Genomic DNA, 60,948 nt, shown 5'->3' with positions numbered 1-60,948 from the left:
CACACACTGGCTCCCTGTACATGACCCACTCCATTAACCCTCACACTGGGTTCCCTGTACATGACCCACTCCATTAACCCCCACACTGGGTTCCCTGTACATGACCCACTCCATTAACCCCCACACTCGGCTCTCTGTACATGACCCACCCCATTAACCCCCACACTGGGCTCTCTATACATGACCCACTCCATTAACCCTCACACTGGGTTCCCTGTACATGACCCACTCCATTAACCCCCACACTGGGCTCTCTGTACATGACCCACTCCATTAACCCCCACACTGGGTTCCCTGTACATGACCCACTCCATTAACCCACACCTACCGGATTCTCTGAATTTGACACAGGTTACCAGATTACCAAATTCGTCTCCTTCCTCATCCCATGAATCGCTGACTTCAATTGTTTCCCAGGAAACAACAGCTAGATTGTAAACTCCCCATGCTGGGTTTCATATCCTTCCATGCGCTTGCCTATGATTCCCAGGACTTGCTGTGACGAGTTCCTTATGTGCCCAAACATGTTGTTTCTCAGCCCATCAACCTTCCCAATCCGCCTGATGGCAGTCTGCGAGAGAAGGGAACCCTTCACAGTGAGGACATCCTGCAGAAGGCAATGTCAGAGCACTGCAGCCTTTTCCCCGGGAGTAACCAGGGACCCTGTTCATCCTGTGGCTACCCCTCAGCAACACGGAGGGTGGACAATGAAAAAAAAATATGGCTTGGTACCATCTTCGGTTTTGTAAAATTCCCCTGAAAAGACTTGATGCGATTATCACCGCCGAAAGGGAGCAATCCGATATTAACTTGGTCGTTTCCAATTCACAGTCTGACTGTAACCTGTCTGAGATACATCCTCCCAGTAACTGGTGACGAGAACCTGTTTGTCTCTTTAATTGGATGGTTTTCTGAGTCTAACCAGTTTTCTGGATCTGCAGTCCGGAAATGGTCGGAATTCAACATAAATCGCTGTGTCGAGAAACTTGTTTTTGTTGTTTTCCATTTTATAAAATTAAATTGTGTTGTCCCCCCTCAGAGTGTTTTATTCCCAGTCCCTGATCGGAATAGGGAGAGTGGGTTCCCAGAATGTTGCTGATCCTTCTCTCCATCTCCCTGTGTTTTTCCCGGGTCTCTCCCGGTAAGTACAGAATTCAGCTTTCCATTCTCTCTCTCTCTCTCTCTGTGTCTGGGGTGAATGTGAATCTCTTGGGGAGAGTTTGAAATGGGGGATGTTTGATCAGCCGCCTGTTATACAGCCAGCCTGATCTTTTACACATTGAAGGCAGCACAGTCTGGGAGACTCTGATGGGATTTGTGTCCAGGTCTCCTGACAGCAGGATGTAGAAACCCCGAGATCAGAGAAGCTCCGAGCAAATGGGAAATGGTTCCAATGGACAATTTTAATTTTCACATCGATTGGGAGAAGCCAGACAGCTTCATCATTCCTGGTCTAAAGTCTTGTAAACCCTGCGGGGAGGAGAAGGATACTCCATGTTTAACCCAGCCCAGGCTCAGGGATCCATGATGGAGGTGACTCAGCAAGTCTGAGTCTATAGTGCTCCACCACATCTCCTCCACTTCCCGCTCCTCCGCCCTTGAGCCCCGCCTCTCCAATCGCCACCAGGACAGAACCCCACTGGTCCTCACCTACCACCCCACCAAACTCCATACACATCGTATCATCCTTCAACATTTCCGCCACCTCCAAACGGACCCCACCACCAGGGATATATTTCCCTCCCCTCCCCTATCAGCGTTCCGAAAAGACCACTCCCTCCATGACTCCCTCGTCAGGTCCACACGACCCACCAACCCAACCTCCACTCCCGGCACCTTCCCCTGCAACCGCAAGAAATGCAAAACTTGCACCCACACCTCCCCCCTTACTTCTCTCCAAGGCCCCAAGGGATCCTTCCATATCCGCCATAAATTCACCTGCACCTCCACACACATCATTTATTGCATCCGCTGCACCCGATGTGGCCTTCTCTATATGGGGAGACAGGCCGCCTACTTGCAGAACGTTTCAGAGAACACCTCTGGGACACCCGGACCAACCAACCCAATCACCCCGTGGCTCAACACTTTAACTCCCCCTCCCACTCCACCAAGGACATGCAGGTCCTTGGACTCCTCCATCGCCAGACCATAGCAACACGACGGTTGGAGGAAGAGCGCCTCATCTTCCGCCTCGGAACCCTCCAACCACAAGGGATGAACTCAGATTTCTCCAGTTTCCTCATTTCTCCTCCCCCCACCTTGTCTCAGTCAAATCCCTTGAACTCAGCACCGCCTTCCTAACCTGCAATCTTCTTCCTGACCTCTCTGCCCCCACCCCCACTCCGGCCTATCACCCTCACCTTGACCTCCTTCCACCTATCACATTTCCAACGCCCCTTGCCCAAGTCCCTCCTCCCTACCTTTTATCTTAGCCTGCTGGACACACTTTCCTCATTCCTGAAGAAGGGCTCATGCCCGAAACATCGATTCTTCTGCTCCTTGGATGCTGCCTGACCTGCTGCGCTTTTCCAGCAACACAATTTTAGCTCTGATCTCCAGCATCTGCAGTCCTCACTTTCTCCTCGAAAGTGCTTCTCCCAAGACCGAGGCAAAGTGGGCCATCCTCCTCCACCACACTCACCAAATCAATTAAAAATAGTTTTTACTTAATGTGATTATGGCTTGGCTGGTGGTGAGAAGGGCTCTGCCTGTGAGATCCTTTATGCACGCCCGGACTCTCAGCCGCACCGCACGCTGCCCTCGAAGCGGCTGCGGGGGAGACGAGACTGTCACACACCTCCTTCTGGAATGTTCCTACGCAGAAGAAATCTGGAGAGAAATGCAGTGATGTTTGTCGAGGTACGGCCCGAGCAGCGCCGTGACACGGGACGCCGTGCTCTACGGCCTGTTCCCCGGGACGCACACCGAGACGAACATCAACTGTGCCTGGAGGATCATCAACTCGGTGAAGGACACTCTCTGGGTGGTCCGAAACCTGTTGATCTTCCAGCTGATCGAGTTGACCCCGACTGAGTGCTGCAGACTGCCACATTCCAAGGTCCAGGACTACATGTTGAGGGATGCGCCGAAGCTTGGGGCAGCTGCCGCCAAGGCGCGGTGGGGAAAGACCACCGTATAACATCTGCCTGCCTAAAGAAGAACAGGGGGCCCACGGAGTCATTTGGGCTCCGCTGACACCTCAGCTAAATTTATGGAATATGATTGATAAACGTACAGACCTGTGTATAAAAATTATAAATTCTGATCTCTGTATGTAAATGTATGTATTTTTGAATTTATAATATGTAATTAGTGGTTTAGTCCTAAATTTATACAGTTCAGTCTCCTGTAAAAATGACTAGGGGGAAAGGAGCCCCTCCCCAGCTGCAGCAGAGGCGTTCGCAGCTGCCCGGGGGACTTACCTACGGTGGCGAGCCTCGTGAAAATAATCTCCAAACTCGATGCGAAGATCGATGCTTTCATAGAAGAGTCCCGAAGTCAGTGGAATTCATTCTCGGCCACGCTAGAAAAGCACGCCTGAGACATCGAAGAAATCGAGCGCCGAGTCGGAGGGGCGTAACTAAAGGCCGCGACCTCCGAGGCCATTGCAGAATCGGCCCTGGATCGGGTCCGGACGCTCGAGCAGCGAGTCCGGACCTTAGAGAATCACATTGACAACCTCGAGAATCGAGGTCATCGATAAAATATTTGCTTGCTGGGCCTTCCCGAACGGGCATAAGAAGGCCAGCTTATAAGGTTCCTTGAACAGTCGCTTCCACAGTTATTGAATCTGGAGGCTGGATCAGGCCAGGTAAGGGTAGAATGGGCCTACCAGGTTGCAATACATGGGCCCGGCTCGAACCAGCGCCCCCGCCCGGTCCTGTTCCGGCTGCAGAGCTATAAGGTGAGGCAGACACTTTTGGAAGCCTCCAGAAATCTTGGGAAAGATCCACAAGCCATGACTCATAAAGGATCCAAGATTATGTTATTCAATACTCTGCGCTACCAAGCTATACTACGCTATAGCCATGAAGGGTCCGTGTTTAACTTCGGATCACTGGAGAAGGCCAAGGAACTTTTGGACTCTCTTCGACAAATTATAAGAGTTAGTCGATGTTGTTTTGCCCTACCCCACCCCGGTTTATCCCCCACCTTTTTTTTCCTTTCATTATCTTACTGTTTATTATTATCTCCGGGGGGTGGGAAGAAGGGCTTATTTATTCATCCTTTACTTAGCGATTTCCTTTTCCCCTTTTTTTTATATATGTATATTATATATATAGGCCAGAGGGTCTAGTTAATGTAGATGGGGGGGGATGGTGGCAACCATATGTTATTTTATCTTTGTCCTTGGGAGCGGGGTTGTTTATTTTGTATTAATATATTTAATTATTATTTGCTGAGACTGTAATTTTATAGTCATATATGTTCATATATGGTATTAACATTACCAAATATATTCAGGTGTTGGTGTGGGTGGCGGTGAATAGGGTACTCACTGTTAGTTCTAATTCAGTAGTATACTTGAATTTTCTTTATCCTATCGTGGGGTGCCTGGGTCAAGGGTGGTTGGGAGAGGTTATGATGGGTGTTTTGGAATAAGGGGGAAGATCTCCATTTAAATACGTTTTATACTTTTTTTTACTATATAGAAATAGTTTTTTTTATATATTGATCTGAATGTACTGAAGAGCTTTTATTTTTGTGAATTTTATATGTTCTATGCTCGTGATGGTTTGGATAAATATGGGTTTTGTTGTGATCTGATGTTAACACATTCCGAGCAGGTATATCACTGCTCAATTTATGTGTTAGATTAGATTAGATTACATTACAGTGTGGAAACAGGCCCTTCGGCCCAACAAGTCCACACCGACCCGCCAAGCGCGACCCACCCATACCCCTACATTTACCCCTTACCTAACACTACGGGCAATTTAGCATGGCCAATTCACCTGACCTGCACATTTTTGGACTGTGGGAGGAAACCGGAGTACCCGGAGGAAACCCACGCAGACACGGGGAGAACGTGCAAACTCCACACAGGCAGTCGCCTGAGGCGGGAATTGAACCCGGGTCGCTGGCGCTGTGAGGCAGCAGTGCTAACCACTGTGCCACCGTGCCGCCCGTGTTATCCGTTGGAAAAATTTTTTCTCTTGAATAATGTAAGAATTTTAATGATACACTCTGGTTAGTTGTAAGTTAGATGAGTAGTTAGGTGAGTTTTGTCTTTTCTTTCTCTTGGTATTTCTTTTTCCTTGTCTGATAGATTTTGGTTATCATTTATTTAAGATTTAACTGTATGTCAATGTTTATACTTGGGTCTTTTTTTTAGTTTTCTTTTGTAAACTTGTGAAAAAAAAACCCAGCCCATGCTCAGCTGTGATGCCCTCATGGTTGAATAGGCCGGGTTATCTCAGACACCAACATCCTACTGGCCGTGTATGAAGGACTAATTAAAAAGCTCAGTGAAGGACAGTGAGGATCCTGCTCTGGATTGTCCATTCCCCTGTTTGACAGAGAGACTGTTCACACAGTAACTGTCCCCCACGGTCTCACACTTCATCCTCCCAAAATATTCCTGTTTCTCTTCATTTCAATCTGGCTTCACTCACCGCAAATCTTTCCTGGTTATGGTGATAAACCACAGCCCTGCCCCTGGGTTATCCTGAATTCCTCACTCCAGGTGGACCATGGGCAGGATTTTTCTTCCATTTATGCCAGTTTCCTGTTCCAGGTTAGTGATTTTCTGTTTAATATCCAATCACTGGATTGTGTCCCAGCCTCTCCCTGTGTCCACACTGATTCCATCGAGTATCTGAGTGACCCTGATTCTGTGTTTACTCCCTGTTCTAAGAGGCTGCAGCAGCTAATTCTGACCCAGTTGAATCTGATTCTGTTGATTATATCAGACAGGATTCTGACAGTGTTATAATTTGGCGGGTTATTGGAGATTGTCACTGTGTGGATGGGCCTCACTTTGACCAGCTGGAAGTGTGTGTAATTGTTTTCAGCCTGACCTTTACAGATATAACATGTTGAAAGTGATTTTGAGGGCAGTCTCTCACATTAGCGATGTCCCTGATGTCTGTGATGTGCTTCTAGTTTTGTAGCCCAGATATATTAATATGATGTTTATTTTCATGTTGAGAAACTTCCAGCTTTCATTGTTTGCTTTATAGAGGCTAATGTAATCACTGTGATTTACACAGTTGTTTCTGGAATTAAGAATTTTCCTGAGGTTACAAACACTGCAACAGTCAATGGAGTTATCATAGCTTCTCGTGACAGTAAAACCCAACAGTGCATCCCCAGGCAGCAGTTCATGGCAGAATCCTTCAATGTGAATTTCTGGGATTATCTCACACACCGGGCAAAAATACGTGCAAACATAGCAAAGGAAACAATGAGTGCAATAATGAAGAGGACAAACCAGACATCTGGTAAGATGTGGCTGATTGAATTTCTCTATTGGTTGTCCCCTTTCATCCTTTCATCATAAAACCTCATTCATTCCCCAACACTGACATTTGGTCCCCAGGACTGGGAGAGACGTAATAGACCTCAATGCTTCCCTTACCTCTGGGAGCCTTTTCCACCCACAGTGCACCACCAATATTCACCCCACTTCTTCATATCTTTTGAGCGACCGAAATAGGGAATTGTAGACACAGTGCAGTCAAAATGTTTTCCAAGGGTTTAACAAAACGTCTTAGATTTTGTACTCCGTTCGTCTATTTGCAAAGCCTATTGAAATCTCAGCTTTCAGTGTGACCCACCTTCCAACCATTGCTTTCTGAGATGTTCGACTTTATCTGTGAGAGTCTGAGTCACGGAGCAGATTCAGGTAACCTTTAATGTGATCGACAGCTTCAGTTACTGCATGTGATGTTGAGGTATCCCTCTGTAATTGGCTCTCTATACAGCATCTTACACAGTTCAAGTTTACCTCAATGTATTTCATCATATCACTGAACAACAAAGAGATGGACAGGTCATTGGCCCACTCCTGGTCCTTCATGACGTTTTCTCAGACTTTCTTATCTTTCTTCTTGAGGTTTTTCACAATAGATACTGTATTCCAGTGACATCTCCCTGCTGCACCATGTTAACTGCCATTTACTGGATACTTGCTTCAGGAATCTTTCACATTTCTCATCACAGGAAATACAAAAGAATATTGATTTTTAAATGGTCCCAACAAAGTTAGGTAGTTTCACCAAATGTTAGAATTCTTCAGCTAACAAACTGTGTCTTAAAGTGTTCATTCAATCCACATTCCAATCTCTGCTGATCTCTGTTTTCATTCCTGTAGTAATGGGGAGGGGGAGGGGGGAGGGAGAGTGGGGATTGTGTTCACTGTCTGAAACTGGTTTGAATATTTTCCTCCAGTACTTTTAGTGTTTTTTTTATATATATGTAGATTCACAACTACTTCAGAATCGATATCTATGATTATCTGAAGAATCATAAATGAAACCTACTCTTAATATTGTAACAGATTGATTAAATAATTCAAGAGAAACAACTAATTAGCGTGAAATGTTCTTATCTAAGAAAGCAACTGCAGCTGCACCTTCTCTCTCAGTCAGTAACCTTGATTACACAGAGTTACTATTGTCCTCCATGTGAAGGCTACTTGAAGCAAACATTTTCCTAAGTGCTGTAACTACTGTCAGCCATGTCCTGCTGCATTAACCATGGGCAGCCAGCAGCCATTTTGTGCCGCTCAGTCCTGGGAGCCCTGACACCAGACAATGTCACACAACGTGGTTCTTCCTGTTATGTGAGTATCTCTGTTTCTTCAAACCTGGCCCTATGCAGTAACATCTTACAGGCACCCCGAAAGTAGAAATGTCACTGCAACATATCACAGGGTAGGAAAGTATCGCAGATGCTGGAAATCTGAAATTTAAACAGAAAATGCTGGAAATTCAAAGCTGGCCAGGCAGCATCCATCGAGAGATAAGCAGAGACAATCAAGAGTTATGTAAAGATTTGTAGCTTGGGTGCCGGTTGCCATGGGAAGGGTATGGTCGCTGAGCTAGAAAGTTGATTTGCAGACATTTCATCCCCTGTCTGAGTGACATCTCCAGTGCTTCAGAGCCTCCTGTGAAGCGCTGCTGTACTGTGCTTTCTGGAATTTATTTGGCTCTGTTCCTTCTGATTCCAGTTGTTCATTGGAGTGGCCGGTATAAAGGGCCCAGGTAATGTGTTTGTTGATGGAGTCTGTAGATGACTGGCGTGCTTCGAGAAATTCTCTGGCTGTCCTCAGTTTAGCTTGTCCTATGATGGTTGTGGAGAAAGTGAGATGCTGGAGATCAGAGCTGAAAATGTGTTGCTGGAAAAGCGCAGCAGGTCAGGCAGCATCCAGGGAACAGGAGAATCGACGTTTCAGGCAAAAGCCCTTCTTCAGGAATTCCTGAAGAAGGGCTTGTGCCCGAAACGTCGATTCTCCTGCTCCCTGGATGCTGCCTGACCTGCTGCGCTTTTCCAGCAACACATTTTCAGCTAGGATGGTTGTGTTGATTCAGTCGAATTTGTGGTCCTTGGCTTCTGTATATTTGGCTATCAGGGACAGCTGGTCAAAGTATTTAGTGGCTAGTTGGTGTTCATGGATGTGGATTGCTCGTTGTCTGCCTGTTCTATATAGTGTTTCATGCAGTCTTTGCATGGTATCTTGTAAATTACCTTAGTCTTGCACATGATGGGTAAAGGGGCTTTTGTTGAAGGTTAGATCCTAGGGAGTTAAAGGTAGAGTATTGGCTTGGATAAGGGATTGACTAACTGACACAAAACAGAGGATCAGGAAAAATAGGTCCTTCTCTGGATTGTGACCTGTAGCTGGTCTTGTGCTGCATGGGTTAGTTGTCAGACTTCGAGTATTTACAATCTGTATAAATGAACTGCAAGCAGGGTCAGGGTGTATCATAGTTAAACTCATGGATGATACTGATATTGGTGGGAAACCAGGCTATGATGAGAAGATAATACATTTCCAGATGGATATTGGCTGGGAGAATGGGCCAGACTCTGACAGGTGGAGGTTAATGTGGATAAGTGTGGGGCTGTTCATTTTGGCCGAAAAATAAGAAGACAAATTGTCATTTCATTGGGAAGCAGGTTCACAGTGTGTCAGTGCAGAGGGATCTGGGTGTTTTTCGCCATGAATTGCAGAAAGTGGATATGCAGGTGCAGCATATAACAAGAAAGGCGAATGGAATACTGGCATTTATTGCAAAGAACATATGACAGAGGAGGAGGTGCTGGATGTCTTGAAATGGGTAAAGATGGATAAATCCGAGGACCTGATCAGGTGTACCCGAGAACTCTGTGGGAAGCTAGAGAAGTGATTGCTGGGCCTCTTGCTGAGATACTTGTATCATCGATAGTCACAGGTGAGGTGCCAGAAGACTGGAGGTTGGCTAATGTGCTGCCACTGTTTAAGAAGGGTGGTAAAACAAGCCAGGGAACTATAGACCGATGAGCCTGACCTCGGTGGTGGGCAAGTTGTTGGAGGGAATCCTGAGGGACAAAATGTGCATGTGTTTGGAAAGGCAAGGACTGATTCGGTATAGTCAACATGGTTTTGTGCGTGGGAAATTATGTCTCACAAACTTGATTGAGTTTTTTGACGAAGTAACAAAGAGGATTGATGAGGGCAGAGCGGTAGATGTGATCTATATGGACTTCAGTAAGGCGTTCGACAAGGTTCCCCATGGGAGATTGATTAGCAAGGTTAGATCTCATGGAATACAGGGAGAACTAGCCGTTTGGATACAGAACTGGCTCAAAGATAAAAGGCAGAGGTTGGTGGTGGAGGGTTGTTTCTCAGACTGGAGGCCAGTGACCAGTGGAATGCCACAAGGATTACACTGGTCAGAGACCTCCAGTCTGCTGGGTCCTCTACTTTTTGTCATTTACATAAATGATTTGGATGCGAGCATAAGAGGTATATTGGGGAAGTTTGCAGATGATACCAAAATTGGAGGTGTAGTGGACAGCGAAGAGGGTTACCTCAGATTACAACAGGATCTTGACCAGATGGGCCATTGGGCTGACAAGTGGCAGATGGAGTTTAATTCAAATAAGTATGAGATGCTGCATTTTGGAAAAGCAAATCTTGGCAGAATGTATACACTTAATGGTAAGGTCCCAGGGAGTGTTGCTGAACAAAGAGACCTTGGAGTGCAGGTTCATAATTCCTTGAAAATGGAGTCACAGGTAGATAGGATTGTGAAGAAGAAGGCGTTTGGTATGCTCCCCTTTATTGGTCAGAGTATTGAGTACAGGAGTTGGGAGGTCATGTTGCGGCTGTACAGGACATTGGTTAGGCCACTGTTGGAATATTGCATGCAATTCTGGTCTCCTTCCTATCGGAAAGATGTTGTGAAACTTGAAAGGGTTCAGAAAAGATTTACAAGGACTCGATTGGGTTGGGATATCTGGTCGGCATGGACGGGTTGGACCAAAGGGTCTGTTTCCATGCTGTAGATCTCTATGACTCTATGACTGTAAGTGTTGTTACAATTATATAAGGCATTGGTGTGACCACACCTGGAGAATTGTGTCCAGTTGTGGTCTCCTTACCTAAGGGAGGATGTGGTGGCATTGCAGGCAGTTCAGAGGAGGTTCACCAGGCTGTTCCAGGGATGAAAGGGTTATTGTACGAGAAGCAATTGTATAGCTTGGGCCTGGACTCACTGGAGACAAGAATAATGAAGAAGGATCTGATTGAGGAATATAAAATGCTCAAGGTGAATGGGAAGGTCGATGTCAAATAGATGTTCCTCTGTGGGACAGTCTCGAACAAGAGGTCATAGACATAGAGAGAGAGGAGATAGATTCAAAACTCATTTGAGAAGAAACTACCCCTTTCAGGGGGTTGTGAATCTGTGGAACTCACTGACCCAGAGCGAGGCAGAACCAATCAACAAATTCAAGAAAGAAATGGCTACGTTTCTGATGGAAAGCAGGATAAAGTGGGATGGGAGCAGGCAGGAAGGTGGCAGTGAGACCAGGATAAGATCAGCCATGATCATGTTAAATGGTGGAGTGGACTCAAAGGGCTGACTTGCCCACTCTCCCTCTGAACTCCCATGTTACTAGAATTAACTGGGAATGTGTTTGAAAGCAGCATATCAAGTGTAGCACTGGAATCTATTACTTGTTGTCATTAAAATAGAAAAAAGAATTATAAAGCAAACAAAGCTAGGAATGAAGAAATATTTTAAAGATGCAGAAATTGATGGAATGATATTAATATTTTCATGTTAATTATGAGCCAATCAACAAACAGACAACTAATGAATTGAGAACATGAGGGACATGAAAGAGAACATTTGACTGTCACGGTCCATTCATGATCTGGAGATATTTTTGAATCACGTTGTGCAGATATATTGTGACCCCTTTGGGGCAGCTGGGACCTGAAACAGGGCATTCTGGGAAACCACCACTGCCCCAAAAGAGGCCAACTCATTATGTTTAATTTGTGATGAATAGATTAAACAATGAGAACAAAGTTTAAAAACACTGTAATAATTAGAGGAAATTGTACAGAAGGTAGATTCATAGAATCGTACAGCACAGAGACAGACCTTACAGTCAATTCTTTCATGCAGACCAGCTATCTTAAACTGATCTAAGTCCCATTTGTCAGCATTTCGAGTCATAGAGATGTACAGCACAGAAACAGACCTTTTGGTCCAAGTCATCCATGCCGACCAGATATCCTAAATTAATCTGGTCCCATTTGCCAGCACTTGGCCCATATCACTCTAAACCCTTCCTATTCATATACCCATCCAGATGTCTTTTAAATGCTGCAATTGTACCAACCTCCACCACTTCCTGTGGCACCTCATTCCATACATGTACCACCCTCTGCATGAAAAGGTTGTCCCTTACGTCCCTTTCCCCTCTCTCCCTGAACTTATGCCCTCGAGTTCTGGACTCCCCCACCCCAGGATAAAGACCTTGTCTATTTATCCTATCCATGCCCTCATTACTTTATAAACCTCTATCAAGTCACCCCATAGTCTCCAATGCTCCAGGGAAAACAGCCCCAGCCTGTTCAGCCTTTCCCTTCAGCTCAAACCCGCAACCCTGACAAAATCCTTGAAAATCTTTTCTGGACCCTTCCAAGTTTCACAACATCTTTCCAATAGGAAGGAGGCCAGAATTGCATGCAATATTCGAAAAGCAGCCTTACCAATGTCCTATATAGTCACAACATAACTCCCAACTCCTGTACTCAATACTCTAACCAATAAAGGAAGGCATACAAAATGCCTTCTTCATTATCCTATCTACCTGCAACTCTACTTTCAGGGATGCTGTGGTTCTGTTCGCCGAGCTGAAAGTTTTTGTTGCAAACGTTTCGTCCCCTGTCTAGGTGACATCCTCAGTGCTTGGGAGCCTCCTGTGAAGCGCTTCTGTGGTGTTTCCTCCGGCATTTATAGTGGCCTGTCCCTGCCACTTCCGGTTGTCAGTTTCAGCTGTCCGCTGTAGTGGCCGGTACATTGGGTCCAGGTCGATGTGTTTGTTGATGGAGTTTGTGGATGAGTGCCATGCTTCTAGGAATTCCCTGGCTGTTCTTTGTTTCGCTTGCCCTATAATGGTAGTGTTGTCCCAGTCAAATTCATGTTGCTTGTCGTCTGCGTGTGTGGCTACTAGGGATAGCTGGTCGTGTCATTTCGTGGCTAGTTGATGTTCGTGGATGCGGATCGTTAGCTGTCTTCCTGTTTGTCCTATACAGTGTTTTGTGCAGTCCTTGCATGGGATTTTGTACACTACATTAGTTTTGCTCATGCTGGGTATCGGGTCCTTCGTTTTGGTGAGTTGTTGGCTGAGAGTGGCTGTTGGTTTGTGTGCTGTTATAAGTCCTAGTGGTCGCAGTAGTCTGGCTGTCAGTTCTGAAATGCTCCTGATGTATGGTAGTGTGGCTAGTCCTTTGGGTTGCGGCATGTCCTCGTTCTGTTGTCTTTCCCTTCAGCATCTGTTGATGAAATTGCGAGGATATCAGTTTTTGGCGAATACATTGTACAGGTGTTCCTCTTCCTCTTTTTGCAGTTCTGGTGTGCTGCAGTGTGTTGTGGCCCTTTTGAATAGTGTCTTGATGCAACTTCGTTTGTGTGTATTGGGGTGGTTGCTTTCATATGTGGTGTTTCCTCCAGCATTTATAGTGGCCTGTCCCTGCCGCTTCCGGTTGTCAGTTTCAGCTGTCCGCTGTAGTGGCCGGTATATTGGGTCCAGGTCGATGTGTTTGTTGATGGAGTTTGTGGTTATGAAAGCAACCACCCCAATACACACAAACGAAGTTGCATCAAGACACTATTCAAAAGGGCCACAACACACTGCAGCACACCAGAACTGCAAAAAGAGGAAGAGGAACACCTGTACAAGGTATTCGCCAAAAACGGATATCCTCGCAATTTCATCAACAGATGTCGAAGGGAAAGACAACAGAACGAGGACATGCCGCAACCCAAAGGACTAGCCACACTACCATACATCAGGAGCATTTCAGAACTGACCGCCAGACTACTGCGACCACTAGGACTTATAACAGCACACAAACCAACAGCCACTCTCAGACAACAACTCACCAAAACGAAGGACCCGATACCCAGCATGAGCAAAACTAATGTAGTGTACAAAATCCCATGCAAGGACTGCACAAAACACTATATAGGACAAACAGGAAGACAGCTAACGATCCGCATCCACGAACATCAACTAGCCACGAAACGACACGACCAGCTATCCCTAGTAGCCACACACGCAGACGACAAGCAACATGAATTTGACTGGGACAACACTACCATTATAGGGCAAGCGAAACAAAGAACAGCCAGGGAATTCCTAGAAGCATGGCACTCATCCACAAACTCCATCAACAAACACATCGACCTGGACCCAATATACCGGCCACTACAGCGGACAGCTGAAACTGACAACCGGAAGTGGCAGGGACAGGCCACTATAAATGCCGGAGGAAACACCACAGAAGCGCTTCACAGGAGGCTCCCAAGCACTGAGGATGTCACCTAGACAGGGGACGAAACGTTTGCAACAAAAACTTCCAGCTCGGCGAACAGAACCACAGCAACGAGCACCCGAGCTACAAATCTTCTCACAAACTTTGAACTTTCAGGGAGCTATGAACCTGCACTCTAAGGTCTCTTTGTTCAACAGCACTCCCTCGGACCATATCATTCAGTGTATATGTCATGCTCTGATTTGCTTTTCCAAAATGCAGCACCTCACATTTATCTAGACCAAACTCCGTCTGCTACTCCTCAGCCCGTTGGCGCATCTGATCAAGACCCCGTTGTAATCTGAGGTAACCTTCTTCAATGTCCACCACATCTCCAATTTTGGTGTCATCTGCAAACTTACTAACTATATCTCTGATGTTCACATCCAAATCATTTATATAAATGACAAAAAGCAGTAGAGCCATCACTGATCCTTGTGATATACCACTGGTCACAGGCCTCCACTCTGAAAAGCAACCTTCCACCCCCACCCTCTGTCTTCTACCTTTGAGCCAGTTCTATATTCAAATGGCTAGTTCCCCTGTATTCCATGAGATCTAACCTTGCTAACCAGTCTTCCATGTGGAACTTTGTCGAATGTCTTACTGAAGTCCGTATAGGACTACCACTCTGCCCTCATCAATCTTCTTTGTTACTTCCTCAAAAAACTCAAATCAAGTTTGTGAGACATGATTCCCCTCACACAAACCCATGCCGACTATCCCCAATCAGCCTTTGCTTTCCCAAATACGTGTAAATCCTGTCCCTCAGGATTCCCTCCAACAAAGTGCCACCACCAATGTCAGGGTCACCGGTCTGTAGTTCCCTGGGTTTTCCTTACCACCCTTCTTAAATAGTGGTCCCATGTTAGCCAATCCCCAGTCTTCTTGTGACTATCGATGATACAAATATCTCAGCAAGGGGCCCAGCAATCACTTCCCTAGCTTCCCACAGAGTTCTAGGGTATACCTGATCAGGTCCTGGGGATTTATCCACTTTTATGTGTTTCATGACATCCAGCACTTTCTCCTCTGTAATCTGGACATTTTTCAAGATGTCACCATCCATTTCCCTACATTCTATATCTTCCATGTCCTTCTCCAGAGTAAACCCTGATGCAAAATACTCATTTAGCATCTCCCCCATCTCCTCTGGCTCCATACAAAGGCTGCCTCTCCCTACTTACCCTTCTGTCCTTATTTGTAAAAACCCTTTGGATTCTCCTTAACCCTATTTGGCAAAACTATCGCTTGTCCCCTTTTTGCCCTCCTGATTTCTGTCTTAAGTATACTCCTACTGCATTTATACTCTTCTAAGGATTCACTTGATCTATCCTGTCTATATTGTCATATGCTTCCTTCTTATTCTTAACCACACCCTCAATTTCTCTTGTCATCCAGCATGCCTATACCTACCAGCCTTTCTTTTCCCCCTGACAGAAATATACTGCCTCTGGACTTCTATTGTCTCACTTTTGAAGGTTTCCCATTTTCCAACCATCCCTTTACCTGCGAACATCTGCCCCCAGTCAGTTTTTGAAAGTTCTTGCCTAATACCATCAAACTTAGCCTTCCTCCAATTTAGAACTTCAACCTTTAGGTCAGGTCTATCTTTTTCCATCACTATTTTAAAACTAATAGAATTATGGTCGCTGGCCCCAAAGTGCTCCCCCACTGACACCTCAGTCACTTGTACCTTATTTCCCAAGACTCAGTCAAGTTTTCCTCCTTCTCTAGTAGGTACATGCACATACTGAATCATAAAGTTTTCTTGTACACAAATTCCTCTCCATCTAAACGCTTAACACTCTGGCAATCCCAGTCTATGTTTGGAAAGTTGAAATCCCCTTCCATAACCACCCGATTATTCTTACAGATAACTGAAATCTCCTTACAAACCTGTTTCTCAGTTTTCCACTAACTATTAAGGCATCTACAATCCCAGAAAGGTGATCATCCCTTTCTTATTTCTCAGTTCCACCCAAATAACTCACCTTGATGTACTCCCAGGAATATCCTCCTTCAGTTATACTATCCCTTTTCAAAAATGCCGCTCCCCTTCCTCTCTTGCCCACCCCCCACCGACCCCACCGCTTGCAATCCTTCTCTGACATTTGTATCCTGGAACATTAAGCGACCAGGCCTGATCATCCCTGAGCCACATTTCTGTAATTGCTATGATATCCCAGTCCCATGTTCCCAGCCATGCCCTGAGTTCATTTGCCTTCTCTATTCGGCCTCTTGCATTGAAGTAAATGCAGTTTAATTTATCACTGCTATCTTGTTGTCTGCTATGTTCCTTCCTGCCCCAGCTGTTTGACTAACTCCCTTTCCCAACTGTACCAGTCTCGGCTTGATCACTTTTCTCAATATCTCCCTGGGTGCGCCCCCTCCTTCCACCTTACTCATTTAAATCCTCCTGAGCAGCTCTAGCAAATCCCCTGCCAGTATATTAGTCCCCTTCCAATTTAGATGCAATCTATCCTTCTTGTACAGGTCACTTCTACCTCAGAAGAGATTCCAATGATCCAAAAATGTGAATCCCTCTCCCATATACCAGCTCCTCATCCACGTATTCATCTGCTCTATCCTCCTATTTCTACCCTCACGAGCTCGCAGCACCAGGAGTAATCAAGATATTACTACCCTGGAGGACCTCCTTTTTAAATCTCTGCCTAACTCTTTATATTCTCCATTCTGAATCTCATCCTTTTCCCTTCTTGTGTCGTTGGTTCCAACATGTACAATGACCTCCTGCTTGTCCCTCTCCCCTTTTGAGAACATTCTTCACTCTGTCTGAGATATCCTTGATCCTGAGACCAGGGAGTTAACACACCATTCTGATTTTTCACGGCTGGTCACAGAAACGTCGTCTGTGCCTCTGAATAGAGAGTGTCGTGACACAATCGATTGCTTGGAACCCGACGTACCCGTCATTACATGAGAGCCAGTCTTGATACCAGAAACTTGGCTGTTCCTGTTACATTCACCTGAGACTCCATCACCCCTTACATTTTCCAAAACAGCATACTTGTTTGAAATGGGAATAGCCACAGGAGACTCCTGCACTTCGTGCCTAACTCTCCTACCTTTCCTGGAGGTAACCCATCTATCTGACCGTATCTGCGGCTTTTCTGCCTTCCTGTAACTGCCATCCATCACACCCCATTGCTCTAGCAAATTCCTCATTGCCTTCAACTGTAGCTCCAACCGATCCATGCGATTCAATAGGATTCGCAACCAAACACATTTCCTGCAAACATAATCATCAGTAACATGAAAACTCTCCCTAACCTCCCACATCCGACAGGAAGAGCATATCACTCTACTAAAGGCCATCACTGCTCCTTCACAATCTACGGATCCAGAAAATATCACCGTCTTATTGCGCTGGAAAGCAGTGCTCCAGGCTAACTGGGAATGTTGGTTTATATTTCTAAACATTTAATCAAGAGACAGGTTTCAATTAAACAAATAATCAAAACAGAATTTACTCTATTCAGTTCTGCAGACTTCCAGCAAGGTTACACATTAAAAATTATGAACGTATCTGTTCCTGTGCTGGTTCCTCCAAGGTCAGCTGTGAATTTCGCTGTTTGCTACCTTTCCAAGACACACTCTGATATCCACAGATACGTAAACTCTTTGTCTGCCTTTCCTCCTTACCCAAAATGCAACACCTTTTATTTAAATTAAACTCCTCAGCCCTGTTTTGGTGTCATCTGCAAATGAACCATTACTGACCATTCCTCCTATCTGCACATCCAAATCATTTATAAAACTGACAGAAGATGGACACAGGGAGTGAGTAACTTAAAGAGATTGATTCTCATCTCCATTCCACCAGGCTCAGGGGAAGAGATTGCACAGCCCCACGTAGGGAGAGGGTCCTTGTAAATAACACACAGAGTCCGATCGTGGGCCAGTGCCTGTGGGAGGCTGACAGAGTGGTCACGGACAGACATGGACTACATCCCCCAGAATGCAGCCTGTGATTGAAACAAATGACCAGAAGGACTGGGCCTGTCGTTCCAGGACAGTGGGAATGTGAGTGCTGGAATTCTGACCTGGATCGGAGAGCATATTGCTTATTTGCTCCAGGTTGAGGTGTGAGACAGCAGTTGGAGAAAGGGGCAGTGCTGCCTGAGTCTGGGACCCTCTGACAGCACAGGCCTTGGGGATTAGCCCCATGTGTAACTCCCTCACCCCCTGGGCCTGGTACAGGATAATTTGACTGGATTGTTTCTCTGGTTAATTAATTTGTTAATTATCTATGTCTGTTTGATCACTGACAGGAATTCACACTTTTCAACAGATAACTACTGTTGAGGTCAGTGATGACGGCAGCATTAAGAAATCGATGAGATTTGGATTTGACGGAAAGGATTTTATCAGTTTAGAACCAGACACAATGAGATGGATCACATCCAATCCCATTGCAGTGATGACTAAGGAGAAATGGGATTCTGATGAATCCTGGAATAACTACTGGAAAAGAAATCTGGAAGAACTCGCTGTTGAATATTTAAACAGATATCTGGAAGCTGGAAAAGATTATTTCAAAAGGAAAAGTATGTATTTCTGTTTTGCTCCATGTTCTGATCTAGCCTCACTGATCTATGAAACCGCTCTCCCATTCCATTCAGTGTCTGTCTATTGTTTGTGATTTCACCCTTTCCCATCACAGTTCAGCCTGAAGTGTTCATCTCCAGGAGGGAGCCCAATGGTCAGGACAAGCCGCTCACTCTCTCCTGCCTGGTCACTGGGTTTGATCCTGCAGACATCGAGGTGACCTGGCTAAGGAATGGAGAGGTCATGTCTGAGACCCAATCCTCGGGGGTTCGACCGAACCATGATGGGACCCATCAGATCCAGAAAGAGATTGAGATCAATGTTGGGGATGAGGATCAATACTCCTGTCACATTGAACACAGCAGCCTGGCAGAGACCCAGCTCTATCAGTGGGGTAAGTGACAGGTGAAATCATTTAGAGGACACTTTTTCACTTCCTTGTTTGCAACTACCCACCTTGTTCTCTGCGTTGATATGTCATGTTGGTCTCACTGAGTTAAAGATTTCAATTCTAAGTTTGAAAGGGTCACCGAATCCCAAGCTTCCAGAGCCTTTAGGGGATTCCAGATTCCCAAAGACCTGTGAAGTACTCGTCGATTTCACTCTGGAATAATCTCACCAGAATTACAAGCAGATTCCCTTGTATTCCAGGCTTCAGCACAAGACATGGGCCCAGATTGTCCAGCAGCCAGACACCCTGCGAGAGGAGGGTGTGGACCCGTCAGAATTCCTGACTCACGGAATGGGATTTGTCCGGGAAGTTTCAACTTCCAATGGACAATTACCTCAATCCGGAACCCTCTGGAAAGATCTCAGGTTCTGAGGTTAGGGATTAGAAGCTTCTTTAACTCCTAGTGTGATGATGCTGTCACTTTAAAAGGATGTTGGTGTCCTAGTTTTTGTTTGGAAGAGAGGTTGTAAGGCAGAGGCACCAAACATGCTGCTGGTGATGACTGAGGTAAACCAGTTGTGAGGCCTTGGGGTTTTATTTTAAGTTGGAACAATAGAAGCAGTCTGAATGGGCGTGGCCAGCTCTTACAGATCCAGATTTCTCGGTTTGGTTTTTTTCAGTTACATCAGAAGCTTTTGGGGTCTCAAAAGAGTTGGCAGCTTCAGTGAGTGTCACCTGGCTACTACTCTCTGCATTTATTTCTTGATATTGTTTCCTCTGGGACTGGAGAACTGCATGTAAGAATCTGTGTCTGAATTTACCTTTTTGCCAAGGTGTTTATGGGATGTAACAATTGGAACAGTTAATTAATAATAAGTACTGTATTCGGTTACATTTTTCAATTGTTAAGTTATTCAAAATTCCTTTTTTGTTTTTATTTTAATGACAGCGTTTAAATAAATTGTGTTTTGCTTAACATTGAGTTGTTTGAACACTTGCATTGTATCTGGAACACTGCACTTCCCATCCAGTTTTAAAATAAGAAGCAGTTCTTTTCTAGGCTACCTTCTTCAGATATTTTGAGGGGGCCTGATCTGGTCCCTAACAGACTGAGAAAACCGACCATCTCCAAAAGTACTGCTGATCCCTCCATTCACACACTGACGAGGATATCTGGTCAGTGTGGGCAAGTTGGACTGAACATACACACTTGTTGTGTGACTCTTTAACTCTTTGACACCATCTCCTCAAACACATGACCTGACATTCTGCAACCAACACTTGACCTCTCCCCAGCACCAACACCAGCTCACCGCCTCCAGACGTCTGTCAGACTCGCAGTGCATCACCCTGGACAGACAACTGGGACACAACACAGAACTCCACAACTGGATCCCTAACAAGGCCCCCTCACCAGCCCACTGTGGCACCCAAACCCCATTCCATTGGTACTCAACATCCCCAACACTCACCAGTGAGTTCCCAAACTGCCCCTTGCCCAACCACTGAGGAGGTGCCTTTCTGGGAGACCGAACTACACCCCTCCAACCATTCACTCACTCCTTCACCTCACCCAAGGCCGATCTACCCCACCAGCACTAGTAAGGACATGACACAGAGATATTGGGGAGAATGGGAACTGAACTGTCTGGGGAGGTAACCCCCAGGACAGATACAACACGATGTTTATACCCCTATCAATGGGATCCTTGGTGACTTCACTGGAGAGTGAAATCGGGAGAGGGTCAAACCTGCATTTCAACCAATCCCAACAATTCCTAACAGCTCGGAGGGTTATAATTGTTCCCAATTAACACAGGGTTAGAAATAAATCCAGGAACAGAGAGAATCCTGATATATTTCCAATGTGTTTCAGAAAATCTGAAAAGCAATTGGCTGCATTCCCAACTTGGAAGTCTCATTGCATCAATGGCTGTTATTGTCGGGATAGTCGGAATAATCATCTGGAAATGGTCACGGAGAGGTAAGAATCAGAGAGAGGGGAATGTGGAACTGAGGGGACAGAGTGAGTGTGGGGGAGTCTCCAGTACTGGGAGTACAGGGCACTGTGGGGAATGGAACTGATTGAATTCCCACACACAGAAACACTCGTATAAACACGTCTCGTTCCCTGTCTGATCTTCCTTTATGTGATCAGCCCAGACCAGGTCTAATATTGATCATTAGACCCACTGCACCCAATCAGACCCTCACTGACTGAATATTAATGGAATGGAAGGGATTTTCTGCATCTCCATAAAGTGTAAGGATGGAGTATGGGAATGAGGATTTCTGACACAATCCCTGTAAACCTTCCTTCCTGCCTTGTTTGGGCACCATCTCCTTGATAAATTTTGAAGATCTCTCTCCCTTAATGAGTTTGTGCAGTTTTGGATGACTTATTACTTTGGTTTTACCCTCGGCGTGTGACTCTGATACCAATCATGTTATTCCAGGCATTTGGTTTGTCTCCAGTCCCACCGTATTTTTAATGTTTTGGAATGATCTCTCTGCCCCATTTAATGGGATTCTGGGTCATCCCTTCTCTTGTTATCCAGCTGTTGGCACTTTCCTCCCACCATCTGACATTTGTGATCACCTGCAGAGACTCCACTCACCCCATTTGGATGATCTTTTGATCTCCCTGCTGATAAGTTTGGTGTCTGTGAGCTTCTCTCTCACTTCACCTGAGGAAGGGGCTACGCTCAGAAAGCTTGTGATTTCAAACAAACCTGTTGGACTGTAACTTGGGGTCGTGTGTGATTTCTGACTGTGTTCACTCGAGTCCAATACCTACACCCCCACATCAATCTCCATTCCCTCACACTTGTTGTGTTCTCACTCTCTGAGAATGGATTATTCCCCATCCTAATGGACATTTATTTTGTTTCTGCAGGTTCACCAAATGGGACCTACACAACAGCTCCCAGGAAGTGACTGAGGGGACAGAGTGTTGGGAATGATGGATAAGGTAATGGGAGGTGTAGAGTAGATTCCCTACAGTGTGAAAACAGGCCCTTCAGTCCAACAAGTCCACACAGACCCTCCAAAGAGTAACCCACCCAGACCCATCCCACAACCCTAAAGTTACCCCTGACTAACAATGTAACATGGCCAATTCACCTGACCTGCACACCTTTGGATTGTGGGCAGAAACCGGAGCACCTGGAGGAAACCCACACAGACACAGGGAGAATGTGCAAACTCCGCACAGTCACCCGAGGTGGGCGGCACGGTGGCACAGTGGTTAGCACTGCTGCCTCACAGCGCCGGAGACCCGGGTTCAGTTCCCGCCTCAGGCGACTGACTGTGTGGAGTTTGCACGTTCTCCCCATGTTTGCGTGGGTTTCCTCCGGGTGCACCGGTTTCCTCCCACAGTCCAAAGATGTGCAGGTCAGGTGAATTGGTCATGCTAAATTGTCCGTAGTGTTAGGTAAGGCGTAAATGTAGGGGTATGGGTGGGTTGCGCTTCGGCGGGGCGGTGTGGACTTGTTAGGTCGAAGGGCCTGTTTCCACACTGTAAGTAATCGAATCTAATCTAATCAGAGGTGGGAATTGTACATGGGTCCCTGGTGCTGTGAGGCAACAGTGCTAACCACTGAGCCACCGTGCTACCCCTATTAGAGTGTAGAGTTATATTTGCCAGGGTGTTGCTCAGGGTGATGGGTCCGTCTCCTCACAATGCTGTTTCTCAGCCAACACTCTCTTATTGTCCTGTTTCTCTACTCCATGTCCCCAGTGTCTCTCCTTCGAACTGTCACCCTCCATTCTCTTCCCCCACTGCCCCTCCCTCCACTCACTCACCCTTAATTCCCACTGGGGGGTGGGCTCGGAGAGTCTGGTTAGTTAGTGCTGAGGGCGATTAAATCCTGGGTCGACTGAGTGATAGAGAATATCTCACACTGTCTCATTTTATATTTGATATAACTTCTCACATTCTGTTTTTATTTTCTCAGCTTCTGATATCTCTGGTGCAGCTTGTTCATGATTCAGTAAGTGACATGTCAACTTTTCTCTGACTGAAATTTATTCAGATTTATATTCTCTAGATTTATTTGTAGCATTTTCACATCCCTCCTGACCCTGTCCCACCCTCCCAGACACTGTTAAACCCTGTCAGACTAATTCCCCTCCCCTCCTGGCTCTGTCCCACCCTCCCAGTCACTGTTATACCCTGTCAGACTAATCACCCTCCTCTCCTGACCCTGTCCCACCCTCCCAGTCACTGTTAAACCCTGTCAGACTAATTCCCCTCCCCTCCTGGCTCTGTCCCACCCTCCCAGTCACTGTTAAACCCTGTCAGACTAATTCCCCTCCCCTCCTGACCATGTCCCACACTCCCATACACTGTTAAACCCTGTCAGACTAATTCCCCTCCCCTCCTGGCTCTGTCCCACCCTCCCAGTCACTGTTAAACCCTGTCAGACTAATTCCCCTCCCCTCCTGGCCCTGTCCCACCCTCCCAGTCACTGTTATACCCTGTCAGACTAATCCCCCTCCTCTCCTGACCCTGTCCGACCCTCCCAGTCACTGTGAAACCCTGTCAGACTAATTCCCCTCCCCTCCTGACCCTGTCCCACCCTCCCAGACACTGTTAAACCCTGTCAGACTAATTCCCCTCCCCTCCTGACCCTGTCCCACTCTCCCAGACACTGTTAAACTCTGTCAGACTAATTCCCCTCCCCTCCTGACCCTGTCCCACCCTCCCAGACACTGTCAAACCCTGTCAAACTGATTCCCCTCCCCTCCTGACCCTGTCCCACCCTCCCAGACACTGTTAAACCCTGTCAGACTAATTCCCCTCCCCTCCTGACCCTGTCCCACCCTCCCAGACACTGTTAAACCCTGTCAGACCAATTCCCCTCCCCTCCTGACCCTGACCCACCCACCCAGTCACTGGTAAACCCTGTCAGATTAATTCCCCTCCCCTTCCCAACCTGAAGTGATTGCCTCGTGTCTGTCCATTCCTGACCTTGTGGGTTTCCTGGGCCCTACTGCAGGCCATTCCCGGAGCCTCATTGCGGAATAACAGGATTCTCCTGTTCCAGTGTGAACATGGACACCATTGTCTATCCTTCCATATCACAGCAGACACACAGAATTACAGCTCATTGTTCACACTCAATTCCTTCAGGACTGAGATCAATTTTTCTGGGAATGTGTTTCCACAGATTGAGCGGTGAATCCCAGATCCCCAGGTTTGGATCCTGATTCTTCAAGTGAGACCTTCTCAAGCCGTGTTTCCATCCCGTCTCAGAAATGTGAGCAGTGTCACCGTCAGAGGGATCTTCACAGATGGTTCCTCCCTCACACTTTCTCATCCTCACTGTCTTCAGTGGGTCACTGATTGACTTGAAATGAAGCAACGTCCTGAGAGAACTCGGAGACAGTTTTTATATTGAAAGAAATTGATTTTGCATTTGACGTTTACAAATTTCAAATGTTATGTAAATCTCTGTACATAAATATCAGTTTTACATATTCTAATTCTTAAATAAGTATATAAATATTATAAATCTGAGTTATTGTTGAATACTAAAATCTATCACTACTTATCACCATTGTTTAACTACAATCACCAATATGTGTCATTTGTATTAATTAAAAGTTATTTATTGACTTATTCATTTTGATATTTTTATTAATATTTCACAAGAACGATTCTATTCATTTACACAGCAGCAGCTTGTGGCTCTTGGAACCAGCAGATGCTGAGCTTCAATTCAATGTGAACTGGGGGAGTTAAGACCATATCCATCTGCCTCTATTGTAAAATCCAAGTCCCAGGAGATAACTCCATACCCGTCAACACAATCAGGGAAAGTCCATTCCCAGAGAGTGGGAACACACAAGTGTGAGGGAATGGAGATTGTGTCAGAACCTGATGGAGATTCTGGACATCGCTTCCATTCCATCGATATTCCCTGAGGATGTGAGTGTGTGTGATGGGTTTGATGACCAACATCAGACTTGTACTAAAGGACATAGCTGCTCGACAGGGTCTGCAGCAGGTGGTGAGGGAACCAACAAGAGGGAAAAACATACTTGATTCCATCTTTCCAATCTGCCAGCTGCAGGTACAAATGTCCATGACAGTCTCAGTGAGAGTGACCATCGCACTGTCCTTGTGGAGGCAAAGTCCCACTGTCCCATTGGGAATAATCTCCATCGTATTGTGTGGTACTATCACTGTGTTAAATGGAACAGACTTGGATCAGATCTCGCAGCTCAAACCTGGGTATCCATGAGGCACTGTGGGCCACCAACAGCAGCAGAACCATACTCCAGCACAATCTGTAACCTCATGGCCTGGCATAACCCCCACTGAACCATTAGCACCAAGCCAGGGGATTAACCCTGGTTCAATGGGGAGTGCTGGAGGGCATGCCAGGAGCAGTACCAGGCATACCTGAAGATGAGGTGCCAACCTGGTGAAGCCACCAAACAGGACGACTTGCATGTCAAATAACATAAGCAACAAGTGATAGACAGAGCTAAGTTATCCCACAACCAACAGATCCGATCTCAGCTCTGCAGTCCTGCCACATCCAGCCAACTCACTGGAGGCTCCACAAATATTCCCACTCTCACTGATGAAACAGCCCATTACATCAGTGTGAAAGATAGGCCTGAAGGTTTCACAGCAATCTTCAGTCAGAAGTGTCATCTCAGCCTCCTCCAGTGGTCCCCAGCATTACAGATACCAGTCTTCAGTCAATTCAATTCACTCCACGTGATATCAAGAAACAGTTGAAGACATTGGGTACTGCAAAGGATTCAGGCCCTGACAACATTCAGGCAATAGTACTGAAGGCTTGTGCTCGAGAACTTGCCACTCCCCTATCCAAACTGTTCCAGTCCAGTTACAACACTGGCATCTACCCAACAATGTAGAAAATTGCCCGGGTATATCTTAGACACAAAAAGCAGGACAAACCCAATCTGCCCCATCAGTCTCCTCTCGATCATCAGTAAAGTGATGGAAGGTGTCATTAACAGTGCAATCAAGCAGCACCTGCTCAGCAATAACCTGCTCAGTGACGCCCAGTTTGGGCTCTGCCAGGGTCACTCAGCTCCTGACCTCAATACAGCCTTGGTTCGAACATGGACAAAAGAGCTGAATTCCAGAGGGGAGGTGGGAGTGACAGCCCCTGACATCAAGGCTGCATTCGACCGAGTGTGGCATCATGGAACTCGAGCAGAACTGGAATCAATGGGTATTGGGGGAAACTCTCCAGTGGATAGAGTCATACCTGACACATAGGAAGGTGGTCTTGGTTGTTGGAGGTCAGTCATCTCAGCTCCAGGAAAGCTCTGCAGGAGTCCCTCAGGGTAATATCCTAGGCCCAACCATCTTCACGTGCTTCATCAATGACCTTCCCTCCATCATAAGGTCAGAAATGGGGATGTTTGCCAGTGATTGCATAATGTTTAGCACGAATTGCAACTCCTCAGACACTGAAGCAGTCCATGTTCAAATGCAACAAGGTCTGGACAATATCCAGGCTTGGGCTGACAAGTGGCAAGTAACATTTGCGCCACACAAATGCCAAGTTATAACCATCACCAACAAGAGACAATCTCACCACCACCCCTTGGCATTCAATGGTGTTACCATCACTGAATCCCCCCACTGTCAACAGTCTGTGAGTTATCATTGATCAGTAACTCAACTGTCCTCACCACAAAAATGTAGTGGCTACAAGAGCAGGTCAGAGGCTAGAGATACTGCAGTGAGTAACTCGTCTCCTGATTTCCCAAAGTCTGTCCACCAACTACAAGACACAGGTCAGGAGTGTGATGGAATACTCCCTGCTTGCCTGGATGAGTACAGCCATCTCAACACTGAAGAAGCTTGATACCATCCAGGACTTAGCAACCCAACTGATTGGCACTGTATCCACCAACATCCAGTCCCTCCACCACTGACACTCAGTTACAGCAGTGTTTGCTATCTACAGAAATTCATCAAAGATCCTTAAACAGTGCCTTCCAAACCCACAACCACCTCCATCTGGAAGGTCAAGGTCAGCAGATAAATGGGAACACCACCACCTTCATGTTCCCCTCCAAGCGACTCACCATCCTGACTCGGAAATATATCACCATCCCTTCACTGTTGCAGGTCAAAATCCTGGATTTCCCTCGCTCATGGCATTGTGGCTCAACCCACAGGAGGTAGACTGCAGCAGTTCAAGAAGGCAGATCACCACCACCTTCTCAAGGGCAACTAGGGATGGGTAATAAATGCTGGCCAGTCAGAGACACCCACATCCCACAAAAACAAAATCAATACAAAAACTGGGGGAGGTGTGATACATGGTTATTGTCTCTGGAGGAGGAATCCAGTGACCAAAGTATCATTCCAGAATGAGAAGCCTCTTTCTTCTCCAGGGAGTTGTTCAATTTTCACACCTGGATGTGACAGGGCAGCAGAGCTTCGATCTTATCTATCGGTTGTGGAAACACTAAGTTCTGACTCTACTCCCTCTGCTGTTTACTGCACAATCAGTCCTGATCTGTCACTTCACTGACCAATACCATCACTTACAAGTTCCCCTCCAAGCCACTCACCATCCTGACTTGGAAGTATATTGCACTTGGTTCACTGTCACTGGGTCAAAATCCTGGAATTCCCTCCCACCACCACATGAGCTGCTGCTGTTCAGGAAGGTAGCTCACCCCCACCTTCGCAAGGACCGTTTGGGATGGGAAATAAATTCCAGCAGCCAGTGATTCCCACGTCTCTCCAGTGGATAAAAAAGACATCATTTTTCATCTCTCCTTGGTCCTGCTCCTGTGATCCCTCCCACATTCCTCATTGAACCGGGGTTGGTCCCCCTGGCTTGGTGGTAATGAGAGACTGGGGGTTGGGGTGAGCCATGAGGTTACAGTTTGTATTGGATGGCAGTTCTGCTGGTGTTGATGACCCACAGTACCTCATGGACACACAGTCTTCATCTGCTCGACCTGTTCACATCCCACAGGAGGGGAGGGGCTTGGGGCTGTGCCATGAGGTTTAATGGGGAAATGTGTTCCCATCTGATGGTTATTGGTAGGAGCAGGGTGCAGTGAATGAACTGTAACCACCCAGCCCACTGGGTTCCCTGTTCCTGACCCTCACCATCAATCTCCCCCACCCCGCCAACACTGGGTTCTCTGTACCTGACTCTCACCATCAATCCCCCCCCTCCCTTCCCACACTGGGTTCTCTGTACCTGACTCTCACCATCAATTCCCCCTCCCCCACCCCTCACCCCCACAGTTTGCTCTTAATCCAGTCCATGTTCCCTCTGTCAGGTTTAGCTCATTGATCACTGACTGGGTGAAGAATCTCTCTCACTGTAACTGTGTCCTCCTGTTCTGAATCTCTCGGTTTAGTTTAAAACCAATCTCAGATTTCCCTTTTCCAGACTGTTTAATGTTTTATAAATCCCATCAGGTGTTTCCTTTCCTGGTAGAATAGCCCAATTCTCTTTGCCACATGACCCAGAACCTTGACCCTGGGGGTGAGCCTGGGTGTTTCTCTCTCTGCACTCTCCCCTTCCCCACTCCCCTCCCCCAGGGCCTGAGTGTCTCCCCTGTGACGGTGTCCTGAATTAGACTCAGTACCAGGAAGAACACTAGGGTCCATGGGATTCCCAGCCAGCAGAGGATTAGCAGTGATTGATACTGACCTGTGACCCATGACCCAGAGTGGCACCATGCCTCAGTGGTTAGCACTTCTGCCTCACAGCACCAGGAACCTGAGTTTGATTCCAGCCTTGGGTGACTATCTGTATGTAGTTTCCCTGAGTCTGCATGGGGTTCCTCCGGGTGCTCCAGTTTCCTGCCACAGTCGATCAGGTGCACCTTGGGTGGATTGGCCATGTTCAAGTGCCCACAATGTCCAGGGATGTGCATGTGGATTATCTATGGAACATGCAGGGTTACGGGATGGAATAGAGCGGTGGGTCTGGGTGGGATACTCTTGAGAGGGTCGGTGTTGACTCAATGGGCCGAATAGCCTGTTTCACACTGTCGGGATTCTGTGATTCATGAATGGCCTTTAATCTCCCAGTTCCCAGAGAGAGAATGGAAAACTGAATTCTGTACTCATCGGGAGAGACTCAGGAAAAACACAGGGAGGTAAAGGAAAGGATCACAACATTCTGGGAATGCACTGTCCCTATTCCAATCAGGGACTGGGAATTAAACACTCTGAGGGGAAACAGCTTCTGTTTATAAACTGGAAAAACCAGTAACACAACAATCTTTGGAGACTACACCCTATTTGTTGAGAAATTTGATCCATTGTTTGATGTGAAGCTGCAGAAGCAGAAAAATGGAACAAGTGCTAAGTGATGACCCGGTCCCAGTGACGGGGAAGCTCCAGCACAGCCAGGCTGAGGTTCAGGCTCTGAGCCAGTAAGGCTGGGGCTGAGAAGAGGCCTCCCCCACCAGCTCTGGAGTATCAGGACAGCACTAGGACCCTGGGATCCTCCTCTCACAGTAAACATATGGCTCAGTCCTTCCAACTGGGGGAGGTGACGGTACATCGGGATTGTCCCTGGAACAGGAATCCAACAACCCAAGTGGAGCCTCCTCCTCCTACATTGAGTTGTTGAATGGTCATGACTGGATGTGGTAGGACAGCAGATCTGATCTGTTGGTTGTGGAATCACTGAGCTCTGTCTCTGCTGCTCCTGTTGTTTCTGCACACCTCGTCCTGTTCTGTAGCTTCACCGAGGAACACCATCATCTGCAAATTCCCTCAAAGCCACTCACCAACCTGACCATCCATTCCTTCACTGTCACTGGCTCCAAATCTGGAATTCCCTCCCTCCCTAATGACATTGTGGGTCTGCCTCCAGCACATGGAATGCTCCATGAGGATCACTGGGGAGATGGGCTCTCCCATGACTGCAGGGAACCAGCTGAATCTCCATGTTGGATTCTCTGTACCAGACTCTCACCATCAACTCCCATACTGGATCCACTGGAACTAAACGTCCCACACCACTCTCTGTCATTAATCCACTCCATGAAGACCCCACACCACATTCTTCGTTTCTCTCTCTGCACTCCCCTCCCTCCCCCAGGGTCTGAGTGTCTCCCCTGTGACTGTGTCCTGAATTAGGCTCAGTACCAGGAAGAACACCAGGGTCCATGGAATTCCCAGCCAGCCGAGGGTTAGCAGTGACTGATACTGACCTGTGACCCATGAATGGCCTTAACTCTCCCAGGTCGCATTGAACTGACCCTCAACAACTGCTGATACGAGGACCCACAAGCTGCTGAGTGAAAATCTCGTGAAATTATTAGCAATGAATTCAATCAACAACCAACAATTATTTATTGATGACTAACCACAATTATCAGCATTTACAGTCAGTTTAATGATATAAATAGGAAAAGATTGTTTTCTCATTTGCATATTTGCTTTGTAAAAATTGTAAAAAAAAAATTCCGTATTGAATCCAATTTGCATGACACAAAGTGCAAAGTCAGTCACATCCTTTCAGTGCAGTCTGTGGCTCTCTGAGCTGCCTCACCACATTTATAATTGTCGGTTATATTTTACAATATACACATCACGTTAATCAGACAGCTCACTCAAGGGATTTTATAAGGTCATCAATCTCTTCCTGTAGTGTGGTGGGAGGGCTGCAGACAAAGACCTTGCTTCATTCAGCATCTATGGGACTTGAAATCCCTTTCCATGAAATGCCCCATTCTGGGTCTCACATATTATTGGTGAATGAGGTTTGGCTCTGAAAGGGTTAATGCTGAGGAGTACATTAAGCACTGCCCAATATGATGATGTCACATGGACTTGGGTGAAGAGATCAGCTGTGGATGTTGAAGGGGTGAGACCCAGCATGGATATCTCCCTCATCGTCTGTAAAACAATGTCCCCCTCACTCCCCAACGCCAGTGTATCCTGGACCGAGATGTTACCATGAAGTAAACTCAGTCCTGTTTAAAACAAGAGCCTGTTCTCATTAGCTTCTCAACTAACCACTTGACCAACCAGGTCCTGGAGATTCCAACCAGGAAAGAGAATGGTCACATTTAATCTCTCAGATGGAACTGGAGGAGCTGTGGGGAGGATCCATCTTACCCTACGTGTCTGAAAAGTCAATGGTTCATGGTGTCAATCCCTTCAAACAGCCGTGGAAGTGTTCTTGAAGAGCTCGAGGTTAATGAGGTCTGGGTACCACTCTGTGGTAGACTGGAATTTTACCTTCCTAACATCTCCATCATTGCACAATGAAGGACCAACGCCATCCAGATAATGAACCATCACTGGGTATCTTTATCTAACACTGTATCTATATCTGTGTGTGTGTGTCCATCAGTATGTTGTGTGTGGGTGCAAACAGATGTCTCTGACTTTGTACTTATCCCCATCCGTGTATATCTTTCTACACTCCTGAGTGAGCTGTGTATGAGTGCAAACTGACATATCTAACACTGACCGATATCTGTCCATCTCCCTTTCATTCTCTGCCTTTTCTCTCTCACTCTGTGCAATCCACCTACTGACAGGATCCTGCTCTCTGTCTGTGAAATGTGGATCATGTATTCAGACCACATTATGATCTGGAATCACTTTCCCCTGAGCTACCTCACACTGCCAATGGAGATCAGGTGGTTAAACAAGATCCTGACACTAAAGTCCATCTAAAAGCTGAGCTACCAGCTATCGATGCTCTGACCATGAATCACGGTGACAATGTTCAGCTCATGTGGTTCCAGTGCCTGAGGATCCAATCCTGAGGATGGTCTTATCTGGGTAAGTTCAGAGTGAACAGTAAGATTATAATGTCTGTTTCAAAGTGACTCCGACACAAAGCAACACAGATGTCTGTCATTGGGAACAAGTTGTTGAAGATGAGAAAGGGTGAGGGAAACCAGCCCTGAAGATCCCTTCGACTGTGAGAGCCATCACCTTGCTGACACTGGATGGAGCCACTCCTGGGGAAAGTCTCACCTGAAGAATCAGGATTCTGACCTGGTGGATCTGGGATCCACTGTTCAATTTGTGGCAGCACATTCCCAAGAAAAATCTATCTCAATCATTCGTTAAAACCTGGTTATAGAGTCATGGAGGTGTACAGCACAGAAACAGACAGTTCGATCCAACACATCCAAGCTGACCAGTTATCTTGACGTCATCCAGTCCCACTTGCCAGCACCTGGCCCATATCCCTCCAAACCCTTCCTGTTCATTTAACCTTCCTGATGCCTTTTAAATGCAATTGTACCAGCCTCCACTACGTCCTCTGGCAGCTCATTCCATACACGTAACATACTCCATGTGAAAACGTTGCACTTGAGATCTCTTTTATATCTTTCCCCTCTCACCCTAAACCTATGCCCTCTAGTTCTGGATTCCTCCAGCCCATGTCTATTTATCCTATCCATGCCCCTCATAATTTTGTAAACCTCTATAAGGTCACCCCTCAGTCTCCAATGCTCCAGGGAAAACAGCCCTAGCCTGTTCAGCCTCTCCCTATAGCTCAAGTCCTCCAACCCTGGTAACATCCTTATACATCTTTTCTAAAGCCTTTCAAGTTTCACAACATCTTTCTGAAAGGAAGGACACCATCATTGTATGCAATATTTCAAAAGTGGCCTAACCAATGTCCTGTACAGCTGCAACATGACCTCTCAACTCCTGTACTCAATATTCTGACCACAAAAGGAAAGCATACCAAACGCCTTCTTCACTATCCTATCTACCTTTAACTCTACTTTCAAGAAGCTATGAACCTGCACTCCAAGGTCTTTTTGTTCAGCAACACTCCCTGGGACCTTACCATTAAGTGTATAAGTCCTGCCAAGATTTTCTTTCCCAAAATGCAGCACCTCACATTTTCTGAATTAAACTCCTCAGCCCTCTTTTTGTCCACTGTATGGAAAGCTCCCCATTACCCTTTCCTTTCACAGCTTATCGGGCCATCTGTCCAATGATATGCCGGAAGAACATGACTTGGATTTTTGTGAACTCACTGTTCACCAGGTTTAGCACCAAGCACGCCTTCGGAAGTTGATTGAATAATTCTGAGAGATACTCCAAATGATCCTTCCACATGTGTCTGAAAATGACAAGATCATCCAAGTACATCACACAATCGAACAATCCCAAAATGGCCTTCTTAGTTAGTCTTCAAAATATGGCATTTTTCGTATCAAAAGACATCACTTTGAACTGGTAAAGGCTGCTCGCTGTCATATAAGCCACAATTGCCTTCACTCTTTCAGTTAAAGTCCCCTGCCCGTATCCTCTGAGTAGTTCAAGCTGTCCCACCTTCTCAATGTAATCTTTCAATCTTGGCATAGGGTACAAAGCAGGTTCCATCACTGCGTTGTATTTTCGATAGTCCACACAAAATTGTTGGGTACCATCTGGTTTTGGGACCATCACTATGCGTGAGCTCCATTCACTGCAACTCATTCAATTATGTCATCGCTGAGCATGTTTTCAAACTCTTTTGGAACTTTTACAAATTTGAGAATATTAAGTCTACAAGAATGCTTCTTCAGTGGAAAAGCATTTCCTATATCTCCATCATGAGCAATTACTTGACTACTTCCCAGCTATATCTTTATGTGATTGCAATCAGAAATTCAGGTCAGTTTGATTTTCCTCTGGAAGGGAACTCAGTAATTTAGTGCAAATTTCCTCATTGTCCAATTTAATTTGAGGAAAATCAAATTCAGACTCATTTGGATTTGGGTCTTCCCTCTGAGTTGTAACAAGTATCCATTCTCATCTCACTTTTCTTCCTTCTCAAACACCTTCTGAGCAAATTCCCACCCAGTTTCCTTTCTACCTGACGTTCTTATCAAATAATTCCCCTCACTCAATTTCCTTTTGATTCTATAAAGCCAACTAACCCTTCCCTTTTAATGTTCACCTCCCACTGACAGGAACACTATCACCTTATCCCCATTAGCAAAACTACACATGTCTGAGCACTTGTTTACTTCCAGAATCACCTGAATTAATTTAAATGGTCCCCCCACCTCATGTCCGAATACAAATTCAAATTTAGCTGATTTATTAGGTATATCCCAAATTGAAAAAAATATACAAATACAATTTTGTTCTCCCAGTTGTGATGACACTGTGGCATGAAGTGGTGGATTTTACCCTGGTTTTTATTTGAAGAGCGATTTTAAGGCAGAGGTACTGAGCCGTCCAGCTGAGCCGTGAGAGTAAACAGCTTGTGAGGCCTTGGGGTTTTTATAAGTTGGAATAATAGAAGCAGCCTGAATGACCCTGTGGGGTCAAGCTCCCACAGAACCAGGATATTTTATATACCTTTCAACAGTTGCTGTTGGGTCTTGATGACGTGGAATCTATTTGTCCCTCTCTCAGTTACAGCCAAAAGCTGGGGGTTCTCCTCCTGTTATTGCAGTTGGATGTGAGACAGTCTGTTTTCTGAATTTACTATTTGCCAAGAATATATTAATGGGATATTACTCTATTGGAACAGATAATTACTAATAGTTATTGCTTCAATTATTCTGTTATGTTTTTAATAGAGTTGTTATTTTATTGTATTTTGACTACAGTGGGGGAATAAAGTGTGTTCTGCTTTAAATCCGGTAGATGGACCAATCAAATTGCATCTGGAATGCAGCATCTCATGTTGAGCTTTAAAATAAGAAAAAGTTAGTGTCCAGACTATCTTCTGAATATTTTGAGGGGATTTGGTCTGGTTCATAACACAATCCCTTGGATGGTCTTGACTGTATGCCCTCAAGATAGTGTTGAAATCCGGCTGTTCCCCAACAGGAAACCCTGGATGGATCAGGACATACAGAACCTGCTAAAAACCAGGTGTGAGGCCTCACATCAGGAGACCCACTCAAATATAAGGAATCCAGGTGTGACCTTCACAGAGCCATGAAGACAGCCAAGGACCAAAACTGATCCAAACTCGAGACCCAGACAGACACCCGGCAACTATGGCAAAGGCTGAATGACATCACAGGTTTGAAAAAGAGACAGTGCAAGATAGCAGACGATGACACATCCCTCCCAGATCGTCTCAACACCTTCTATGCTTACTTTGAGCAGACCTCTGGTGGAGAGCTAACACCTATTCCAACAAGTACTGATGAACCTCTCCAAACCGTCGCTGCATCAGAGGTCAGGTCAGTTTTCCTGCGTGTGAATCCAAGCAACGTGATGGGACCAGAGTACCAGGCCGTGCACTCAGATCATGCGCAGATCAACTGGTAGAGGTCTTCTCGGACATCTACAACCTCTCTCGGCTCCCCACTACTCTTGACCCACTCCAATTTGCCCATTGGACCAACAGATCCACGTCAGATGCCATGTCACTTGCCCTTCACTCGTCCAAGAACATCTTGACTCCAAGAACAGCTACATAAGCATCCTACTCATTGACTACAGTTCAGCCTTCAACACTATTATCCCCTCGAGACTGATGACTACACTTATTGATATTGGACTAATCCCCACTCTCTGCAACTGGATCCTTAGTTCCCTGTCCCACAGGCCACACTCAGTGAAGACTGGGGACAATATTTCATCCTCACTAACACTCAACACTGGAGGCCCCCAGGGGTGCGTACTCAGTCCCCTACTGTACTCACTGTATACCCATGACTGCGTCACCAAATACCAGACTAATGCCATTTACAAGTTCGCTGATGACACCACCACAGTCGATCGAATCTCAGATGGCAATGAACAGTCTACAGACGGGAGGTGGAAGACCTGGAAAAACGGTGCATTGAGAACAACCTAACTCTCAATGCTGGCAAAACCAAGGAACTCATTATTGACTTTCGGTGGGATGTTACTCATGCCCCCCCTACACATTAACAGCACAGAGGTGGAACGAGTGGAGAGTGTCAAGCTCCTGGGAGTGGTCATCCATAACAAGCTTTCTTGGACTCTTCATGTGGTCACACTGGTGACAAATGCCCAACAATGTCTCTTCTTCCTCAGGCAGCTGAGGGAATTTGACATGACGCTCTGCCAACGTTTATAGGTGTGCCATTGAGAGCATTCTGTCTGGATGTATCACTACCTGGTATGGCAACTGTACCATTCAAGATCGGGGACGGTTACAGAGAGGGGTGAACTCGGCCCGGACAATCACAAAGGCCAACCTCCGATCTATAAAATCCATTTACCAGGCCTGCTGTCAAGGAAAGGCCGCCAGCATTCTCAAAGATCCATCCTACCCTGGCAATGTTTTTCTATAACCTCTATCATCGGGGAGTAGGTACAGAAGCCTGAACACATTCACCAGCTGGTTTCAAAACCGTTTCTACCCGACTGCTGTTAGAATACTGAATGGACTCACAAACTCTTAACATTCGCCTGTACCTGTGTTTTTGTTTTCGCTGCTGTTTACCTATTATTTACTATTTATGCTATTTCAGTCTGTGATCTGCCTGTATTGCTCGCAAGACAAAATTTTTCACTGTGCCTCGGTACATGTAACAATAAATTCAATTCAATTTAAAGTTTGATGTCACTGTTCTAATGCTCCCCCATTTCTGGATGGTACACAATTGATTTAAATTATTTAGATGCCTGAGCTCTTCATAATTTCCTTGAATAACTTTGATGTAAAATTTGATCCTTGTTCCAATTGCATTTCTACGGGTTGTCTGTAATGAGGGAAAAATACTGAGTAATTCTTCTCCACTCCTTTCAGCCATGCTATCTCATTCTGGAATGGCCTCTGGAAATCTCAGAGACACATCCATTACGGTCAACAAATACTGATCCCCACTTTTTGTTTTAGGGTTGGGTCTGTTGCAAATAATTAAAACTTTTGTAAAAGATTCATCAAATGCTGGAATAGGTATTAAGGGTGTTGGTTTGATCAATAAATGAGTTTTCCAATTATCTGACATGCCTGACACGTCTGGCAAAATGCAACAACATTTTGAAGGGCTTTTGCCAGAACCATGGATTTTCCTGCTCCACGGATGCGGCCTGACCTGCTGTGCTTTTCCAGCACCACTGTAACCTTGCCTCTGATCTCCAGCATCTGCAGTCCTCACTTTCGCCGAACATCTTTCTGCAGTCCAGGCCAATAAAAATAAACTTCTATTTTCCTTACTTCCAAATGACCTCCTACTGGTAACTCTCATGGTGCTACCCACAACACCTCCTTTATATCACACACCAGTAATACAACTTGATGAGCTTCTGCCCATTTTTCACCCACTTGAATATGTGATGGTCTCCATTTCCTCATCAACATTTCATTTTTAAGAGAGTGACATTGTGGGACAGGCGCAGATTCACCTTTTCGGTAAAACTGTGTTATCTTTCCACCTTTCTGTTGTAATTTCGCTAACATCTCTGAGCTAGAAAACGTATGCTTTGTTCTCCAACTGTTCTTGCTTTTTCTCAACAAATTGAATAAATATAGTTTCTGATAATTGAATTTTAACTTGCTTATCTTTTCTCTTCGATCTCTCCTTCTGTTCAACCTGTGGCTTTGTGACCTTGTTATCACACATTCAGGAATCATTCCAGAATGAACTGTTCTGGAACCGAGAATTTCTCTGTTACTCCATCCACCACTTTTCATCAGACCTTCTAACTTCACCTTACGTGAAAGAACACTATGTTTCTCACCATGGACTCCATGTATTCTAGCAATACTTTTTCTAATTACACATCTCTGTATCTCTCCCTAGCAAAGAATGACTTGTTCCCATATCTCTAAAACTCTTAATTTCTTTTCCTACTCGTCTTGGTAAACATGAGGAAACTTTCCTCACACAAGTGCTGCAAAGTTGAAGAGAGTACTTGTGGATTGGAAGGTAGAAAGTTAGAATTTGGTATTTGTAAAAGGCTAGGGGTGGGTGGGGGAAAGCATTTCACAGCCCCTTTAAAAATCTAGTGCTTTTTCTATGTTTAGAGATTTAAAATGGATGTCTGTGAACAGCAGCTTGAAAGTTTGCAAATCGACAGAGAGCACCCAAATTGAAACACTATATTGAAAGGCTATGCAGTTAGCAGGCTAAACACCAGTTATTTTTTCAATACAACAGGCTTTTGAATTTAGCCAATTAATTTGAGCAGCGACTTAGATACCAAAAATCTATTAAATTTAAGGCTGATGATTTTAACAACAGAGGACCAATCCTATTGTGTGAAATATTGATATGTCATCAAGGAGATGAAGGTAGGGGTCAGTTGGATAAAGACCCCAGAGCTAACTGCCCTCCAGCAGAGCCAACAGCCCTCAGCTCTTAAGAGAGAATCACTGGCTCTCACAGCCTCATCTATGTCTTAGAGAAAGTGCCATTAAAATAAAAATGGTACCAGTGGTACAGCTAGTTAATATTCCTGACAGAAGAATTGTTGGAGAAGGCACAGAACATTCCAGGAGGCACGTAACATGGATGTAATTTTGAGAGACTAAATTTTTTTATGTATAAGTGGGACTGTTCTTTGTTGGAACAGCATACCATTAGAATCTTGCTGTAATTGGGAATAGTTAGAAGTTAATCGGGATTAATTCTGCTTGTTAATAGTTTAGTTAATTTGTTCACTGTTCGAGTGAGATAAATAAATGGTAACGAGTTGATTTTAAAGTGAGTGTCAGGGAATTATTTTATTGAACCACTTGAAGTTGCTGAGGTACACCACTCTGCACACCCCCTTTTACAGATTATGAGGTGAGGTGTTCCTCTTTGGGGATGAGGGGGTGGGGGCGGGGTGGAGTCAACCTCCACTTTATAACACAAGGAAATTCTTCGCAGTTTTAACTCTCTGCTCTTCATCATGAGTTGCCAATACTTCACAAAGTGAATTCTTGAACTCCAACAAAGTCGTCTCTCCAAGACTGTGATATGTGTCTGATGTATTTTCATGGCCTTATCCACTTCGCAATGTTACTTTGTTTGATTTTTTCAAACTTTGATCAAGTTCTTCCGTTAGATTTTGAAATTGTTTTCTGTCAGCTTCTGGTACAAGTTCATATGAACATGAGACGGCTGTTTTTAGAATCATGGATTCATAGACTCCCTACAGTATGGGGACAGGCCATTTGGCCCAACGAATCCACCCTGACCCACTGAAGGGTATCCCACAAAGACCCCACACCCTGTGTCCTGCCAATGGGAGAAAGGTCAGTTTTCCCTGTGTCTGTTTCACAGCGAGTAACTCAACCTGTCTGTGTCTGGTCTCCCTGGGAACTGGTGACAGAAATCTGTTCATCTCTTTATTGGGTTTTTTACTGAGACTGGGACTGAGACTGGTTCGGCAACTTCAAGTTCAGCAAATGATCAAATTACTTTGTCGATCGGGAAATGGCATCATGGGTAGGAAAGAATGTTTATTTTGTTAATTTTTCAGTTTGTGAACAGCAGATATTTTCCAATCACTTTTTATTCCCAATGCCTGACTGGAATAGGGAGAGTGGATTCCCAGAATATTGTTGATCCTTTTCTCCATCTCCCTGTGTTTTTCCTGGGTTTCTCCCGGTAAGTACAGAATTCAGCTTTCCATTCTGTCTCTCTCTCTCTCTCTCTCTGTGTCTGTGGTGAATGTGAATCTCTTGGTGAGAGTTTGAAATGGGGGATGTTTGATTGGCCACCTGTTATACAGTCAGCCTGATCTTTTTCACATTGAAGGCAGCACAGTCTGGGAGACTCTGGGATTTGTGTCCAGGTTTTTAATCTAAAAGCTTCCTAACAGTGCAAGGTTTGTGAAGGTTTGTAGCTCAGGTTGAGGTTTAGGGTGTAGGTTTGCTCACTGAGCTGTAGGTTTGATATCCAGACGTTTCATTATCTGGCTCAGTAACATCATCAGTGGTGACCTCCAAGTGAAGCGAAGCTGTTGTCTCCTGTTTTCTATTTATATGTTTGTCCTGGATGGGGTTCCTGGGGTTTGTGGTGATGTCATTTCCTGTTCGTTTTCTGAGGGGTTGATAGATGGTATCTGGATCTATGTGTGTGTTTATAGCGTTGTGGTTGGTGTGCCAGGCCACTAGGAATTCACTGGCATGTCTTTGCTTAGCCTGTCCCAGGATAGATGTGTTGTCCCAGTCGAAATGGTGTTTTTTTTCATCTGTGTGTAGGGCTACGAGGGAGAGAGGGTCGTGCCTTTTTGTGGCTAGCTGGTGTTTGTGTATCCTGGTGGCTAACTTTCTTCCTGTTTGTCCTACGTAGTGTTTGTGGCAGTCCTTGCATGGAATTTTGTCCGCTACGTAGATGACTCCTTTGTCATCACAAAACAAAACAAGATAGAAGAGACATTTAACATCATCAACAACACCCTCACAGGCATAAAGTTCACCAAGGAGGAAGAAACCGACAACAAACTCACATTCCTGGACGTCACAGTCGAAAGAAAGGACAACGGAGAACTACAAACCTGCGTATACAGAAAACTGACAAACACTGACCAAATACTTAACTACACCAGCAACCATCCCAACACACACAAACAAAGCTGTATGAGAACATTATTCCAACGAGCCACCACACACTGCAGCACAGACGAACTTCGGAAAACAGAGGAGAACCACCGATACAATGTATTCAAGAAGAACGGATCCTCAAAAAATACAGTCCGCAGATTCCTCAGGAACAAACCACGACAAGCAGACCAAACACAGCCAGAAACCCTAACCACCTTACCATACATCAAAGAAGTCTCAGAAATGACAGCCAGACTACTGAGACCCCTCGGAACCCTAGTCGCACACAAACCCACCAACACTCTCAAACAAAAACTAACAAACTTAAAAGACCCAGTACAACGCATGGACAAAACCAACGTCAACTACAAAATTCCATGCAAGGACAGCCACAAACACGACGCAGGACAAACAGGAAGAAAGTTAGCCACCAGGATACATGAACACCAGCTAGCCACAAAAAGACACGACACTCTCTCGCTCGTAGCCCTACACACAGATGAAAAAAACTACCATTTCGACTGCGACAACACGTCTATCCTGGGACAGGCTAAGCAAAGACATGCCAGAGAATTCCTGGAGCCTGGCACTCCAACCACAACGCCATAAATAAACACACAGATCTAGATACCATCTATCAACCCCTCAGAAAACGAACAGGAAATGACATCCCCACAAACCCCAGGAACCCCATCCAGGACAAACGTATAAATAGAAAGCAGGAGACAACAGCTTCGCTTCACTTGGAGGTCGCCACTGATGATGTTACCGATCCAGGTAGTGAAACGTCTGGATATCAAACCTACAGCTCAGTGAGCAAACCTACACCCTTCTTAACAGTAAATATATTCATTTTCTTGGAAGGTAATAACAAAATGTGAAATATACAGGCAGGAGACTGGAGGAACATAGCAAGCAAGGCAGCATCAGGAGGTAGAGAAGTCAAGGTTTTGTATATAGCCCTTCTTCAGGATTGGGGGTCGATTTGGGGGGGAGCTGCAGATAAATGAGGAGGCGGAGGAAGGATGGTGAAGTGGGGATTGGTAAAGACAGATAGAGGATATGACCTGGTTGGTGAATGGGAGGTATGTATCCCGTTGATGGCAGGGGCCAGTGGGAGAGCTGGGAAGTGAGTCTGGGGATGGGGAGGGAGGTTATTGAAATCTGGAGACTTCGATGTTGAGTCCTCCGGGCTGGTGTCTGCCCAGGTGGAAGATGAGATGTCGTTCCTCCAATTTGCGCTGTGGCTCATTTTGGCAATGGAGGAGGCCAAGGATGGTCATGTTGGAAAGGGAGTGGTTGGGGGAATTGAAATGGGCGGTGACTGGGAGGATGGTCATGTTGGAAAGGGAGCGGTTGGGGGAATTGAAATGGGCGGTGACCGGGAGGATGGTCATGTTGGAAAGGGACTGGTTGGGGGAATTGAAATGGGCGGTGACCGGGAGGATGGTCATGTTGGAAAGGGAGCGGCTGGAGGAATTGAAATGATCTGTTACATTTGGTGAACCATTCCCTAAGCTAACGTTCGGTCTCCCCGATGTAGAGTAGACCCCACCGGGAGCACCTGATACAGTAAACTAGGTTGGAAGAGAGGCAGGTGAACCTCTGTCTCACATGGAAGGACGGTTTGTGGCCCTGGATTGAGGTGAGGGGTGTGTTGAGCAGGTTTTGCATTTCTTCTGGTTGCACAGGGAGGTATCTGAGAGTTCGGGGGGGTTTGGTGGGGAGAGTGGTGCAAAGCAAAGAGTGTCGGAGGGAACGGTCCTTGTGGAAAACAGAGAGGGTTGGGGAGGGGAAGATGTTCTTTGGGAAGGGGGAGATGTTCTTAGTGGTGGGGTCTAGTTGGAGTTGGCAGAAGTGTTTAAGGGTGATGTGCTGGATGTGGAGACTTGGGATGGTAGATGAGGACAAGAGGGGCCACCCCCATTATCTGCAGCTCCCCCCACACCCACCCCCAGTCCTGAAGAAGGGTTATCCCCAAAACGACAAGTTCTCCACCTCCTGATGCTACCTGGCTTGCTGTGTTCTTCCAGCCTCCTGCCTCTCTGGTTTGGATTCCCAGCACCTGCAGGTTTTTTTGTCTCTGTCAATAATAAAATGTGAGCTGTGGTGTGGATGGCCCTCAGTTTGAAATGTGTAAAAACAATGTATTTTTATTGTGATTTTTAATATTGTGGACTGAAATGGGAAAGCCCTGTTTTCCAGCAGGGATTTACAAGGATGGCTGCATGTTTTGGAAGTAAGGAATTCAATATCTTTTGTGAACCCTGTTTGTGTAGCTGTTGGTTTCAGCTGAAATATCTCCACCAAGGCTGGTATCCTGTCACCAAGTCACATGTTCATAAGATCGAGGAGCAGAATTAGGCCATTCGGCCCATCAAGTCTGCTCTGCCATTCTATCATGGCTGTTCTGCTCCTCACCCCCATTTTCCTGCCTTCTCCCCATAACCCTTCACCCCATTACCAATTAAACATCTGTCTAACTCCTCCTTAAATTTACTCACTGTCCCAGCATCCACCGCACTTTGGGGGAATGAATCCCACCGATTCACAACCCTTTGGGAGAAGTCGCTTCTCCCCAACTCTGTTTGAAATTTGCTCCCTCTCATCCTACAACCTCCCGTCCGAGAATGCCCCACAAGGGGAAGCATCCATTCCCCATCCATTTTATCCATGACTTTTATCATCCTGACAACCTCAATTTGATCTCCCCACATTCTTCGAAACTCCAGACAGTATCGGCCTACACTGGTCAATTTCTCTTCATGTGACAAACCGCTTATCTCTGGGATCAATCTCATGAACCCTCTTGGGAACTGCCTCCAATGCCATTACATCTTTCCTCAAATAAGGGGACCAAAGCTGGGCACAATACTCCAGGTGCGGTCTCACTAATGCCTTGTATAGCTGCAACAATACGGTCTTCCCTTTATATTCTATTCCCTGAGTTAGGAAAGACCACATTCCATTCACTTGCTTTACTATCTGCTGGACCTGCATGCGAGCTTTCTGTACCTCATGAATGAGGACACCCACCTCCCTCTGTACCTCAGCATCACAAGTCTCTGCCCATGTAGATAAAAGGTCACCTTCCCATTGCTCGACCCCAATGCATGACCTCACACGTATCCGGGTTAAACTCCATCTGCCACATTTTGGCTGACTCCCCTACCCTATCTTTTGTAAGGTTCCTGTTTCCTCATTACAATATACAATCCCACCTATTTTTGGCAACCTTCCCTATATCCAAGTCGTGAATGTAGATTGTCAAAACTGGGTCCCAAGGACCAAACCCTGTGGCACTCCACTCGTAACCTTTTGCCATCCGGAAAAAAACCCTATTTATCCCGACTCTCTGTCTTCTGTCCATTAGCCAGTCATCTGCCCAAGATAATAAATTACCCATAATCCCATATGATCCAACTTTATGAATTATCCTTTTGTGCGGCACCTCATCAAATACCTGCCAAAAGTCCAGATACATTACACCTAAAGGATCCCCATTATCTACTTTGCTTCTCACATCTTCAAAGCCATCCAGCAAATTAGTCAAACATGATTTGCCCTTCATAAACCCATGCTGACTCTGATGGACCGCATTCTGACTTGCCACCTGTCCTGATATTGCTTCCTTGATAATTGATCCCATCAACAGATATTAAACTAACTGGTCTATAATTTTTGAATAAGATTAGTATTTTTCCAGTCCATGGGAGCTTTTCCCGTGTCGAGGGAATTTTGGAATATTGTAATGAATGGATCCATTATCTCCACCGTCACTTCCTTTAATACCCTCGGCTCTTGGCCATCTGGACCGGGGGACTTGTCTGCTCTCAATCCTAATAGTTTGCTGAGTACCTTTTCCTGATCAATGCTGATTGTTTTACGTTCTCCCCTTTCTATTGCCTCTGACTCGAACCAATAAGAATGGTCCTTCACTGTGAAAACTGGGGCAAAGCATTGCTTTGGCATCTCTGCCATTTTAGTTGTCCCCATGATTAACTCTCCAGTTTCACCTTCCAAGGGACCAACATTCACATCAGCGACTCTCTTCCCTTTTGTATACTTATAGAAGCCTTTGCTCTCCTTTTTTGATATTTTGTGCCAATTTTCTTTCTTCATTTACCTTAGCTCCTGTTATTAATTTTTTAGTATCCCTTTGCTTATGTTTGATAGTTTCCCAAGCTTCCAGCCTGCCACTGGCTTTTGCAATATGGTAGACCTTCATTTTTGACTTTATATTGTCCTTGACCTCCTTTTTTAGCTATGGAAGTTTTTGACCTTCTACCCCCTGCCCTCCACCCCACCCCCCCCAACCCCCCAATGCCTTACCACCTTTCTTACTCACTGGGATATATTTTAGTTGTGAGGAATTTTACTAGTCCCTTAAACAACTACCACTGCTCATCCACTCTCTTACCTTTTAGCCTTCCCGCCCAATCTACTCTCTCATTTCCTATGTTTAATTCCAGAACACTAGTGTGGGACTCCACTTTCTCCCCCCAAACTGGAGTCACCCTTTATTTACAGGTACATAGCACATGACAGTGACTCAGCTAGCACGGAGCCAGCTCCTAGAGTGGACAGAACCCCTGACCCTCCTGTTTATATCTGTCAGCTGGGGCTTCCTGATAGGATGAGGTTAACAGCCACAATCAGGGAACTCATATTCGATGAGGTAAACCTGAATGATATCATACGGATGAGTACACCAGTAAACTGGTTTGTGGCCTCATAGCCGGTTGTAATGACAGGGCTTCTCTGCCCGCCAACAGCAAGGTGATTGGTTGTCAGGGAACTGAACAGCTCAGGGCTGACAGCAAAATTGTATTGAATTTATTGTCATGTGTACCGAGGCACAGTGAAAAGCTTTGTCTTGTGAGCAATACAGGCAGATCACAGAGTTAAGTAGCATAGATAAGTAAATAATAATTAAAACAGCAGCAAAACAAAAACACAGGTCCAGGCAAATGCTACGAGTTTGTGAGTCCATTCAGTATTCTAGCAACAATCGGGTCGAAATGGTTTCAAAACCAGCTGGTGAATGTGTTCAGGCTTCTGTACCTTCTCCCTGATGGTAGAGGGTATACAAAAACATTGCCAGGGTGGGATGGATCTTTGAGAATGCTGGTGGCCTTTCCTTGACAGCGGGCCTGGTAGATGGATTCTATAGATGGGAGGTTGGCCTTTGTGATTGTCCGGGCTGAGTTCACCACTCTCTGTAACCGTCTCCGATCTTGAATGGTACAGTTGCCATACCAGGTTGTGATACATCCAGATATAATGCTCTCGATGGCGCACCTATAAAAGTTCGCAGAGCGTCATGCCAAATTCCCTCAGCTGCCTGAGGAAGAAGAGACGTTGTTGGGCCTTTGTCACCAGTGCATCCATGTAAAGAGTCCAAGAAAGCTTGTTGTGGATGACCACTCCCAGGAGCTTGACACTCTCCACTCGTTCCACATCTGTGCTGTTAATGTGCAGGGGGGCAGGAGTAACATCCCACCGAAAGTCAATAATGGGTTCCTTGGTTTTGCTGGCATTGGGAGCTTGGTTATTCTCAGTGCACCATTTTTCCAGGTCTTTCCTCTGTAGTCTGTATCGTCGCCATCTGAGATTCGACCGACTATGGTAGTGTCATCAGCGAACTTGCAAATGACATTAGTCTGGTATTTGGTGACGCAGTCATGGGTATACAGTGAGTAGTGTAGGGGACTGAGTACGCACCCTGGGGGGCTCCAGAATTAAGTGTTAGTGGGGATGAAATATTGTCCCCAATCTTCACTGATAATAGCCTGTGGGTCAGGAAACAGGTCAGTTTCAAAGAGTGGGGCTCAGTCTGAGATCACAAAGTTTAGTCATCAGTCTTGAGGGGATAATAGTGTTTTAATTTTTTTTAGAAGTTACATCCTCAAATGCATTTTCACAAACGGTGTCATGTCGGCCCAGATAAGGTATTGAAGGTGTGAACTCCCTGTGTGAGAATGTCTGTGCCACAATGGTCAGAATGATTCAAATCTAAAAACGGATTTACAGACTCTTACATGGATTCATGCAGTTTTTGAGCAAAACAAAATGTAATTCTGCAAGTACAAATTCACTCCACAAACTTATATGTATATGTGTGCATGTGGGTGTGCATGTGTGTATGTTATGTGTGTGTAGGAGTGTCTGTGTGAGTCCATCTGTGTGTGTGTGTGTGTGTGCCTGTCTGTGTGTGTGTGTGTGTGTCTATGTTATGTGTGTGTAGGAGTGTCTGTGTGAGTCCATCTGTGTGTGTGTGTGTGTGTGTGTGTGCCTGTCTGTGTGTGTGTGTGTGTGTGTGTCTATGTTATGTGTGTGTAGGAGTGTCTGTGTGTGTCCATCTGTGTGTGTGTGTGTGTGCCTGTCTGTGTGTGTGTGTGTGTATGTTATGTGTGTGTAGGAGTGTCTGTGTGTGTCCGTCTGTGTGTATGTGTATGTGTGTGTATGTGTATGTAGGGGTGTCTGTGTGTGTCCGTCTGTGTGTGAGACATAACAAACAATCCATGACTGTTTCAATATATGGTTTCAGTTATATCACACTGTAAACTTTTGCTGTCTATTCTGTGTCCTACAATCTTATTCTCCACAATCACCTGATGAAGTAGCAGCTCTCTGAAAATTAGTGCTTCCAAATAAACCGATTGGACTGGAACCTGGTGTTGTGTGATTTTTAACTTTGTCCACCCCAGTCCAACACCAGTGCCTCCCAATTAATGAAGCAAACCCCAGTTCGAATACCGAATGAAATGATGTGGCACAGCTCCTGTTTAAATGACAGGGATAAATGAAGCGAAATTGGACATTTTTAACATCCAATGGCAGAACTAGGAAATATCAACCAAATCATTGAGTAAACTTCCTCGTCTCTTGCTTTCTCCCAACAATCTCTCTCTCTTCCTTCCCACTGTTCTCTCTCTCTCTCTCTCTCTCTCTCTTTCCCCTCCCCAGTGTCTCTCTCTCTCTCTTTCTTTCTGTTCCTCCTGAGTCTCTCCACCTCCTCCCAGCTCTTATCCCCTCCCTACCCTCAGCCTCTTTCCCATCCCCTCCAACCTTCCCCAGAGTCTCATTTCCCTCCCTGGTCTCAACCCCTCCACCCTGCTCCCCATCCCAGTTTCTTTCTGTCCTGTGTAATCTCTCTCTCCTCTTCCTTCACAATCTTTATCCCCTCATCAGTCCCTTTGCTCCTCCCAATCCTTTCCCTCCTCTGCAATATCTTTGCCTTCTACGCCTGCCTCTCGCCCTTCTCGATCTGTAACCCCACCCATTCTATTCTTCCAGGTCCCAGTCTCTTTTGTCCTCATCCCAATGCTCTCTCTTCACCTCTGACCTTCCTTATCTCATTTCCAAACCCTCCACATTCTCTCCTCACTCCTCAGTGTCCCTCCTCCATGCTCTACAGTCTCTCTTCCTCATTTCCCAGTTCCTCCTCAGTGTGTCTCTCTCTCCCCCATCCCCAGTATTTATTTTCCAATGCTAGTCTCCATCCCACCCCAATCTCTGTCCTTCCCCAGTTTCTGTCTTTTCTCAATCACTGTCCCTCCCCTGTCTCTGTCCCTCCCCTGTCTCTGTCCCTCCCCTGTCTCTGTCCCTCCCCAGTCTGGCTCTCTTTATCCCCCAAGTCTCTCTTCCTACCCCCCACCAGCCACATTCTGTCTTGTTTGCTAGTTCCTCTCCCTCCCAGTTTCCCTTCCAGTGCTTGTTCTGCAGTTTGATAACCAGCTCCTCGAACTGTTTATATTACAGAGACTAACTCACGAACTATAAAATATACAATTGTCTCAGGAGAACAAGATTTCCCTGAAGTCACTGTTGTTGCGATGGTCAACGGAATACAAACAGGTTACTTTGACAGTGATACCCGTCGCTGTGTCCCCAGGCAACAGTTCCTGGCTGATTCACTCAGTGTGAAATTCTGGGACGATGCTACAGATCAGGCGATCACACACACCAGGCTGGCAAATGGGAATCTGAAATCGATCATGAAAAGGACAAACCAGACTTCAGGTAAAATCTCACCGTTAATTGTTCACATTATCCCCCAGGTCACTCCACTCAGTCCATCCCCCAGCATTGACCCCTGGGTCTGTCCACTCAGTCTATCCCCCAGCACTGACCCCTGGGTCACTCCACTCAGTCTATCCCCCAGCACTGACCCCTGGGTCACTCCACTCAGTCCTTCCCCCAGCACCGATCTCTGGGTCACTCCACTCAGTCCATCTCCCAGCACTGACCCCTGGGTCACTCCACTCAGTCTATCCCCCAGCACTGATCTCTGGGTCACTCCACTCAGTCCATCCCCCAGCACTGACCTTGGAATGTAAAGTGAAATGAGGACTGTCAACTAATTCTGCAACTTTAACTTGAGATTGGAACCCTTTCCCCTCTGATCAGACTGTGACCCTCATCCCCTATTTCCATCTGATATTTGATCCCCTTTCCCTCTGATCAGACAGTGTGTGATTATCTATTATTTATTGATGATTGATCCCTGTCTGGTCACTGACAGGAATTCACACTCTCCAATGGATACATTCTGTTGAGATCAGTGAAGATGGCTCTGTGAAGAGATCGATGAGATTTGGATTTGATGGAAAGGACCACATTAGTTTAGAGCCAGACAGAATGAGATGGGTTGCCGCAAATCACTTTGCAGTGATCAATAAAGAGAAATGGAATTCGGATCAATCCTGGAACTACTATTGGGAATCATATCTGCAAAAAACATCTGTTGAACATTTAAACAGATATCTGGAAGTTGGAAAGGATTATTTCACAAGGAAAGGTGTGTATTTCAGTTTTGTTCCATGTTCTGATCTAACCTCACTGATCTATGAAACCGCTCTCCCATTCCATTCAGTGTCTGTCTATTGTTTGTGGTTTCACCCTTTCCCATCACAGTTCAGCCTGAAGTGTTCATCTCCAGGAGGGAGCCCAATGGTCAGGACAAGCCACTCACTCTCTCCTGCCTGGTCACTGGGTTTGATCCTGCAGACATCGAGGTGACCTGGCTAAGGAATGGAGAGGTCATGTCTGAGACACATTCCTCGGGGGATACGACCGAACCACAATGGGACCTATCAGATCCAGAAAGAGATTGAGATCAATGCTGGGGATGAGGATCAATACTCCTGTCACATTGAACACAGCAGCCTGGCAGAGGCCCAGCTCTATCAGTGGGGTAAGGAACTGGAGTGTGTCTGCGTGTGTGTGTCTGCGTGTGTGTGTCTGCGTGTGTGTGTCTGCGTGTGTGTGTCTGCGTGTGTGTGTCTGCGTGTGTGTGTCTGCGTGTGTGTGTGTCTGTGTCTGTGTGCCTGTGTCTGTGTGTGTGTGTATACATGTGACAGATGAAACTATTTAGAGGACAGTTTTTCACTTCCTTGTTTGCAACTACCCACCTTGCTCTCTGCATTGATATGTCATGTTGGTCTCAATTGCGTTAAAGATTTCAATTCTAAGTTTGAAAGGGTCTCCGAATCCCAAACTTCCAGCACCTTTTGGGGATTCCAGATACCCACAGCCCTGTTATTGGTGAAGTACTCATCGATTTCACTCCGGAATAATCTCACCAGAATTACAAGAAGATTTCCTTGTATTCCAGGCTTCAGCACCAGACATGGGCCCAGATTGTCCAGCAGCCAGACAGTCAGAGACTGGACACACCTTGAGAGAGGAGGGTCTGGACCCCTCAGAATTCCTGACTCACTGAATGGGATTTGTCTGGGAAGTTTCAAACCATATCTGGAACCCTCTGGAAAGATCTCAGGTTCTGAGGTTAGGGATTGGAAGCTTCTTTAACTCCTAGTGTGACGATGCTGTCACTTTAAAAGGTTGTTGGTGTCCTAGTTTTTGTTTTGAAGAGAGGTTGTAAGGCAGAGGCACCAAACTCGCTGCTGATGATGGCTGAGGTAAACAAGTTGTGAGGCCTTGGAGTTTTTTTTTAAGCTGGAACAATAGAAGCAGTCTGAATGGGCGTGGCCAGCTCTCACAGATCCAGATTTCTCAGTTTGGTTTTTTTCAGTTACGTCAGAAGCCTTTGGGGTCTCAAAAGAGTTGGCAGCTTCAGAGAATGTCACCTGGCTACTACTGTCTGCATTTTTTTCTTGATATTGTTTCCTCCGGGATTGGAGAACTGCATGTAAGAATCTGTGTCTGAATTTACCTTTTTGCCAAGGTGTTTATAGGATGTTACAATATTGCAACAATTTATTAATAATAGGTACTATGTTCAGTTACATTTTTCAATCGTTAAGTTATTCAAACTTCCTTTTTCTTTTGTTTGTATTTTAATTACTGCGTTTAAATAAATTGTGTTTTGCTTAACATTGAGTTGTTTGAACACTTGCATTGCATCTGGAACACTGCACTTCCCATCCAGTTTTAAAATAAGAAGCAGTTCAGATCTAGACTACCTTCTTCAGATATTTTGAGGGGGCCTGGTCTGGTCCCTAACACCAGAGAACTAGAAACCCGACCATCTCCAAACGTACTGCTGATCCCTCCATTCACACACTGACGAGGATATCTGGTCAGCGTGGGCAAGTTGGACTGAACACGCACACTTGTTGTGTGACTCTTTAACTCTTTGACACCATCTCCTCAAACACATGACCTGATATTCTGCAACCATCACTTGACCTCTCCCCAGCACCAACACCAGCTCACCGCCTCCAGACGTCTGTCAGACTCGCAGTGCATCACACTGGACAGACAACTGGGACACAACACAGAACTCCACAACTGGATCCCTAACAAGGCCCCCTCACCAGCCCACTGTGGCACCCAAACCCCATTCCATTGGTACTCAACATCCCCAACACTCACCAATGAGTTCCCAAACTGCCCCTTGCCCAACCACTGAGGAAGTGCCTTCTGGGTACCTAACTACACCCCTCCAACCATTCACTCACTCCTTCACCTCACCCAAGGCCGATCTACCCCACCAGCACTAGTAAGGACAGGACACAGAGATATTGGGGAGAATGGGAACTGAACTGTCTGGGGAGGTAACCCCCAGGACAGGTACAACACGATGTTTATACCCCTATCAATGGGATCCTTGGTGACTTCACTGGAGAGTGAAATCGGGAGAGGGTCAAACCAGCATTTCAACCAATCCCAACAATTCCCAACAGCTCGGAGCAGTTATAATTGTTCCCAATTAACACAGGGTTAGAAATAAATCCAGGAACAGAGAGAATCCTGATATATTTCCAATATGTTTCAGAAAATCTGAAAAGCAATTGGCTGCATTCCCAACTTGGAAGTCTCATTGCATCAATGGTCATTCTATTGGCTGTTATTGTCGGGATAGTCGGAATAATCAACCTGAAATGGTCACGGAGAGGTAAGAATCAGAGAAAGGAGAATGTAGAACTGAGGGGACAGAGTGAGTGGGGGGGAGTCTCCAGTACTGGGAGTACAGGGCACTGTGGGGAATGGAACTGATTGAATTCCCACACACAGATACACACGTATAAACACGTCTCGTTCCCTGTCTGATCTTCCTTTATGTGATCAGCCCAGACCAGGTCTAATATTGATCATTAAAGCCACTACACCCAATCAGATCCTCACTGACTGAATATTAATGGAATGGAAGGGATTTTCTGCATCTCCATAAAGTGTAAGGATGGACGGGAGTGTGGGAATGAGGATTTCTGACACAATCCCTGTAAAACCTTCCTTCCTGCCTTGTTTGGGCACCATCACCTTGATAAATTTTGAAGATCTCTCTCCCTTAATGAGTTTGTGCAGTTTTGGATGACTTATTACTTTGGTTTGACCCTGGGCGTGTGACTCTGATACCGATCATGTTATTCCAGGCATTTGGTTTGTCTCCAGTCCCACCGTATTTTTAATGTTTTGGAATGATCTCTCTGCCCCATTTAATGGGATTCTGGATCATCCCTTCTCTTGTTATCCAGCTGTTGACACTTTCCTCCCACCATCTGACATTTGTGATCACCTGCAGAGACTCCACTCACCCCATTTGGATGATCTTTTGATCTCTCTGCCCATTGATCTTCCTGCTGATAAATTCGGTGTCTGTGAGCTTCTCTCTCACTTCACCTGAGGAAGGGGCTACGCTCAGAAAGCTTGTGATTTCAAACAAACCTGTTGGACTGTAACTTGGGGCCGTGTGTGATTTCTGACTGTGTTCACACGAGTCCAATACCAACACCCCCACATCAATCCCCATCCCCTCACACTTGTTGTGTTCTCACTCTCTGAAAATGAATTATTCCCTAATGGACATTTATTTTGTTTCTGCAGGTTCACCAAATGGGACCTATACAACAGCTCCCAGTAAGTGACTGAGTGGACAGAGTGTTGGGAATGATGAAGAAGGTAATGGGAGGTGCAGAGTAGATTCCCTACAGTGTGGAAACAGGCCCTTCAGCCCAACAAGTCCACACAGACCCTCCAAAGAGTAACCCACCCAGACCCATTCCCCTACCCGATATTTACCCCTGACTAACACACCTAACACTATGGGCAATGTAACATGGCCAATTCACCTGACCTGCACATCTTTGGATTATGGGCAGAAACTGGAGCACCCGGAGGAAACCCACACAGACACGGGGAGAGTGTGCAAACTCCGCACAGTCACCCGAGGTGGGAATTGTACCCGGGTCCCTGGTGCTGTGAGGCAACAGTGCTAACCACTGAGCCACCGTGCTGGCCATATTAGAGTGTAGAGTTATATTTGCCAGGGTGTTGCTCAGGGTGATGGGTCCGTCTCCTCACAATGCTGTTTCTCAGCCAACACTCTCTTATCGTCCTGTTTCTCTACTCCATGTCCCCAGTGTCTCTCCTTCGAATTGTCACCCTCCATTCTCTTCCCCCACTGCCCCTCCCTCCACTCACTCACCCTTAATTCCCAATGGGGGGTGCTCGGAGAGTCTGGTTAGTTAGTGCTGAGGGCGATTAAATCCTGGGTCCAGTGAGTGATAGAGAATATCTCACACTGCCTCATTTTATATTTGATGTAACTTCTCAAATTCTGTTTTTATTTTCTCAGCTTCTGATATCTCTGGTGCAGCTTCTTCATGATTCAGTAAGTGACATGTCAACTTTTCTCTGACTGAAATTTATTCAGATTAATATTCTCTAGATTTATTTGTAGCATTTTCACATCTCTCTTGACACTGTCCCACCCTCCCAGTCACTGTTAAATCCTGTCAGATTAATCCCCCTCCCCTCTGACCCTGTCCCACCCTCCAAGACACGGTTAAACCATGTCAGACTAATTCCCCTCCCCTCCTGACGCTGTCCCACCCTCCCAGACACTGTTAAACCCTGTCAGTCTAGTTCCCCTCCCCTCCTGACACTGTTCCACCCTCCCAGACACTGTTAAACCCTGTCAGAATAATTCCTTCCCCTCCTGACCCTGTCCAACCCTCCCAGACACTGTTAAATGCTATCAGACTAAACCCACTCCCCTGCTGACCCTGTCCCACCCTCCCAGACACTGTTAATCCCTGTCAGACTAATTCCCCTCCCGTACAAACCCTGTCCCACCCTCCCAGTCACTGTTAAACCCTGTCAGACTAATTCCACTCCCCTCCTGACCCTGTCACCCCCTCCCAGACACTGTTAAACCCTGTCAGACTAACTCCCCTCCCCTCCTGACCCTGTCCCACCCTCTCAGTCACTGTTAAACCCTGTCAGACTAATTCCCCTCCCCTCCTGACCCTCTCCCACCCTCCCAGACACTGTTAAATCCTGTCAGACTAATTCCCCTCCCCTCCTGACCTGTCCCACCCTCCCAGACACTGTTAAACACTGTCAGACTAATTCCCCTCCCCTCCTGACCTGTCTCACCCTCCCAGACACTGTTAGACCCTGTCAGACTAATTCCCCTCCCCTCCTGACCCTGTCCCATCCTCCCAGACACTGTTAAACCCTGTCAGACTAACTCCCCTCCCCTCCTGACCCTGTCCCATCCTCCCAGACACTGTTTAACCCTGTCAGACTAACTCCCCTCCCCTCCTGACCCTGTCCCACCCTCCCAGACACTGTTAAACGCTATCAGACTAATCCCCCTCCCCTCCTGACCGTGTCCCACCCTCCCAGACACTGTTAAATCCTGTCAGACTAATTCCCCTCCCCTCCTGACCTGTCTCACCCTCCCAGACACTGTTAAACCCTGTCAGACTAATTCCCCTCCCCTCCTGACCCTGTCCCATCCTCCCAGACACTGTTAAACCCTGTCAGACTAACTCCCCTCCCCTCCTGACCCTGTCCTACCCTCCCAGACACTGTTAAACCCTGTCAGACTAATTCTCCTCCCCTCCTGACCCTGTCCCGCACTCTCAGTCGCTGTTAAACCCTGTCAGACTAATTTCCCTCCCCTTCTGGCCCTGTCCCACCCTCCCAGACACTGTTAAACCCTATCAAACTAATTTCCCTCCCCTCCTGACCCTGTCCCACCCTTCCAGTCGCTGTTAAAACCTGTCAGTCTAATTCCCCTCCCCTCCTGATCTGTCCCACCCTCCCAGTCACTGTTGAACCCTGTCAGACTAATTCCCCTCCCCTCCTGACCCTGTCCCACCCTCCCAGACACTGTTAAACCCTGTCAGACTAATCCCCCTCCCCTCATGTCCCTGTCCCACCCTCCCAGACACTGTTAATCCCTGTCAGACTAATTCCCCTCCCCTCCTGACACTGTCCCTCCTCCCAGTCACTGTTGAACCCTGTCAGACTAATTCCCCTCCCCTCCTGACCCTGTCCCACCCTCCCAGACACTGTTAAACCCCGTCAGACTAATCCCCCTCCCCTCCTGACCCTGTCCCACCCTCCCAGACACTGTTAAACCCTGTCAGACTAATTCCCCTCCCCTCCTGACCCTGTCCCACCCTCCCAGACACTGTTAAACCCTGTCAGACTAATTCCCCTCCCCTTCTGACCCTGTCCCACCCTCCCAGACACTGTTAAACCCTGTCAGACTAACTCCCCTCCCCTCCTGACACTGTCCCACCCTCCCAGACACTGTTAAACCCTGTCAGACTAATTCCCCTCCCCTCCTGACCCTGTCCCACCCTCCCAGACACTGTTAAACCCTGTCAGACTAACTCCACTCCCCTCCTGACCCTGTCCTACCCTCCCAGACACTGTTAAACCCTGTCAGACTAATTCTCCTCCCCTCCTGACCCTGTCCCGCACTCTCAGTCGCTGTTAAACCCTGTCAGACTAATTCCCCTCCCCTCCTGACCCTGTCCCACCCTCCCAGACACTGTTAAACCCTGTCAGACTAATTCCCCTCCCCTTCTGACCCTGTCCCACCCTCCCAGACACTGTTAAACCCTGTCAGACTAATCCCCCTCCCCTCCTGACCCTGTTACACACTCCCAGACACTGTTAAACCCTATCAGACCAGTTCCCCTCCCCTCCTGACCCTGTCCCACCCTCCCAGACACTGTTAAACCCTGTCAGACTAACTCCCCTCCCCTCCCCACCCTGAAGTGATTGCCTCGTGTCTGTCTATTCCTGACCTTGTGTGTTTCCTGGCCCCCAGTACAGGACATTCCCGGAGCCTCAATGCGGAATAACGGGATTCTCCTGTTCCAGTGTGAACATGGACACCATTGTCCATCCTTCCATATCACAGCAGACACACAGAATTACAGCTCATTGTTCACACTCAATTCCTTCAGGACTGAGATCAATTTTTCTGGGAATGTGTTTCCACAGGTTGAGCAGTGGATCCCAGATCCCCAGGTTTGGATCCTGATTCTTCAAGTGGGACCTTCTCAAGTCGTGTTTCCATCCCGTCTCAGAAATGTGAGCAGTGTCACCGTCAGAGGGATCTTCACAGCTGGTTCCTCCCTCACACTTTCTCATCCTCACTGTCTTCAGTGGGTCACTGATTGACCTGAAATGAAGCAACATCCCGAGGCAACTCAGAGGCAATTTTTATATTGAAGGAATTGATTTTGCATCTGACGTTAACAAATTTCAAATGTTATGTAAATCTCTGTACATAAATATCAGTTTTACATATTCTAATTCTTAAATAAATATATAAATATTATAAATCTGAGTTATTGTTGAATACTAAAATCTATCACTACTTCTCACCATTGTTTAACTACAATCACCAATATGTGTCATTTGTAATCATTAAAAGTTATTTATTGACTTATTAATTTTGATTTTTTATTAATATTACAAGAACGATTCTATTCATTTACACAGCAGCAGCTTGTGGCTCTTGGAACCAGCAGATGCTGAGCTTCAATTCAATGTGAACTGGGGGAGTTAAGACCATATCCATCTGCCTCTATTGTAAAATCCAAGTCCCAGATGATAACTCCATACCCATCAACACAATCAGGGAAAGTCCATTCCCAGAGAGTGAGAACACACAAGTGTGAGGGAATGGAGATTGTGTCAGAACCTGATGGAGATTCTGGACATCGCTTCCATTCCATCGATATTCCCTGAGGATGTGAGTGTGTGTGGTGGGTTTGATCAACATCAGACTTGTACTAAAGGACATAGCTGCTAGACTGGGTCTGCAGCAGGTGGTGAGGGAACCAACAAGAGGGAAAAACATACTTGATTCCATCTTTCCAATCTGCCAGCTGCAGGTACAAATGTCCATGACAGTCTCAGTGAGAGTGACCATCGCACTGTCCTTGTGGAGGCAAAGTCCCACTGTCACATTGGGAATAACCTCCATTGTATTGTGTGGTACTATCACTGTGCTAAATGGAACAGACTTGGATCAGATCTAGCAGCTCAAACCTGGGTATCCATGAGGCGCTGTGGGCCACCAACAGCAGCAGAACCATGCTCCAGCACAATCGGTAACCTCATGGCCTGGCATAGCCCCCACTGAACCATTAACTCCAAGCCAGGGGATCAACCCTGGTTCAATGGGGAGTGCAGGAGGGCATGTCAGGAGCAGCACCAGACATACCTGAAGATGAGGTGTCAACCTGGTGAAGCCACCAAACAGGACGAGTTGCATGTCACATAACATAAGCTGCAAGTGATAGACAGAGATAAGTGATCCCACAACCAACAGATCCGATCTCAGCTCTGCAGTCCTGCCACATCCAGCCAACTCACTGGAGGCTCCACAAATATTCCCACTCTCACTGATGAAACAGCCCATTACATCAGAGTGAAAGATAGGCCTGAAGGTTTCACAGCAATCTTCAGTCAGAAGTGTCATCTCAGCCTCCTCCAGTGGTCCCCAGCATTACAGATACCAGTCTTCAGTCAATTCAATTCACTCCACGTGATATCAAGAAACAGTTGAAGACACTGGGTACTGCAAAGGCTTCAGGCCCTGACAACATTCAGGCAATAGTACTGAAGGCTTGTGCTCGAGAACTTGCCACTCCCCTATCCAAACTGTTCCAGTCCAGTTACAACACTGGCATCTACCCAACAATGTAGAAAATTGCCCAGGTATATCTTAGACACAAAAAGCAGGACAAACCCAATCTGCCCCATCAGTCTCCTCTCGATCATCAGTAAAGTGATGGAAGGTGTCATTAACAGTGCTATCAAGCAGCACCTGCTCAGCAATAACCTGCTCAGTGATGCCCACTTTGGGCCCTGCCAGGGTCACTCAGCTCCTGACCTCAATACAGCCTTGGTTCGAACATGGACAAAAGAGCTGAATTCCAGAGGGGAGGTGGGAGTGACAGCCCCTGACATCAAGGCTGCATTCGACCGAGTGTGGCATCATGGAACTCGAGCAGAACTGGAATCAATGGATATTGGGGGAAACTCTCCAGTGGATAGAGTCATACCTGACACATAGGAAGGTGGTCTTGGTTGTTGGAGGTCAGTCATCTCAGCTCCAGGAAAGCTCTGCAGGAGTCCCTCAGCGTGGTGTCCTAGGCCCAACCGTCTTCAGCTGCTTCATCAATGACCTTCCCTCCATCATAAGGTCAGAAATGGGGATGTTTGCCAGTGATTGCACAATGTTCAGCACTATTTGCAACTCCTCAGACACTGAAGCAGTCCATGTTCAAATGCAACAAGATCTGGACAATATCCAGGCTTGGGCTGACAAGTGGCAAGTAACATTTGCGCCACACAAATGCCAAGTTATAACCATCACCAACAAGAGACAATCTCACCACCACTCCTTGGCATTCAATGGTGTTGCCATCACTGAATCCCCCCCCACTGTTAACAGCCTGTGAGTTATCATTGATCAGAAACTCAACTGGTCTCACCACATAAATGCAGTGTCTACAAGAGCAGGTCAGAGGCTAGAGATACTGCAGCAAGTAACTCATCTCCTTATTTCCCAAAGCCTGTCCACCAACTACAAGACACAGGTCAGGAGAGTGATGGAATACTCCCTGCTTGCCTGGATGAGTACAGCCATCTCAACACTGAAGAAGCTTGATACCATCCAGGACCTAGCAACCCAACTGATTGGCACTGTATCCACCAACATCCAGTCCCTCCACCACTGACGCTCAGTTACAGCAGTGTTTGCTATCTACAGAAATTCATCAAAGATCCTTAAACAGTGCCTTCCAAACCCACAACCACCTCCATCTGGAAGGTCAAGGTCAGCAGATAAATGGGAACACCACCGCCTTCATGTTCCTCTCCAAGTCATTCACCATCCTGACTCGGAAATATGTCACCATTCCTTCACTGTTGCTGGTCAAAATCCTGGATTTCCCTCCCTAATGGCATTGTGGCTCAACCCACAGGAGGTAGACTGCAGCAGTTCAAGAAGGCAGATCACCACCACCATCTCAAGGGCAACTAGGGACGGGTAATAAATGCTGGCCAGTCAGAGACCCCCACATCCCACAAAAACAGAATCAATACAAAAACTGGGGGAGGTGTGATACATGGTTACTGTCTCTGGAGGAGGAATCCCGTGACCAAAGTATCATTCCAGAATGAGAAGCGTCTTTCTCCTCCAGGGAGTTGTTCAATGTTCACACCTGGATGTGACAGGACAGCAGAGCTTCGATCTTATCTATCGGTTGTGGAAACACTAAGTTCTGACTCTACTCCCTCTGCTGTTTACTGCACAATCAGTCCTGATCTGTCACTTCACTGACCAACACCATCACTTACAAGTTCCCCTCCAAGCCATTCACCAACCTGACTTGGAAATATATTGCACTTCCTTCACTGTCACTGGGTCAAAATCCTGGAATTCCCTCCCACCACCACATGAACTGCTGCTGTTCAGGAAGGTAGCTCACCCCCACCTTCGCAAGGAGCGTTTGGGATGGGAAATAAATTCCAGCAGCCAGTGATTTCCACGTCTCTCCAGTGAATAAAAAATACATCATTTTTCAGCTCTGCTTGGTCCTGCTCCTGTGATCCCTCCCACATTCCTCATTGAACCGGGGTTGGTCCCCTGGCTTGGTGGTAATGAGAGACTGGGGGTCGGGTTGAGCCATGAGGTTACAGTTTGTATTGGATGGCAGTTCTGCTGGTGTTGATGACCCACAGTACCTCATGGACACACAGTCTTCATCTGCTCGATCTGTTCACATCCCACAGGAGGCGAGGGAGGGGATGTGCCATGAGGTTTAATGGGGAAATGTGTTCCCATCTGATGGTTATTGGTAGGAGAAGGGTGCAGTGAACGTGCTGTAAACCGCCCCCCTCCCCCCACACTGGGTTCTCTGTACCTGACTCTCGACATCAATTTACCACCTCCCCACTCCCCCACACTGAGTTCCCTGTACCTGACTCTCACCATCAATCCCCCCCCACCTCTCACCCCCACTGTTTGCTCTCTCTAGTCGACTCTTCCCACCAAACCCCATACCGGATCCTCTGTGCTTATATGACGCAAATAACTCTGTTATAACTCCTTTTCACAATAGCCCACAGGCCAACCTGACTCTCTGTAATTAATCCACTCCATGTTCCCTCACATTAAACTCTCTGTCAGGTTGAGCTCATTGATCACTGACTGGGTGAAGAATCTCTCTCACTGTAACTGTGTCCTCCTGTTCTGAATCTCTCGGTTTAGTTTAAAACCAATCTCAGATTTCTCGTTTCCAGACTGTTTAATGTTTTATAAATCCCATCAGGTGCTTCCTTTCCTGGTAGAATAGCCCAATTCTCCTTGACACATGACCCAGAACCTTGACCCTGGGGGTGAGCCTGGGTGTTTCTCTCTCTGCACTCCCCCCTTCCACACTCCCCCCTCCCAGGGTCTGAGTGTCTCCCCTGTGACTGTGTCCTGAATTAGACTCAGTACGAGGAAGAACACTAGTGTCCATGGGATTCCCAGCCAGCAGAGGGTTAGCAGTGACTGATACTGACCTGTGACCCATGAATGGCCTTAACTCTCCCAGGTTGCATTGAACTGACCCTCAACAACTGCTGATACGAGGACCCACAAGCTGCTGAGCGAAAATCTCGTGAAATTATTAGCAATGAATTCAATCAACAACAAACAATTATTTATTGATGACTAACCACAATTATCAGCATTTATAGTCAGCTTAGTGATATAATAGGAAAATATTGTTTTCCAATTT

At 46.3% G+C, this 60,948-nt stretch overlaps 2 protein-coding genes and 1 long non-coding RNA gene across 4 annotated transcripts in view; all 3 read left to right on the top strand.

Annotated features, from left to right (window-relative positions):
- The first annotated feature begins 649 nt into the window (after nucleotides 1–649).
- LOC148140892 (class I histocompatibility antigen, F10 alpha chain-like) lies at nucleotides 650–20,246 on the top strand. 2 transcript variants are annotated; one of them, XM_087979666.1, is made up of 4 exons: nucleotides 650–1,141; nucleotides 6,216–6,446; nucleotides 18,340–18,615; nucleotides 18,732–20,246. In XM_087979666.1, exons 1-4 carry the CDS (start codon nucleotides 1,090–1,092, stop codon nucleotides 19,016–19,018), a joined length of 846 nt encoding a protein of 281 aa, XP_087835792.1. In that variant the 5' UTR covers nucleotides 650–1,089; the 3' UTR covers nucleotides 19,019–20,246. The 2 variants fall into 2 exon arrangements, with proteins under 2 accessions (XP_087835792.1, XP_087835791.1); XM_087979665.1 differs by having other exon boundaries at nucleotides 669–1,141; nucleotides 6,186–6,446; nucleotides 18,732–20,211.
- Nucleotides 20,247–21,632: 1,386 nt separating this feature from the next.
- Nucleotides 21,633–24,630, top strand: LOC148140891 (uncharacterized). Its single transcript, XR_015753100.1, has 3 exons — nucleotides 21,633–21,978; nucleotides 22,964–22,999; nucleotides 24,179–24,630. It is a non-coding gene; the product is annotated as an uncharacterized LOC148140891 (long non-coding RNA).
- Nucleotides 24,631–39,317: 14,687 nt separating this feature from the next.
- Nucleotides 39,318–60,948, top strand: part of LOC148140878 (H-2 class I histocompatibility antigen, alpha chain-like) — a 450,761-nt gene continuing 429,130 nt past the window's right edge. The window contains exons 1-3 of the mRNA XM_087979042.1: nucleotides 39,318–39,329; nucleotides 39,422–39,491; nucleotides 48,194–48,454. Of these exons, the coding sequence (XP_087835168.1) occupies nucleotides 39,318–39,329; nucleotides 39,422–39,491; nucleotides 48,194–48,454 (343 nt within the window). The remainder of the gene's footprint in view (nucleotides 39,330–39,421; nucleotides 39,492–48,193; nucleotides 48,455–60,948) is intronic.

This window comes from Chiloscyllium plagiosum, unplaced genomic scaffold (genome assembly GCF_037043375.1).
Source record: "Chiloscyllium plagiosum isolate Xiang-an unplaced genomic scaffold, Cpla_swu_hap1 HiC_scaffold_35, whole genome shotgun sequence".
Taxonomy (NCBI): Eukaryota; Metazoa; Chordata; class Chondrichthyes; order Orectolobiformes; family Hemiscylliidae; genus Chiloscyllium; species Chiloscyllium plagiosum.
The sequence above is the reverse complement of the archived record's forward strand: the minus strand, read 5'-3'. Positions and strand labels throughout refer to the sequence as shown.

Coding starts and splice junctions, on each gene's coding strand:
- LOC148140892 (XM_087979665.1), top strand. CDS start 1,090: ATGTTGCTGATCCTTCTCTCCATCTCCCTGTGTTTTTCCCGGGTCTCT. Junction 1,142..6,185: donor TTTTTCCCGGGTCTCTCCCG/GTAAGTACAGAA, acceptor TTTGCTTTATAG/AGGCTAATGTAATCACTGTG. Junction 6,447..18,339: donor GAGGACAAACCAGACATCTG/GTAAGATGTGGC, acceptor GATCACTGACAG/GAATTCACACTTTTCAACAG.